Source organism: Nansenia antarctica, assembly GCF_963989245.1.
Source record: "Nansenia antarctica genome assembly, chromosome: 1".
NCBI lineage: Eukaryota > Metazoa > Chordata > Actinopteri > Argentiniformes > Microstomatidae > Nansenia > Nansenia antarctica.
Window position 1 is genome coordinate 5815430 of NC_137674.1, and position 72089 is coordinate 5887518.

Consider the following 72089-nt stretch of genomic DNA (forward strand, 5'->3'; position numbering starts at 1 on the left):
CTTATATGTGGTTTTTTCCTCTTCATGGCCCATTTTTGGCCTGCTGCGACTTATACTCGGGTGCGACTTATAGTCCGGAAAATACGGTAAGCACCTGCGCACCTTGCATGGCGGTAGTGGAGAGAGAGGGGAGCGATGTATTTTTGTTGACCGCATTATACGCATATTCTATACGCATAGTTTGTTATTTTTCTGGTTTTGATCGCTTATGGATTCTTTTTGTACGTCGCCAAATTTGATTGTTCTATTCAATAAATGCTCTAAAACTTACTTTTCATCTCAGCGGATTGTTTGGCGTGTCATACAATTACCAGCCCAGACCCTGCTTACGTCTCTCAGCGACTTTTTACTTTTGGCTCTATCTATCTATCTCGCTACAGGTACCCATATCCTGTCATATAAAAGTAGGCTACCTTATTGAATCTCCAGGTAATGTATTTCTGACATCCATCACTTTTGCTGTCGTTAAGATACTTTATTTTTCTGTTTTGGTAGTCTGTCCAATGTGACACTTGCCCTCCTCCACCGGCCCTAGTTTTGGATCTAGCTTGCTGTTCATTATTTTCATATAAACGTCATAACATCTTCATATACACCATACAGGATGAATACTGATTAACAGTAAGCTACTTTGGCAAATGCCCATTGAACAGATTTATTTATTATCCTATCTTAAGAAAACTAATGTAACACTCTCATCTGGGGATTTACACGGCAAATCAAATGAAGAACTACAAATGCCTGATGACAGGGAGATGACGTATGACTGCTCTGATGAATCATAACAAACCAGGGGTGGTTCAGCCTAAACATAGGTATAATATATAAGTATATAATATATATCTAATATAATAATATATAATATATATAATATAAGTTCATGGTTAGGGTTAAATATCATCTTAGTTGTCCTCAGTAGTGAAAGCTTCTCCAGTTCTCCACTTTGCTGCAGCAGGCTAACAGTTAGCAGTAGCATGTTAGCAGTAGCAGTTTAGCAGGTTAGCAGTAGCAGGCTAACAGTTAGCAGTAGCAGGCTAACAGTTAGCAGTAACAGGTTAGCAGTAGCAGGCTAACAGTTAGCAGTAGCAGGTTAACAGTTAGCAGTAGCAGGCTAACAGTTATTAGTAGCAGGCTAACAGTTAGCAGTAGCAGGTTAGCAGTAGCAGGCTAACAGTTAGCAGTAGCAGGCTAACAGTTAGGAGTAGCAGGTTAGCAGTAGCAGGTTAACAGTTGCAGGCTAACAGTTAGCAGTAGCAGGTTAGCAGTAGCAGGTAAGCAGTAGCAGGCTAACAGTTAGCAGTAGCATGTTAGCAGTAGCAGGTAAGCAGTAGCAGGCTAACAGTTAGCAGTAGCAGGTTAGCAGTAGCAGGCTAACAGTTAGCAGTAGCAGGTTAGCAGTAGCAGGCTAACAGTTAGCAGTAGCAGGTTAGCAGTAGCAGGCTAACAGTTAGCAGTAGCATGTTAGCAGTAGCAGGTAAGCAGTAGCACGCTAACAGTTAACAGTAGCAGGTTAGCAGTAGCAGGCTAACAGTTAGCAGTAGCAGGTTAGCAGTAGCGGCTCTACTGCCTATCTTCCACCGTAGACTGAAGACCCATCTCTTCGGGCTACACCTTAACTGTCCCTCCTAAGACCTCACTTAATTAGACATATCTATTTGTTTTAAGTCACTTTGGATAAAGGCGTCTGTTACACTTGACAGACCTGGGGGGTATTAACGTTGCTAAAGGAAAATCCAGGCTTATTTGAATACGTTTTGCGAGATTTATCAAAAAATCTGGGTTTTAAAAAAGAAAACCTGGGTCTATTTAAGTCTCACGCAAACAACATCGTTTTGTAATAATATGCAGTTGCCTACGGAAGAGTATTAGGGCCACCAACACAAGTTTTTTTTTCTCCCGAAAGGGGGGGGGGTTATATTCTGAGTTTAAAGTCAGAATTTCTGAGATTAAAGTCAGAATTTCTGAGAAAAAAGTCAGAATTTCTGAGATTAAAAATCAGAATTTCTGAGATTAAAGTCAGAATTTCTGAGAAAAAAGTCAGAATTCATGAGATTAAAAGTCAGAATTTCTGAGAAAAAAAGTCAGAATTTCTGAGATAAAAAGTCAGAATGGAATGTTCCTACTGGTTAAAATGGATGACATGAATTCTCTTATCGAGTTATACTTTCGAATTGGCTTTAGTAATAAGGAAATTCTTTGTCTATTGGCACAAAATCACTGTATCATAACAAGTATTAGTACTTTGAAGCGAAGTTGTCGTGAACTGGGTCTTTACAGAAGGACAAATCACTCAGATTTAAATGATGTAATGGGCTTTGTGCAGGAGGAACTATCGCAAAGTGGCCAAATGCAAGGCTATCGTTGGATGCATCTCCGTGCCATTCGAATGGGATTCGTGGTCCAACAAGATGTCATACGACAGATTATCAAATTAATTGACCCTCAAGGTGTGGAACTGCGAAGGGCACATCGTCTGCGGCGTCGGCAGTACTCTACCCAGTGGCGGCTGGCCAATAGAGGGCGCTAGGGCGCCGCCCCCACCTTCCAACACGCCCCCACTTCCTAGTTGCTAATTGTAAGCGTTTTTTTTAAATAAATATTGTTTATTCATAAAATGCGGCTGATATTCTGTCGGCGCATATCAGCATTAATTAAAAATCCTCCAATACAATAAACATTTTATCTGTCTGTGTGTAAAATTCACTGTGAAAATACATAGGGGAGGAGTCCGGGACGCGTCCTAACGATTCCCACCGTAGTTGGGGTAGACCACGCCCACACCACGCCCACGCCACGCCAACTTCTGGTAGGGGTGTTCTCTGTATCTTGTTCTTCCGCCCCGCAGGTCGTTCCGCAACCCCATTGGATTTTAGCTTGTGACGTAACACGGGGTGCACGATTAGATATAGGTTACCCATCTCTGTATGCAACTCGGCGGCGCTGAGTGTGCCGCGGGCCAACGGTTAATGTTCGCCGCGGGCACGGCCGCAAGCGGCCGGGCGCGGCTCTCATTGCCCTGTGGGCCCTGGAACGCGCGCCTATTCTTAGGGCCAATCCCAATTCACCCCTAGCCCTTCGTTTTCACCCCTATGGCTCGATTTGCGCGTTCACGTTTAGGGCGAGGGCTGTCCCAATTCATATTTCATCGAGGGCTAGGGGTAAGGGGGAGGGCTAACTATTACTTCGTTTCGAGCGATTTCAGGACCAGACTAGCTTTGAAGGGCTATGGGTACGCTACCCCTTGATTCCATGATGCATTGCGAATCATCTACAGAAATCTTATGTCGCTCTATTCAATGCGGAAATGTCATTTTAATTCTCTGTAATTACTTATTAATAAAGATTTGAAAAATTATGATAACCATCTTATTGTCTTAGTTTAATGTCATTACAATGCATTATATACCTTTTATTTATAACACGCATAACCCAAAAATCGCTTTTATGTCGGTGCTGTGTCTAACGTTACAGTAACGCAACGCTGCATGACAGTCGAGCATTTCAGAGATCTGAAATCTAATCCGAGCAGTTGTTATTATGAAATATCATTAATGGGTTGTATCATTCATTTCAATGCATTATAGACCTTTTCTTTATAACAAGCACAACAACAAAACGTTATCATGCCTGTGTGCTGTGTGTCTAACGTTACAAGCTGATTTGTGCATGACAGCCGCGCATTGACATATTTCCATGTCTGATGGCATCTGACACGCGAAATGTAACTACAGTTAAGGATACGCGTAAAGGATGATGATCTATCACCGTTCGACTCTACTGAGAAATGTTTCCGCTTATTTGTCATCTCTCCTTCACGGGCAAATGTGGCCGTGTCCCCAAGAGATCCTCTTTCTAAGTTTTTGACCACCACTATGATGGATTGATTTTTGGATTCTAGACGACGAATTGTTCTGAGAAAGGCGCTTGGTAACGTGATTTTTGGACAACGCTTTATGACTACTGATGGACTCGTGTGTATGTGGTGGCTGAGGATTGAGTCACGGGTATCTTTGGAGGAACATTGTGCGCTGACAGATGGTTAATACTCTGTGTTTTGGTTGGAGTCATTCATTGTCATTATTGCGATGTCCACAAAAAATACATCGCTGACGGAAGAGACTAAAAAAGGAACGTCTAAACACTACAGTGTGTTGATAACAAACGAAAATAGATGCTTATAGCACACGCAACAGAAATAAACACAGCTGAAGAAGGCATTGCGAGATGTGAGAATTCGCCGGCAACACAACGCGTCACCCGTACCGCGTCAACCACTGTTGATGACGTAGGCGCCGTGAAGGGTTGTCCCAATTCATAGGGCTTAGATTTCAAGGGGTAGGGCTTGTGACGTATTCGAAGGCCATGCCTTCGAATCGAGTGACACTCGAAAACGAGCCATAGGGGTAGAAAAGGGAATTGGGATTGGCCCTTAGTGTCAGTGATTGTGTTTGTGTTTGAGAAAAAAATGAAAAAAAACACCCCTACATATTCCAGAAGTTGCCGTGGTCTACCCCAACTACGGTGGGAATAGTTAGGACGCGTCCGGGACGCCTGCCGAATGGGACTCTATAGCAGTCCAAATACTTTCGGCTTACATGTGAGCTGTAGCAGCGCTCCAATTGGCTGTCTCCTATTTCCCGGCCGGGCGCAGAAAAGTGCGCCCCGAGAGCAAATGTTGATGCTAGATTACATCATATCCGGATGGAGGGGGAGGGATCTCCGCCATAGCCAATTGATCGTCCAGATGGAGGAGGGGGAGGCAACTCCCCATAGCCAATTGTAGACATTACTGTTACGTGACTTTGGTGCCTCACTTTGAAAGTGAAACAATGGAGGCTGCTGCATGTTCTACTGGGAGAAGTGCTTCTGAACTAAAAGACAATTCGGTTGTCTCGCTTAAAGAAAACCGATTTGCAAATTAATCAGCAAACAAGAGATCGGGGACGAGTTTACAACCGGGCGTTCACTGGCACGGTTTATGAGAAACGGAGTTGGCTAACTGGATGTGGTGTTAGCAATGCCTTTTATTGCTTTCCCTGTATGCTTTTTCAAAGTGGAATGGACTTTATTTGTCATTTCTACAGTACAGGTACCAAACAACGAAATTTAGGAGGGGTGGCTCCCCTGGTGTTAGGAAAGGGGGAAAAAAAAAACACATTTTAGAAAAAGCATAAAATCACAAGAAGGTAGGGAGCTGGTTTACAGCAATAAAGGCTATGTACACAATCCACTGTACTATACTGCACAGATAGTCAACTAGGGTTGTCATATTGCACAAAAGTATTTTTTCACTTTATTTTAAAGTGTCACAGTTTGCAGGCTTGAAATGTACATGTTTGTGCCTCAGCACTAGCTGCCATACAATCCGTCCGGACTGTCCTGGGCCCAGAACTTAGGCCTTTTCTGTGTTCAGGGCCTTGACGGCCCAGTGGTAGAAGCAGTTCTTCAGTCTGTTTGTCTTAGCAGCCGGGGTCCTGTACCTCCTGTTCGAGGGCAGCCTGACAAAGTGTACGTGCCCAGGGTGGGTCGGGTCCCTGGAGATCTTGGAGGCCCTCCTGAGACAGCGTGTGTTGTACAGCTCCTCCAGAGAGGGGAGGGGGGCGCCGGTGATCTTCTGTGCTGTTCTCACGACTCTCTGTAGCGCGTTTCTCTCCGCTGTTGTGCAGCTGTGGAACCAGTTGCAGATGCCGTAGGTGAGGATGCTCTCCACTGCGCCGTGGTAGAAGGCCACCAGTATCTCCTGCTTGTTGTGTTCTTTCCTGAGGCATCTCAGGGTGTATAGCCGCTGTTGTGCCCTCTTGATGGTGCCTTTTGTGTTGTCCTTCCAGGCCAGGTCATCCCGCATGTGATGTCCCAGGAATCGGAGGGTTGAGACTCTCTCCACGCTCTCTCCGTCGATGAGCAGGGGCTGGATCTCGGACTTTTTCCTCCTGAAGTCTACGATGAATTCCTGGGTCTTAGACTTGTTTAGCAGCAGGTTGTTAACCTTGCACAGCTTGCTCAGTTAGTCTACCTCATCCCTGTACGCCGCCTCGTCCCCCCCCGAGATACATCCCACCACGGTGGTGTCGTCTGCAAACTTTACGATGTAGTTGCTGGGGTGGACGGGGGTGAAGTCGTGGGTGTAGAGGTTGTAGAGGATGGGGCTTAGCACGCAGCCCTGGGGGGACCCAGTGCTGAGGCTGAGGGCTGTGGAGGTGTGGGGGCCCACCCGCACCCTCTGGGGGCGGTCGGTCAGGAAGTCCTTGATCCACACACATATAGAGTGTGATAGACCCAGGTCTAGTAGTTTGGTCACTAGCCTGTCTGGAAGGATGGTGTTGAAGGCAGAGCTGAAGTCCACGAAGAGCAGTCTCGCGTAGCTGTTTCCCCTCTCCAAGTGCCGGCACCGAGGCGTTGTGGACAACGACGGGGGTAAAAGACCTAAAACATCTTTCAGATAAATGCAAACGGCATCAAAGTAGCCGCAGCCATATTGAAAATAGCATGAGGCTAAGTTTCTTTGGTAGGCTTAGCATTGCTGAACAGCTCGACGAAGGCTACAGAATTGGCATTAGAAGGCACAACGAAGAGGTGAGAAAAAATCGACACATCCTATCCAGAATTATAAACTGTGTGAAATTTTGTGGAGCCTTTGAGTTGGCTTTGCGTGGACATGATGAGAGTGAGACCTCAGCTAATCCAGGAATATTCCGTGGGTTGGTGAATTTTGTGGCCTCCCTTGATGGAGTGTTGAAAGAACACCTTGAGAATGCCACTGTATTCAAGGGAACTTCAAAAATTGTCCAGAACGAGCTACTGCAATGTATGCTGTTTGTTGTGAAGGAACACATCATCAAAGAAGCCCAGAGCAGTGATTTTTTTGCAATCCAGGCAGATGAGACAATGGATATTGCCACATAACCAACTTGTGCTTGTGCTGCGCTACATTGATGACAAACACAATGTGCAAGAAAGATTTCTTGAGTTCATCCCTTTGCAGTCAGCTACAGCCGAGTCCATTGCCACAGCACTAAAAGAACGTCTTGCTGCCATCCTCCCTGATGCTCAGAAAGGGAAGCTCATCTGCCAGGCGTATGATGGAGCCAGCGTGATGAGGGGTGCCATTTCAGGTGTTCAGAGGAGAATACAAGATGTGTACCCACTACATCCACTGCTATGCACATCAGCTTAACCTGATAATGCAACAGGCCACCTCTAGCATATCCAGAGTGAGAATTTTCTTTTCTGACCTCAGTGGATTTGCCAGTTTTTTTTCCAAGTCACCCAAGAGGACAGCTGTTCTTGATGAAGTAGTGGCCCATTGACTGCCAACATCCAGCAACGTCAGATGGAACTTTCACAGCCGTTCCATCAATACGGTGTTTGAGCACAGAGAGGACCTCATTCGCTGGTTTGAACGCATACGAGACTCAGATAACTTTGACCCCAACACCGTCAGAGAAGCAGGAGCCTTCGCTATGCTACTGGAGAATCAGGATTTTAAGTTCTTTCTGGAACTTTTTCACCACATCATGCCACATGTGGACTTCCTCTATGCCAAGCTGCAGAAGAAGAAGAAGATAGATTCAGTCCATATCCAGCAGTGCATCCAGCAGTTCCAGCAGGACATACAAAAGATCAGGTATGGGTATTCTTAATGATTATTTTTATTATGATTATTATTAATGTGTGTGTGCATTTTGTTGTCTCAGTACTTGTACTCTGTGCAATGGCAAAGTTTAATCTAATCTATTATTATTATTATTATTCACTTTCTGTCTTATCTCTGTTTTATTCTTATTTTTAATTCTTTGTCCTCGCAGAAATTCTCTCCATGCCATGGTTGAGCAAAGCAGCGCTGGGTCTCAGCCAACAAAGAGACGTCGGGCACTCAGTCTAGAGGACCATGAAAGGATTGCAGCAGAGGTGAGTTGATGTTGTAGAATCAGTCACAGTCCATGTTACACCGGAGGCCTTCGTTTAAATAAAATGAAGGCACACAATTTTGAGAAATGTGACTAAAAATAATTTTGATCCTGAGGCATCATTTACAATAAGGAGCTATTAAAAACAGAAAAGTACTATATTTGACATTTTGGAGAGGGAACTGTGCTCAGTATAGTTTTAACATGACAGAGGACAGGCTGAATGCATTGGCCATGATGTCAATGGAGAAGACACTGGTGATTGATATGACAGACTTTAACCAGAAAGTCATTGAGAGATTTGCAGGCCTGAAGGAACGAAGGGCAAAATTCATGTTCAAGTAGTGTAACTGGGGAGGGACACAGGGTTTGAAAGTAACAAAGAACACATTTATTATCACAATTGCATTGTGTTCCATGTCTTTCTCCATTGAATAAATAATGCCTAGTTGAATGGCTAAACAAGACAACTGTCTGGACAGTACAATCCATTTGAGCTGCTAAAATGATTCACCTTACCTCTGCACAGATAGACAAAGGGTTTAAGTCCATTCTGTTAACATTAGGTCTACTCTGCTAACAAAGACTATTCCAGTTGATTTGTCAGTTGTTGTGCATTATATTTTTGTTGTGTTTGCAGTTTGCCCTTTAATACAAGTTATATATATATTCTCATGCTAAAATCCAGATTTTAAAGTTGATATTCTTCCCCGTGGAGCATGCCCCCATAACCCGTGCCCCACCCAAAAATGTTATCACCAGCCGCCACTGACTCTACCCGAGGTCCTAATGCACTCTGGCATATGGACTCTTACGACAAACTGAAGCCGTACGGAATAGGGATCAATGGTTGCATCGATGGCTAAAGCTGTTTCTGTCCCGTGTGTTCATGGGTCAATTTTGACTCAGTCCAAAACACTCAAAAACAATGACTATCATCATCCAATATTGTTATTACTACATCATAACTAACTTATTATGCATTCATAACCAATCCTGTTGTCATTTTATTGTATGGCCCCACAACATTTCAATGCACTGCTGGGTCTTCCCAGACCCGAACACCAAATGATATTGGCAGAATTGGCTAAAATTGTCAAAATCAGTTTTGTAGTGTTTATATAGCTGTTGTGGAGGATATAATGAACCTTGTTCCAATAAAAAAAAAACTAGATGGTAGTTATTATATAATTGTAACTTGAAACGGGCCACGGCAGACCCGAACACAACATAAGGGTTAAGGAGAGTGGAGTACCACTTTCAAGTACCGGTAGCCTATTTATTTCTTTATTCAATGAACCAAACATTTAGATAATTATACCCACCCTTTATTAATCCACTGGTAACGCTGTAACTGTTGTAGTTTGTCTCTCTGTTCTAGTCTTCAGAGTTATGCATTCAACTTTGTCTGTAAAACCAGCCATATTATAAGGGATCCAATCCTCTGGCAGGACGGAGGGCCAATGTCCTCAGAAATTGAAATAAGACACATGTAAAAGTAAATGGGTAGAACAATATGCACATGTAATAAAGTTTAATTGTAGCAACAACTACAGCAATAAAAACTAAGATAACAAGGTCTCCAAAATGTCCTAGTAAAATGCAGGTTTCATTTTGAATACTTACATTACAGTTATATTGTTTTAAAAGTACAAATAACATCCCATATGTTGAACATTCAGTAACACCCTGCTACATACAGTACAGGTAACACATCAACATGGATTGTAAACTTATCATAATATGTGTATATATGGACAAAAGTATTGGGACACTGGAACATCACACCCAGATGTGCTTGCTGAACATCTCATTCCAAAACCATGGCCATTAATATGGAGTTGGTGCCCTCTTTGCTACTATAACAGCCTCCATTCTTCTGGGAAGGCATTCTGGGAAGCTGTTATAGTAGCAAAGAGGGCACCAACTCCATATGAATGGCCATGGTTTTGGAATGAGATGTTCAGCAAGCACATCTGGGTGTGATGTTCCAGTGTCCCAATACTTTTGTCCATGAACATCACACACTCCTGCAGATTCTTCCTCTCTGATGCTTCTTCAGGCTATCTGCATGACTGAAACTCTTCCCACACTCAGAGCACAGGTATGGTTTCTCTCCTGTGTGTATTCTCTGGTGTGCTTTTAGGCTTTCTGCATGACTGAAACTCTTGCCACACTGTGTGCACTGGTATGGTTTCTCTCCTGTGTGAATTCTCTGGTGTCTCTTTAGGAGTCCTGCTTGATTGAAACTCTTCCCACACTGTGTGCACTGGTATGGTTTCTCTCCTGTGTGTATTCTCTGGTGTGTCTTTAGGTATCCTGCTTGATTGAAGCTCTTGCCACACTGTGTGCACTGGTATGGTTTCTCTCCTGTGTGTATTCTCTGATGAATCCTTAGGGTATGTGCCCGAGTGAAGCTCTTGCCACACTGTGTGCACTGGTATGGTTTCTCTCCTGTGTGTATTCTCTGGTGTGTCTTTAGGTCTCCTGCTTGAGTGAAGCTCTTGCCACACTGTGTGCACTGGTATGGTTTCTCTCCTGTGTGTATTCTCTGGTGTCTCTTTAGGTCTCCTGCACGATTGAAACTCTTCCCACACTGGTAACAGTGGTATGGTTTCTCTCCTGTGTGTATTCTCTGGTGTTCAATTAGGGATCCTGCTTGAGTAAAACATTTCTCACACTGGGAGCACTGGTATGGTTTCTCTCCAGTGTGTATTCTCTGATGTGTCTTCAGGTGTGCTGCCTGCTTGAAACTCTTGCCACACTGGGAGCAGTGGTGTGTTTTCTCTCCTGAGTGTCTGTGTTGTTGATGGTTTCCTGATGTGGTGGAGCTGGGCTCGCTGTCTGAACCTGGGTTGGAGCTCTGCTCATCTGTAAGAATATTAACATATACAGGGTTACTGTAAGGTTAACACATTTTGTGCAAAACATTGAGCAAAGTTGTCAAAAAGAAGAATATTATTTTAAATAGATACAGTATATACCTATAGTTTATACTGCAAAACATGATGGTGTCTCTCTGGTTTCTCAAATATATTGTTAAAGAAAAGGTGTAATAACATAAAATAATATAAACATGCCTGTTTGTCATATACGTGTGAGTTTGTCCCAACATAATACAAGGGTCAAAAGGTCAAATTGTATGACCAAGTGGATTGGGGGAGTAACACAATGGTTAACCCATTAAAACCGTGGGCGCTGTTGCGTTGTACTACCTTTCAAGCCGGGAAAGCGGATACGTCATTTTGTAGTATGTGTATTTTTTCCACATTCTTCTGGTCTCTTGGCCAATGGAATGCATCAACATATACACGTGGGAGTATCTACACACGTGCAGATTATTATTTTTTTCACGATATCTTGGCAACAGCAGAGAAGTTTCTGAAGTTAGTTCTGAAGGGAGTGATATTGATGATGAGCTGCAACGTTTGCAGGAAAAGCGCTATACAAATAAAAGTTATTACTATTATTATTATGACAATGTTATAACTGATTCGGATGATTTAGAAGGCTTTGAAACGGAATGGAAGACGGACAACTAGCACCGTAATCCCAGGAGGCGTTTCAACCGCGTCTCGTCAGCCTCGACAGCCTACAGTAAAGGGCCCTCCAAACTCATCACGGCTGGCTGAACTGCGATCTAATTTATAATTTAATTTAATTAAATTTTAATTTAATTTAATTAATTAAAATAATCTTCAGTCGCCAGGGCAAGACAGATCGTTAGCCAACTTGTTGAGCCACTAAAGCGACGGTGCAGCCCCCCGTTCTCTCCCCCCACCCTCACATTAATACAGTATGGTACCTGTACTGTATTAATGACAATAAAGACCATTCATTCATTCATTCACTCCCTGCCCCCAACTCCCCAAACCACTCAACCCCAAATTAAGGTCCTTAATGACATTCGTGTGAACACTGACTCCAGAAAAAAATCTGTTTTAGTACTACTAGACTGGTTTAAATCCTACCTACAGGACAGAAGCTATTATGTCTCCATTGGCAACTTTGAGTGCGACCAAATTAAAATGACATGTGGGGTTCCCCAAGGGTTAATTCTTGGCCCCCTCCTATTCAATCTTTAGATCAGCGGTTCCCAACCTTTTTGGACTCACGGCCCACTTTACAAATCTGTACAGTATTCGCGGCCCACTCAGGCCTAGTTTTTTTCGCGTGCACGCGCGCTCAAAACAATGATGTAATTTGACCAAAAACTAGAGGGAGCGTGGCAAATTTTTAAAAAATAAATAGCGGTTAAACCATTAAAGCCGAGCGGCGATGTTTTATATAGCAGGGGATCAAATACCAAGATCGTAAATGTTGTATGTGTTCAATATTTACGACCAAACATCCTTATGTGTGTGGGCAACTCCCGACTCCCGACTAGGGTCGCCAGATGGGCTCGGGTTTTTTTGGTGGAATTAGCGGTTTTAGACTGTGGTTAGGGTGGAAAATGTCGATCCCATCTGGCAACTAGGGATGCTCCGATCTGGATTTTTGGGGCCGATACCGATCACCGATTTTTTTTCCTCAAGATCTACCGATACCGATACCGATCTTTTTAAAAATACATAACTGTATGCCTACTGACTGGATAATAGCCTACATATATTTTGCTTTTTAGACAAAAGTCTTGATCCATTAGGCACCAAGCAAACGCAGACCCAAGTCAGTCGATATGGCTGTATAAAAGACATCATAAATGTGGCCTTCATGGTTTACATACGCAGGGGTGCAAACTGGCGATGGTCCAAAAAGGTGACACTTTTTTTGTCCGTAGATGGTTAAATCTATCATTAACAGTCTAACAATGATGCGCGTGTAAGTAGCGATGGCCCTGACCGTAACACCCACATAATTAATGTAAGCAGGTTTCTACAAGTTACATTTAAGACCTTTATAAGAACACTTTTAATAGATGTGAAGACCTATTGAGCAAGTATTGGTATTAGACTCACATTCATTGATTATTTTCATTAGCAATGCTGGGTGATCTGTTCTGTTGCATATAGAACAATGATAATGTAAGTTAGCCTACTTTATCAATTCTTGATTAATTTCCATTGCTTCTAAACACAATACTAGATATAATAGCATAAATAACAGAATAAACTCACACACTTACTTACACTGCATAGCTGAGATATGGCACACACACACACACACACACACACACACACACACACACACACACACACACACACACACACACACAGTTGCTACCACTGCAAGTTTGAAGAAATTATAACTTCACATGCCTACAGTCGAATCGCCTCCTACGGCGATTATCGTATCGTGGCCTCTTGTCTTATCGTTTCACGTGGCAACATATCAGGGTTTTGGTCGCAGCTTAACTGACGGTATTTAGTGATCGTTAAACTGTTGTTTATTTTTCGTGTTATGAAAAAAAACGAGTCGGCGAGTAGCGTAGTTCTAGGCTGCGTTCGTAAATTCGCTCTGAGAGCGCCGGAGGGCACACTGGGCTCAACGTCATAAAGGGACCAAGTAATTTGATTGGACAAGAGGCATTCCATGACTGCTGGTCAGATTTCCAGAGCGAATTTACGAACGCAGCCTAGAACTACGCTACTCGCCAACTCGTTTTTTTTCATAACACGAAAAATAAACAACAGTTTAACGATCACTATATACTTTATGGATTGGATTCACCATTCTCGTTTGCCATAGACTACTATTTGGTAAGGCTTTTGTAAATACTTTTGTTTTGGGACGTGTTTGTGTTTGTGGCGGTATGATCATCTAATTATGTGTAGTTATGTGTTTCTAGCATGTCGATGTTCTATCAGGTAAATTCGCTAGAATTAACCTCATGACATTTCACAATCACAAACATATATGTACAGAAACTCACTAAAGTATAAAATACCGCTTCTCTTGAAATCACTCTCCATGACGCTTAGAGGTCAATGCATTTGTTTTTTTGGTGAACTACCGTAACTAATAACCCTAAATTGTTAGAGAGTGCAACTTCTCTGCTTTCAGAAACTGTTGTTTTTTCCCCGATTGCACATATAGTTCAAGAATTACGATAGTTTGAACGAACCCTGTAAAATCCTGTTGAGAAGTTATCGCAACATAGAAATAACGTTTTCCCACAATAAAATAACTTAAAAGATCGGCTTTTGCGATCGGCCATTTTTGCCGATCACCGATCGAGTCATTTGGAGTGAAATCGGTGGCCGATAAATCGGAGCATCCATACTGGCAACCCTGTTCGCGAGTTCGGGATGGAATGTAGCCAATCAAGAAGCGAGCTGACTTCTTCTTTTCGGATGGAAATATCGGCGCACACCACACACAATACGATCAAGGCTGTTCAATCCAAGATTTTTTATCTTTTTAAAATTAAAACGTATTTTTTTGCCCATGATTTGGCGGCCCACTTGCAGTACTCTCACGGACCACCAGTGGGCCGCGGCCCATAGGTTGGGAACCGCTGCTCTAGATGCTTCCATTGGGACACATCATAAAAAAGAACAAAATTGCCTACCACAAATATGCAGATGACATAGATAGCCCTCTCACCGAACGACTATAGCAGGGGTATTCAGCAAAAATTCAACAAGGTCCAGTTAGAGAAAATGTCCTCAAGCAAAGGTCAGGAACATTATAATGTCTAGATTGCGTTATGATTCAGTGCCATATATATATAAACTCCTCCAAAAAAGTTTGGAAACGTTATTTCAGTCGATTCTTCCTCCCCTTTGATAATACCAATGGGTATTGTATTTTATATCGTTGGAAAGCCTTATTAGTCACCTTTACAACGAGGTACAACTTGTAAGGATCATGCATTCGTGGAATGAGTAACACAGCTAAACGTGTGGGTAGCGGGCCAACATTATTTGACAAAATCCCCTGCAATATTCTTCTGTTGGTATTCACTCTCGTTTTGAGCTTCAAGTGCTGGCAGGTGTATGTCAGTCACAGGTGTGTGACTGGCACCTGAATGGCACCTAATTGACAGTGGCAATCCCATATCTCCAGATTCTGGGACCAGGCTGGTGACCAGCATGAGGAGGAGGTGCCAAGCTGTTGTGACTGCGTATGGATCTTCCACACACGACTGAGGTCCCTGACAGTGTAAAATGGCCAACATGTGTTGTTTTTTCCTTATTACTGTGGGAGAGTGCAATCATCCAATCCACCAAGCAACTCAAAACGAGAGTGAATACCAACAGAAGAATATAGGGGATTTTGGCAAATATGTTTGGGCCGCTACCCACATGTTTAGCTGTGTTGTTCATTCCATGAATGCATGATCCCTGTACAGGTGACTAATCAGGCTTTCCAACGATATAAAATACAATACCAATTGGTATTATTAAAGGGGAGGATTAATCAACCAAAATAACGTTTCCAAACTTTTTTTGAGGGGTTTATATACAGTATGTTAAGGTACATGTGGGAATACGGTACATGTGGGAAAACTAGGGTTAGGGTTAGGTGCTAGGGTGCTACGGTTAGGATTAGGGTTAGGGTTAGACATGCCAGCATGTACCAAGTCGACGTAGCACCTAACCCTGACCCTAGTTTTCCCACATGTACCGTATTCCCACATGTACCGTAACATATATACATATAGTACATATACATATTAAAGTACAATTAAATAATATTTCAACAATATTGTAGATTTTCACTTTGAAGTGGAGAGATTATAAGTACTAATACATGTTCTTTTCTCATGTAAAATAAGGGCTGCATTTACATGTAAAGATACATAACAGAGCTTTGGAAAAATGTGCATCTTAAAATAAAGTGCTTAATTTTTGAAAAATAAATTAAAAAACAAAATAAAGTGTAGCTTCAGTTTCCCTCTCTCTTCTGTTTTGCTAGCATGTCCTGGGTTAATATTTCGGTTTCCCTTGTGGCTGATGATGCTGACGTAGGTATCTGTAGGTACATAGGTGTACAGATAAAGTCTGTAAACCCCTTATGCATCACTGTGTGCTATACTCTCTGGTTAACTGGTCATCTCTCTCTATCCGCCGAACCACTGGTATATTTTCATTTACAAATCGCAAGGACCCAAGGCGCACGGCAGCCCTAGCCCTCAACTAGTGAATACTGCGCCCCAGTATGGTGTCGCAGTGCCCACACTGCAATGACGGTTTTTTTGCCCATTACTGACCCCTCCCTGTCCTAGCTCTTTAGCTGTCTAGTTTTTGGTTTTGTAGTTTTAGTTTAGTTTTAGATTATCTTACACTGTTTTAGACTAGTTTTAGTTTTAGACCATGTAGTTTTAGTTTAGTTTTAGACTATATTGACGGAAAGTTTTAGATTATCTTAGACTGTTTTAGACTAGTTTTAGTTTTAGACTATGTAGTTTTAGTTTAGTTTTAGACTATATTGACGGAAAGTTTTAGATTATCTTAGACTGTTTTATACTAGTTTTAGTTTTAGACTATGTAGTTTTTGTTTAGTTTTAGACAATGTAGGCCAGGTTTTGTATTGTATTTGGTTGTGGTGGATGTTGTATGCCTGTAAACAGGTCACACTTGAAAATGAGCCCTTGGGGCTCAATGTGTTTTTTACCTGTATAAATAAAGGTTACATTTAATACAAAAATAAAATAAAATAGGTACATCGGTATCTGCTTGATCTTTTCACAAAACTCTTATTTTTGTTTCCCCTCAAGGAAGGTTTCAGCTACCACTCATGCACTCCTTGACCGTCAGTAAATGTGTTTTATGTTGACGCAAAACGCAAGCAACTTTAAGGGAACATTCATTAGCACGTTGTTGGGCAGTGAATGAATGTGTTTGAATTCTGGTGGATCGATCATATTGGACTCTGTATCGTGTATTTTCTCTGTCCTCGGTTCAGATTTGAGTGTGTATGTTTCTGCTCAAAAGATGGGTTTGGTCTCGTAACGCTTTACATTGCCGCTTTTAATAATCGCCATGGTCTCCAAACATATCAGACATACAGGGTTTGAACTGAACTGCCCGTGGGAAGAATGAACATGTGAGAGTCTGTCCATTCTTCATTAAACAAGGACAAAACAGAGATAATTGTATTCGGTAAACCTGACAAAAGATCGAAAGTCAGTGCAAAACTTGATTCTCTCTCTAAACTAAAAAACAGGTCAGAAATCTTAGTGTAATTCTAGACTCTAAACTTCAACAGCCACATGAACTCGATAACTAAATCAGCCTACTATCACCTGAAAAACATAACAAGAATGAGAGGTTTCATGTCCAAATAAGACTTTGGAAAAAAAAAACTCATCCATGCATTTGTTTCAAGTAGACTTGATTATTGTAATGATCTACTAACAGGCGTATCTAAAGGGGCTGTTCGTAAGCTGCAGCTCATCCAAAACGCAACTGCTAGGGTCCTAACAAAAATGAATACGTTTGAACACATTACACAAATCCTGAGATCCCTACACTGGCTACCAGTCTCTCACAGAAAATGGTCTTGGACCAAAATACATATCAGATCTCCTCCCACCCTATATTCCCGCAAGGCCCCTAAGGTCAGCTGAGACTAATCAGCTAATAATTCCAAGAGTAAAAACAAAACACGGTGCAGCAGCTTTCAGTCACGCTGCTGCATGCTCCTGGAACAAACTCCCTGAAGAAATCAACAGGCGCAAACCCTAAATATATTTAAATCTAAGCTGAAAACCTTCATGTTTTGCAGCAGTTATGATTAAACACTTCTATCAATGTATTTTATCCATGAACTATTGTCGTATGATTTATCTATTTACCTCTTATATTTGCTTTTATTCAGTCGTTTTTATTTTCTTGCTATGCTCCTCTTGCTGTATTTTTAAATAATGTATGTAAAGCACTTTGAATTGCCACTTTGAATTTGCCATACAAATAAACTTGCCTTGCCACAGGCAGCATTGATTTTACAGCAGTGCAATGACCCTCACAACTATACAACAAAGACTTACCATCCGTGTCTTCAATCTCCACTTCTACTTCGACCTCTTCTTTCACCATCCCTCCCTCCTCCCTCATTTCTTCTCCTCCATCTTCTTCTTTCACCATCACACCCTTCTGCATTACAGCTGCACCTCCATCTTCTTCTTTCACCATCACTCTCTTCTCCTCCACTTCTTCTTTCACCATCACACCATTCTCCTCTACATCTTCTTCCTCCAGCTTCACTGCCACCATCTCTGGACCCCACTGTGTGATTTTCAGGGCTGGAGAACCACAGCCAGATCCGGGGGACTCTGTGGACCCTGGTTCATACATGGTTACATGAGCTGAAGAGGACCTGCATAGAAACAGTGGAGGCACAAACAGTGCAGAGTCAATTATAAATGACAGTTCACTGAAAGCCCATCTAGACTGACAGGACATGTCCTGCAAATGCAATAATCTATGGATTACTGATTGCATTTCTTTGTAATTAAAGGGTCTGGAAAATAGACATTAAACAGTTCCAATTGTATTTTGTGTCCAAGAAAAAATGACAATAATCTTCTAGGCTCAACTTCCTGGTCAGACAGAGGGCTGTATGGGCGTGGACTTTGCACGCTTGACTGGCAGCTCCCTTTCAAGCAAGCTTGCTGCGTTATCATACATGACATTCATCTATTAGATGTGCTTATAGTTCTGCCCTTTAATTACCAAATGTTTAGCTGCTGCTGAAATGTACTGAGCTAATACAATGACTTGGCTAAGATTATAGTTATGCACCTGGCAGTATAATTCATCATATCAATTCAATGACCACCATTAGCATACTGTACACCTGGCTAGTGTTGCACGATATACCGGTACCAACGGTACCCCGCGGTGCCAAAATGTCACGGTGCCTACTATACCATAAGCTTTATACAACGGTACTACCGTGGAATACTATACTACCGTGTTGAACACGGTACCAGCGGGGCAATGTGTTACCTCTATTACCAAATTCACTGGTTCTGCTAATGAGGACAAGACTGGCTCGCGACACCGTTGTGACAGATCCCAGTTTGTTTGCTCGCGCACATCTCCGCAGTCACAATATTACCGTATATATTGACGTTATCTGGATGTCTGTCTGGGCGCGAGCCAGTCTTCTCAGTATCGTCATGGCAGAAGCGTTCCCTACCCATAGCGTCGCACCATCAACGCCAAAATTACTAAAGAAAACTAACTCAAAAAGTTTTATCTGGAACTATTTTGGTTTTAAACCAGATCGCGAAGGTAAAGCAATAGATGATGGCCGTCCGTTCTGCCGGAGATGCAATCATGCCATACAGGCAAAAGGAGGCAACACGTCAAACTTAATAAAGCACCTACAATGTCGTCATCCAGACCTTGCACTGGAATACAAGCAAGCTAATGAGGTTAGTATGGCTTTATTTGTTATAATTATCTGTGTTCTTGCAATTAGCTAATGTTACAAAAATGAATGAATAAACTTCTTAGCTAAAGTGTGCGGCAGCACTGCTGCTGTTGCTGGCTAACCAGCCGGTTATTGGGTGCCAGCTTTTGAATTGTATTGCCTTCCTAAAAGCGTTCATCACACATTAGAAAAGACCAGTTAGTAATTTCATTATGACTGAAAGATAAACAGTAACCAATACCAAACATTTCAATTGAGTTTTTCGAATTTTTACCTGTCCATTTATTTATCTGTCTACCAAGTCCTGTTTTGATCTGTTTGTGTGTGTGTGTGTGTGTGTGTGTGTGTGTGTGTGTGTGTGTGTGTCTGTGTCTGTGTCTGTGTCTGCGTGGGTGTGTCGGTCTGGGGTTTCTACTGAATATTTGACCTATGGCGTCATCATATTTTGATGAGAGGAATTGTTACAGTCAGAGCTAATTCAGAATGGCAAACAGGCTAGGGCAGGCAGGCAGGTAGGGGCAGGCAGGCAGGTAGGGCAGGCAGGAAGGCAGGCAGACAGGGCAGGCGGGACACGTAGTTATTGTAACTTGTATAAATACATTGCATGTTCATAAAAATAAAAAGTGTTACAAAAGTGCCACGGTATCGCGATACTACTCAGTATCGTGATACTTTGGCTGGTATAGTATCGCAGGGTAAAATATTGGTATCGTGACAACACTACACCTGGCACCCTATGGTGAATTATTGAACCAGGGTTCGACAGTAACGCTTGCCCGCTTGCCCGGAGCAAGTAAAAAATTCACCGGATTTGTTTGCGCGAGCCCGACAACGCTGCTGTATCCTGGATATTTTTACCTGTGTGCAGGAAGAACAACAGACGGCGCAGGCGCCAGACCAGACTAGATGATCGTGGAGTGAAGATATTATTATTATGCCGTCTGTTGTTCTTCCTGCACACAGTTAAAAGTATCCAGGATCCAGCAGCGTCATCGGGCTCGCGCAAACAAATCCGGCAAATGTTTTACTTGCTCCGGACAAGCATTACTGTCGAACCCTGTGAACACAATAGGCTACTTGTGGACAGGATTCACAGCATGTGTATGACTTACTGATCAGTTGTACCACAATGGTGTTGTCCTCCTTTTCTAATTCGCTGCCGTATTTTCACAATATCCTCCATGTTTAGTTTCTTCCCACACTGGACGTAGCACTGGAGCATTTCGTCATGACCAGAACAAGCAGAAGCATCCATCATTGCCCAGATGGGGAGTTCACAGTGCAGGGAATCCAACGAATAAAGATGATCAAAATATTAAAACAAGAGTGAAGAAATTTAATCAAAACATATTTTATGTTTTTTTTTTTTTACCAGAAGTGGAAAACAGTAGCCAAGCTATATGTAGGTCCATATATACATATATATATATATATATATCATATATATATATATATATATATATCATATATATATATATATATATATATGCATTTTGGACACTGACAGAATTGTTGTTATTTTAGCTGTTTACATATGAAACATATTCAAGTTGCAGCTATAGAATGCATATGGCCTTAAAGTGCAGACTAAATACCCTCTTTAATTTGAGGGTATTCACATCCAGATTGGAGGAAGGGTCTAGGAATTACAGCTCTTTAATATGTGGCCCACTCTTTTTCAAGGGAAAACCAAAAGTTTAGCTTTTTCTGTGTTGACAACACAGCAAATAGGCTGATTATGCCATGATTTTGGCATTTGACATTTCAAATACCATTTACAGGCCACAGGATAAGAGTGCAGACGAAATTAAAATAGCTATTGAAAGGTAAGAGATTACAGATTTGAAAAGATCAGGTTTGTATTGTTACATTTAAAATATATAGGGGTGTAACGTTACAGACACATTTCAGTTTGTGGTTTTGAAGTCACGGTTCAGTACCTTTTCAGTACAGCAGTGTAAAAGTAAGTAAGTAAGAAGTAAGTAAAGCTTTATTTATATAGCGCCTTTCGAACATGAAATGCAATCTTTTACTGAACAAAAAGTGCCTCTTCCTTTCTTAATGAAGTGCCATGGAAAAGTCGTGGAAAGTGTTTGTGCTTGTTTATAAAGGGCTGGTAACATTTGCTGTCTGAAATGCGGACGAGAGGGAACTAGTAGGCCTACGTCATGTCATGAGTAATTCACTAGGGTAATGTTACAGAGTTGGCTGGTTAACTAGCCAAACAAAGCCACATCTATGAACATGATTGTATTTGATTGTAATGAATAACTATGTAATAATGATCTTGTATCACTAACGCAACTCTGTACGGACCATTGTATCTAGCAGCTCTCTGCTTCATTCATCAATCACTCCAACTCCTACCGTCAGGTCGGCGCCTCCGTTGTTGTTCAAGCTAGTGTCGCTTTCCCAGTCTTTGAGTAATAAGTGAACATGTTGTAATGTTTGCCCTCTGGCACAGTTATAAACTTAATAAATGACTCGTGTTGTCTTCGGTCTCAGCACCGTGTGCGTTTACTGATCCACCATCTTTGTTTCACATCCGGTTCCTTCTGCTTCTTCTTGTTCTTCTGTTGGGTTTAACGGCAGCTTGCATCCTTCGCGTTGCACTACTGCCACCTATTGGATTTATCCAATTCCTACATTGTTCATTTCGTCACAGTCTCCCTATCAGGCCAGTTCTCATGAGAAATGTGACCAGACACTTCCTGCCCTGTCCACTCCCACCACACTCCAATACGCCCTCCACACCTTCTCTCGTCAGTCCCCATCTGTTCAGTCCCTCCATCATTTCCTGTCTTTCTGACGCATATTTCCTGCAGTTAATAAGAACATGCTCTACTGTTTCTATTACAGGACAATAGTCACATAAACCTGTCGGGTGTTTTCCTATATTGTGTAGAGTTCCATTCAGATTACTATGCCCTATTCTTAGTCTGGACATTACCACCTCCTCTTTTCTATTTCCTCCCCTGATTCTCACACCACCCACTCTGTTTTGTAATGCATATAATTGTCTTCCCCTTGTCTCCTGGTCCCACTGTTGCTGCCACTTTGTATTTGCTTCCCTCCACACAATACTTTTTCCCTCTGATTTTGATATTTGGATGTCAGTGTCTATGTTTCCTTTTTTTACCGCTTGTTTAGCTAGTTTGTCTACTCTTTCGTTTCCCATGATACCCATATGTGCAGGGACCCACATGACCACTACCACCACTACCTGCTTCACTACCCTTGAATGTACATCCATTATACTGTGCATTAAGTCTCACTTAAAAAGTTGACTATACACAGAGAGAGAGAGAGAGAGAGAGAGAGAGAGAGAGAGAGAGAGAGAGAGAGAGAGAGAGAGAGAGAGAGAGAGAGAGAGAGAGAGAGAGAGAGAGAGAGAGAGAGAGGAGATCTTTCACCACCCAGCAGTGAAGCACCCCGCAGAACAAAGGCCAACACCAACATCATTATCGCTGGCATGTCTGAGATGGGTGTAGTGGAGAGGAAACGACAAGAAACAGAGACTGGGACCTTGTTCAGCCAAAACAACCAGCTTTTCTCTGATGACATTGTCATTGAACCGCACATTCAAGTAAATGTTTTAATGTAAGCTCTGTCTATACATGCATGTTACCTATGCCTAATGAAGCTCAGAGCAAGGTATGTTTTTGCCATGTTGCTGGAAATGGTTGCAACTATGAAAAACATACTAATGGACTGAAAATCTCCTGCTCTGCCTTGTGTTAAAAATGATTCAAATAGAAAGCATATAATGATAAAACCATGTAAAAGCAATACAACTGTTGGCTTTGTATTTTGTTACAGACAAGAATCGATCACTTCCACTTAGATGCCCTTGGTGTTGGAAGACTCCAAATACCGGTAAGTCTAATTTGGGGCAACATCAAGACACAATTGCAACTGTTCGTATCCAATCTGATTGTTGCAATTGACAGACCACACTGGCTCAAGCAGGTAAGTCACAGTTATACATTTTGACGCCGGTGTATTTAATTGTTTTTTTTTGTAATCAGTATTTTATTGAATTTTTCAATTAACACATTTCTTGACTTATACAACTTTTGTATAAAATGGTAACAATATCACCGAATAAGTCTTGCTGTCATCAAACAGAAATAATACAGAAAAAATAACAAACTATAAAATAAAATAAAATAAAATCTTACAACCGACTAGCAATATATCTCAAGTAGCCTCCCTATTTTGCTGTGTATTGTTCAGTTCTGTCCATAGTACTGAAGGACATTTGTTCGTATGCTGCCACCTTTGCCAACTCCATAAGCCATTCCTGGAAAGACGGCTCCCCTGCGTTCCTCCAGTGTCTCATAATTATTTGTTTTCCAACCATTATACTGGTCTGAATAAATTCTGCAGCTCCACATAGAGACGTCATTTGTGGATCACTGAGAACATACAGTCTCGGACAGAACTCAAAGTTGTCCTGGGTAATGTTTTGCACCCATTCGTGGATCTTTCGCCAGTCATTTTGAATCATAGGACATTCCCAAAGTAAGTGAACCAGGGTCCCTTCCGGCCTGCAACATTTCCAGCAATCAGCATTGTCCTTGAGCTTCAGCCTGAACATCCTGGAGGGGGTCCAGTAGAACCGGTTAAGAACCTTGAACTGGATCAATCTAATTGTAATGTCTCTCGATACTCTCAATGTTCTCACATATTTTGTCCCATTCTTTTTCTGTGAAATCAATTTTCAAATCAACTGACCAAATTACCATCAATGCATAGGATACCTTAACCGTCTGTTGGAAAACCATTTTATAATAGATAGCCGCCTCATGTCCCATACCCATTATCTTTGTAATCTCAGACAGAAGAGTTGACTGTTGAGGTGTGATTCCTTTACCTAGAATACTGTCCAGCAAATGGTGGAGTTGCAAGTATTTCCAAAAATCATGTCTAGGCAACCCATATTCATTAACCAACTCCTCAAATGATTTCAGACCATCTCCCCCATATATGTCTGTTAATGTTACAATTCCTTTTCTTACCCATTCCTTCCATATAAAGGAACACTTATTTATTTGCAATTTGGGGTTATTCCAAATACAAGATTCAGAGTTAAGATAGACATTTACTTTAAAGGACTTAGATATTTTCTTCCATACATTGTAGAGGTTGGCTATTATAGGATGGGATCGTAATTCAAATGATAATTTGCTGGACATAGAATGTATAGGGGCAATAGGGGAAAGCCATTTTTGCTCAATCTCAAACCAAGGAGGGGCCCTTTCAGGTGGCAGTGTCCACTGAGCAATGTGTCTCAGGCAGTAGGCATAGTGAAACAATATTAGTTTAGGTAAACCCATACCACCCTTATTGATCGGGACTTGGAGCTTTTCCAACTTTATCCTAGCACGTTTACCATTCCATAGAAACTTTTTGCAAATTTAGTCAAACCTTTTGAAATACACCTGGGGTATGGCAATAGGAAGGCATTGGAGCAGGTAATTCAATCTCGGGATACAGTTCATCTTCAGGACATTGATTTTCCCCCATAATGATAGAAATAGTGTTGACCACCTTTCTGTATCTAAAGAAATTTTACTAACTGTACAACCCCTTACAATTCTGATGGACACATCATCTGAACACATCTTGGACAATTTACCCAAAGCAGAGGGCTTTTGGGCTGACTTGTTCTAAGTCATGGACCTAGGAAGGTTATTGTTTTGTTTTACTATGATACTGTTCTTAGTCATATTGTTCTCTGCTTATAGAGATCACCAAGTTTTTTGTTTTGTGTCTTATAAGTTACATGTTATTATTTACTTTGTTAATGCACCAGGGGTCTTACATTATATTATAACCAACACTCATTCTATGGTTAAATATGTAAACATTTATCTATGACTAGCAATCAGAGGAATTTGTGCTATTCCACCTGGAATGTAAATGGATTAGGGTGTCCAGCTAAGAGAAAAAAGATTTTGAGACATTTGAAAATGTAAAAACAGGATATAGTTTTTTTGCAGGAAACACATTGCCCTCATCAGGAATCAGTTAAACTATGCAGAGAATGGGTGGGGCATGTATTCTTTAGTGCTGGGTCTTCTAACAGTAAAGGGGTAGCCATACTAATTAACAAAGGTTTGCAATTTAAGCTAAGGAAGGAGGTTAAAGATGAGGAGGGCAGATTAGTTATAATATTGGCTGACATACAAGGTCAGACCCTGATATTGGCCAATGTATATGCACCGAATGCAGATAATCCTAGTTTCTTTGCGGACTTGGAAAGTAAATTGTGTGATATTGGACAGTACCCTATAGTTTTAGGGGGAGATTTCAATACTGCCCTAGATCAAATCCTGGATCGCAGTAAGCCAACAGGAGGTAGAGAGACTGATTCTGTTTTAATTATTAAGAGAATATGTAATTCCATGGGCCTTGTAGATGTATGGAGGCTGAACCATCCAGTGGATAGGGATTATACTTTCTATTCAGGAGTATACTCGCGAATAGACTTTTTCCTTATTTCGAGATCCTTATTGCCCTCCATACTGGCCTGCACTATTGATAGCATTCTGTTGACCGACCATGCTATGGTTAGATTAGATATGACTCCATATCGAGAGACCATGAGGTCACGAGTGTGGCGCTTTAACTCATCGCTGCTACGGGACGTTGGTTTTAGGGAGGAGCTTAGGGCACAGATCAATCTATACTTGGAGACCAATGTCCCTACGGCTCCCTCCGCCATAGTGGCATGGGAGGCCATGAAGGCTTTTCTCAGGGGATTCATTATTCAGTAGTCCTCTCATAAAAAAAAGGCTTCCACTGCTAAACTTCTAGATTTAGAAAGGGAAATTAAGAATATAGAGGATAAATTAAAAAGGAATATATCTGACGTGCTTTGTAAAAAACGGACTCTATAATACTATAATATCTAAGAAAACAGAGTTTCTTCTGTTTAGAGCTAGGCAGACTATTTTTGAATCTGGGGACAAGGCGGGAAAATTCTTGGCTAGATACATTAAACAGAAATAGTCTAAATCTATTATAGCAGCGGTGAGGGATGCAGAAGGGACATTGGCAACTGAACCTAGTAAGATAAATGACATCTTCAAAGACTTTTATATAAACCTCTATACGTCTGAAAGCACTGCCACGGATGACGAGATAGTATCCTTCCTTGATAATTTGAACCTCCCTAAACTGAGTGGTGCACAACAAGAGGAGTTAGAGTCACCTATTAGCTCACAGGAGATTATTGAAGCAATCAAGGCCCTACCAGCAGGCAAATCGCCTGGCCATGACGGCTTTACAGCTGAATTTTTCAAATGTTATGCTGAAGATCTCCTGCCATTGTTTGAAAAGATGCTTACGGAGGCATTTGAAAGTGGTAGGCTACCTCAGTCTCTAAATCAAGCAATTATTACACTTATATTGAAAAAAGAGAAGGATCCGACTGATTGCAAAAGCTATCGTCCAATAAATTTGATCTCAGTCGATTGTCGACTACTATCTAAAATACTTGCTAATAGATTAGATAAAACACTTGGGTCACTTATCCATCCGGACCAAGTGGGCTTTATTAGACGTAGAAATTCTTCTGATAATCTGTGAGGCGCCTTATAAATATTATGTGGTTTATGCGAAATTCTAACAATCCAACAGCGGCCATCTCGCTCGACGCTATGAAAGCGTTTGATAGGATAGAATGGAGATACATGTTTCAAACATTGAAGGCTTTTGGGTTTGGCCAAACATTTCTGAGATGGATTGAGATCCTTTATGAAGACCCGGAGGCAGCGGTGAACACAAACGGTCTAATATCATCCTATTTTACACTTGGTAGAGGCACTCGGCAGGGCTCGGCGCTGTCACCAGGTCTCTTCTGTCTAGCCCTCGAACCCCTTGCAGTAATGATTCGTAACAACCCGAATATTCCAGGAATTAGAATAAATGAGTCCACGCATAAGCTTATGTTATATGCGGATGACATATTATGGCTTGCCTCGGACCCAGGTAGATCTGTCCCAGCACTTTTAGACAACATCGAGTCCTTCTCCAAGCTATCAGGGTACAAGGTCAATTGGTCTAAGTCCGAGGCTCTTCCACTAACTTCGTATTGCCCTAAGACTTTATTCCAGGCAGGGTCTTTTCAGTGGCCTATGGAAGGTATAAAATACCTAGGTATCCTTTTTCCTCATCAAACCAGCAAAATAATAGCAAAACAATTTCCTGAAGATGAACTGTATCCCGAGATTGAATTACCTGCTCCAATGCCTTCCTATTGCCATACCCCAGGTGTATTTCAAAAGGTTTGACCAAATTTGCAAAAAGTTTCTATGGAATGGTAAACGTGCTAGGATAAAGTTGGAAAAGCTCCAAGTCCCGATCAATAAGGGTGGTATGGGTTTACCTAAACTAATATTGTTTCACTATGCCTACTGCCTGAGACACATTGCTCAGTGGACACTGCCACCTGAAAGGGCCCCTCCTTGGTTTGAGATTGAGCAAAAATTGCTTTCCCCTATTGCCCCTATAAATTCTATGTCCAGCAAATTATCATTTGAATTACGATCCCATCCTATAATAGCCAACCTCTACAATGTATGGAAGAAAATATCTAAGTCCTTTAAAGTAGATGTCTATCTTAACTCTGAATCTTGTATTTGGAATAACCCCAAATTGCAAATATATAAGTGTTCCTTTATATGGAAGGAATGGGTAAAAAAAGGAATTGTAACATTAACAGACATACGTATATGGGGGAGATGGTCTGAAATCATTTGAGGAGTTGGTTAATGAATATGGGTTGCCTAGACATGATTTTTGGAAATACTTGCAACTCCGCCATTTGCTGGACAGTATTCTAGGTAAAGGAATCACACCTCAACATTCAACTCTTCTGTCTGAGATTACAAAGATAATGGGTATGGGACATGAGGCGGCTATCTATTATAAAATGGTTTTCCAACAGACGGTTAAGGTATCCTATGCATTGATGGTAATTTGGTCAGTTGATTTGAAAATTGATTTCACAGAAAAAGAATCGGACAAAATATGTGAGAACATTAAGAGAGTATCGAGAGACATTAAAATTAGATTGATCCAGTTCAAGGTTCTTAACCGGTTCTACTGGACCCCCTCCAGGATGTTCAGGCTGAAGCTCAAGGACAATGCTGATTGCTGGAAATGTTGCAGGCCGGAAGGGACCCTGGTTCACTTACTTTGGGAATGTCCTATGATTCAAAATTACTGGCGAAAGATCCACGAATGGCTGCAAAACATTACCCAGGACAACTTTGAGTTCTGTCCGAGACTGTATGTTCTCAGTGATCCACAAATGACGTCTCTATGTGGAGCTGCAGAATTTATTCAGACCAGAATAATGGTTGGAAAACAAATAATTATGAGACACTGGAGGAACGCAGGGGAGCCGTCTTTCCAGGAATGGCTTATGGAGTTGGCAAAGGTGGCAGCATACGAACAAATGTCCTTCAGTACTATGGACAGAACTGAACAATACACAGCAAAATGGGGAGGCTACTTGAGATATATTGCTAGTCGGTTGTAAGACCTAAGTTGACAAATTGGATGAGTGATAATCTATGGGTGCTTTTTTATTTATTTTATTTTTATTTTATAGTTTGTTCTTTTTTTGTATTATTTCTGTTTGATGACAGCAAGACTTATTCGGTGATATTGTTACCATTTTATACAAAAGTTGTATAAGTCAAGAAATGTGTTAATTGAAAAATTCAATAAAATACTGATTACAAAAAAACACAATTAAATACACCGGCGTCAAAATGTATAACTGTGACTTACCTGCTTGAGCCAGTGTGGTCTGTCAATTGCAACAATCAGATTGGATACGAACAGTTGCAATTGTGTCTTGTACACATCAGACTTCAACTACAACTCTGAGTCCTGCCACGTACAGAAGTACTCTGACGATACAGCCATAGTGGCGTGCGTGAGGGATGGACGGGAGGGGGAGTACAGGGATCTGATAGGAGCCTTCAGCGTCTGGAGCGAGAGGAAGGGTCTGCTCCTCAATCAAACCAAGACCAAGGAGCTAGTTATAGACTTCCGTAGGTCTAACCCACCTCGGTTGCCCATTAACATCCGGGGCGAGGATATCGAGGTGGTGAAGACCTACAAGTACCTGGGGGTACATCTGGACGACAAACTGGACTGGTCCACCAACACAGAGGCACTTTACAAGAAGGGCCAGAGCAGGCTGTACTTCCTAAGAAGACTTAGGTCTTTTGAAGTGTGTGGAGAGATGCTGGCCATGTTTTACCAGTCTGTCATGGCCAGCATTCTCTTCTACGCTGCAGTCTGCTGGGGGGGAAACATCACCAAGAGGGATACCGGACGGCTGGACAAGCTTGTAAAAAAGGCGGGTTCAGTGGTGGGAAGGAGCCTGGACTCTCTGGGGACGGTGGTGGAGAGAAGGACTAGGAGTAAGCTGCTGTCCATCAGGGACAACCCCAACCACCCCCTCCATCATGTCCTCGCTGGGCAAACCAGCAGCCGCCGCAGAGGGCGGTTCATTACGATATGCTCCAGGACGGAGCGATATAAAAAATATTTTATCCCGGCTGCACTAAGACTGTTCAATGGCAACTAAAGCAGCAGTCGGGGTCAAGGCTCCTGAATTTGTATTTATTATTATTTATTTTAATCATCATCATCACTTTTTTAGTATTTTAATATAATAACTATAGCCATCTTTTTTATCCACTTTTTTATCATGATCTCACTGTTTTTTGAATTGAATTGAATTGATGTTGCCCCAAATTAGACTTATTTGGAGTCTTCCAACACCAAGGGCATCTAAGTGGAAGTGATCGATTCTTGTCTGTAACAAAATACAAAGCCAACAGTTGTATTGCTTTTACATGGTTTTATCATTATATGCTTTCTATTTGAATCATTTTTAACACAAGGCAGAGCAGGAGATTTTCAGTCCATTAGTATGTTTTTCATAGTTGCAACCATTTCCAGCAACATGGCAAAAACATATACCTTGCTCTGAGCTTCATTAGGCATAGGTAACATGCATGTATAGACAGAGCTTACATTAAAACATTTACCTGAATGTGCGGTTCAATGACAATGTCATCAGAGAAAAGCTGGTTGTTTTGGCTGAACAAGGTCCCAGTCTCTGTTTCTTGTCGTTTCCTCTCCACTACACCCATCTCAGACATGCCAGCGATAATGATGTTGGTGTTGGCCTTTGTTCTGCGGGGTGCTTCACTGCTGGGTGGTGAAAGATCTCCTCTCCTCTCTCTCTCTCTCTCTCTCTCTCTCTCTCTCTCTCTCTCTCTCTCTCTCTCTCTCTCTCTCTCTCTCTCTCTCTCTCTCTCTCTCTCTCTGTATAGTCAACTTTTTAAGTGAGACTTAATAAACAGTATAATGGATGTACATTCAAGGGTGGTGAAGCAGGTAGTGGTGGTAGTGGTCATGTGGGTCCCTGCACATATGGGTATCATGGGAAACGAAAGAGTAGACAAACTAGCTAAACAAGCTGTAAAAAAAAGGAAACATAGACACTGACATCCAAATATCAAAATCAGAGGGAAAAAGTATTGTGTGGAGGGAAGCAAATAAAAAGTGGCAGCAACAGTGGGACCAGGAGACAAGGGGAAGACAATTATATGCATTACAAAACAGAGTGGGTGGTGTGAGAATCAGGGGAGGAAATAGAAAAGAGGAGGTGGTAATGTCCAGACTAAGAATAGGGCATAGTAATCTGAATGGAACTCTACACAATAGGAAAACACCGACAGGTTTATGTGACTATTGTCCTGTAATAGAAACAGTAGAGCATGTTCTTATTAACTGCAGGAAATATGCGTCAGAAAGACAGGACATGATGGAGGGACTGAACAGATGGGGACTGACGAGAGAAGGTGTGGAGGGCGTATTGGAGTGTGGTGGGAGTGGACAGGGCAGGAAGTGTCTGGTCACATTTCTCATGAGAACTGGCCTGATAGGGAGACTGTGACGAAATGGACAATGTAGGAATTGGATAAATCCAGAAGATGGCAGTAGTGCAACGCGAAGGATGCAAGCTGCCGTTAAACCCAACAGAAGAAGAAGAAGAAGAAGCAGAAGAAGAAGAAGACGGAACCGGATGTGAAACAAAGATGGTGGATCAGTAAACGCACACGGTGCTGAGACCGAAGACAACACGAGTCATTTATTACGTTTATAACTGTGCCAGAGGGCAAACATTACAACATGTTCACTTATTACTCAAAGACTGGGAAAGCGACACTAGCTTGAACAACAACGGAGGCGCCGACCTGACGGTAGGAGTTGGAGTGATTGATGAATGAAGCAGAGAGCTGCTAGATACAATGATCAGTACCGAGCTGCGTTAGTGATACAAGATCATTATTACATACTTGTTCATTACAATCAAATACAATCATGTTCATAGATGTGGCTTTGTTTGGCTAGTTAACCAGCCAACTCTGTAACATTACCCTAGTGAATTACTCATGACATGACGTAGGCCTACTAGTTCCCTCTCGTCCGCATTTCAGACAGCAAATGTTACCAGCCCTTTATAAACAAGCACAAACACTTTCCACCACTTATCCATGGCACTTCATTAAGAAAGGAAGAGGCACTTTTTGTTAAGTAAAAGATTGCATTTCATGTTCGAAAGGCGCTATATAAATAAAGCTTTACTTACTTCTTACTTACTTACTTACTTTTACACTGCTGTACTGAAAAGGTACTGAACCGTGACTTCAAAACCACAAACTGAAATGTGTCTGTAACGTTACACCCCTATATATTTTAAATGTAACAATACAAACCTGATCTTTTCAAATCTGTAATCTCTTACCTTTCAATAGCTATTTTAATTTCGTCTGCACTCTTATCCTGTGGCCTGTAAATGGTATTTGAAATGTCAAATGCCAAAATCATGGCATAATCAGCCTATTTGCTGTGTTGTCAACACAGAAAAAGCTAAACTTTTGGTTTTCCCTTGAAAAAGAGGGGGCCACATATTAAAGAGCTGTAATTCCTAGACCCTTCCTCCAATCTGGATGTGAATACCCTCAAATTAAAGAGGGTATTTAGTCTGCACTTTAAGGCCATATGCATTCTATAACTGCAACTTGAATATGTTTCATATGTAAACAGCTAAAATAACAACAATTCTGTCAGTGTCCAAAATGCATATATATATATATATATATATATATATATATATATATATATATGTACGTATATATGGACCTACATATAGCTTGGCTACTGTTTTCCACTTCTGGTAAAAAAATAACATAAAATATGTTTTGATTAAATTTCTTCACTCTTGTTTTAATATTTTGATCATCTTTATTCGTAGGATTCCCTGCACTGTGAACTCCCCATCTGGGCAATGATGGATGCTTCTGCTTGTTCTGGTCATGACGACATGCGCCAGTGCTACGTCCAGTGTGGGACAAACATGGAGGATATTGTGAAAATACAGCAGCGAATTAGAAAAGGCGGACAACACCATTGTGGTACAACTGATCAGTAAGTCATACACATGCTGTGAATCCTGTCCACAAGTAGCCTATTGTGTTCACAGGGTTCGACAGTAACGCTTGTCCGGAGCAAGTAAAACATTTGCCGGATTTGTTTGCGCGAGCCCGATGACGCTGCTGGATCCTGGATACTTTTAACTGTGTGCAGGAAGAACAACAGACGGCATAATAATAATAATATCTTCACTCCACGATCATCTAGTCTGGTCTGGCGCCTGCGCCGTCTGTTGTTCTTCCTGCACACAGGTAAAAATATCCAGGATCCAGCAGCGTTGTCGGGCTCGCGCAAACAAATCCGGTGATCCGGGCAAGCGTTACTGTCGAACCCTGGTTCAATAATTCACCATAGGGTGCCAGGTGTACAGTATGCTAATGGTGGTCATTGAATTGATATGATGAATTATACTGCCAGGTGCATAACTATAATCTTAGCCAAGTCATTGTATTAGCTCAGTACATTTCAGCAGCAGCTAAACATTTGGTAATTAAAGGGCAGAACTATAAGCACATCAAATAGATGAATGTCATGTATGATAACGCAGCAAGCTTGCTTGAAAGGGAGCTGCCAGTCAAGCGTGCAAAGTCCACGCCCATACAGCCCTCTGTCTGACCAGGAAGTTGAGCCTAACTAGAAGATTATTGTCATTTTGTCTTGGACACAAAATACAATTGGAACCGTTTAATGTCTATTTTCCAGACCCTTTAATTACAAAGAAATGCAATCAGTAATCCATAGATTATTGCATTTGCAGGACATGTCCTGTCAGTCTAGATGGGCTTTCAGTGACAGGGTTTCCGCGGATCCTTAAAAAGTCTTAAAAAGTCTTAAATTCATGTATATAAAATTAATGCCTTAAAATGTCTTAAATTCATTACAAATGTCTTAAACTGGTCTTAAATACTTTACCCAAACGTCTTAAAATTGTCAGGGCAGGACTATTTAATTTTACTTTTTCTCGCGGCATTTTTCTATTGAGCAAACGTTTAATTTCATTGAGTAGCGCGCAGACTCCTCCCCCTTGCGTTCCTTTGGTTATAGTCAGCTGCAGTGCTTGCTACCTAGCATTAGCCAGTCTGCGAGATGGGGAAGTGCAAGTTCAACGAGAGGTGGCTTGACGACAGAAGATTTTGCGATTGGCTTAAGTCCACCGGCTACCCAGAAGAAGCAAGATGCACTGTGTGTAGGAAAACATTCAAACTCGGCACCATGGGCATTAAGGCGGTTGAGAGCCACCTAAAAAGCGAGAGGCATAAAACGGCTGCTAAAGGCCAACAGCAGACGCCAGGAATCTCCCAGTTCTGCGTGTCTGCCCCGGGCTCAGCGCCCCAGACAACGGCTGCCGCTGCTAGCAGCACTGCTAGCGATCTCAGAGCAACGTTTGGTGGAACACCTACACTGAAATCGGAGATTGTGTGGGTTCTCAATACAGTGGTAAAGCACCAGTCCTACTCCTCCAACGAGGGGATTGGAGATATCTTTCGGATTATGTTTCCCGACTCCCAAATCGCCACTACATTTGCTTGTGGAAAGGACAAGGCGTCATACATAATACGTTTCGGATTAGCTCCTTACGTCAGAAACGAGCTGATCGCGAATGTGAACGAGTCAGTTTTTGTTCTAATGTTTGACGAGAGTTTGAATCATGCCACAAAAAACAAGCAACTCGACGTGCACGTGCGGTATTGGGTCGGCGATCAAGTGGAGTCGCGTTACCTGGGCTCGCAGTTCATGGGACACGCTAAAGCTCAAGATTTACTGCAACACTTCAAGGTAAGTGCATTTTGTCAATGACAAAGTATTAGCTTTACATTAATTTTGGCAGATACTGGCAATGTCATGTAGATTCAGTATAATAGTAGGCGTACCATAGGGAATGATGCGGTGTAGTCTAGTCATTTCCACGTTATAGAGAGCCACAGAGAGGGAGAGGGGACGCGGGAGCGGGCGGGGGGATGGTGGGGAGAGAGAGTATCTAAGGGCGTAGGGAGAGGGAGTAGATGGATGAGTTATAGTTTGTTAACTGAGGATGTGTGCAGACAGAATGTTAAAGTACATTGAACCATTGGCAATCATGCTATTATTATTGTTATTATAATCATCATTATCATCATCATTTATTATTATTGTTATTATTCTCATCATATTCATGTCATTCTCAGGAGTGTGTGGAGAGACTGAACCTGAGGAACATGGTGTCCATCTCCATGGATGGACCCAATGTTAACTGGAAGTTTCTGGAGCTTCTACAGCAAGAGCATGCTGAGCAGTATGGTGGTGCCCAGCTGGTTGTTGTGGGTAGCTGTGGGCTCCATACCCTACACAACGCATTCAAGTGTGGATTCTCCATGTGGCAACTGGAGAAGGTAAGATGATTATAACTATGAGAAGTAATCTTTCATTTGTCCCACAAGGCAAATTGGAATATTACAGCAAGTGGACACTTGACAGGATTTAAAGAGAGCATGAATTTACAGATGTTTCATACTATTAACTCCTAAGTTATTTTTCTAAGGGTTTATGCAATCAAAAGTGTCTGCACACATTATGTGTACAGTTCAGTCATTCTGTCAGTTTAGTTCTGGTATGTGTCTGTGTGTGTGTGGTCTACTGGGGAGCGCTGCTGGTTGAGCAGTCTGATAGGGCAGTGAGGAAGGACCTGCAGTATTGCTCCCTTACACACTTTGTGTCATTCCCCATGAGAGATGATGGCTAATTCAGCATTCTCCTCTCTCCCACCAAGGTGTTGAGAGCAATGCACTTTGTTTTCCACAATACACCAGCGAGGAGGGATGACTTCATTGCCCTCACCAAATCCTCAGTCTTCCCATTACCATTCTGTGGCCATCGGTGGATTGAGAACCTGCCAGTTGTGGAGAGGGCTATAGAGGTAATTAAAATCTTGATTTATATAGCACCTTTCTAAACAAAGTTACAAGGTGCTGCACAATGTATGATAAAATAGACATGCATGATAAAATAATACATACACATGGTGGAATTAAAGGTATGGCCATCACTGGTGAAGTATGTGGATGCAGTGAAGACAAAAAAGTTGCCAAACCCTGGGACAGCGTCATTTGACACCATCGAAGCAGCCCAGGGAGATCCGCTCATCTTGCCCAAGCTACAGTTCTTCATGGCCATCTCAAGGACCTTCACTCCCTTTCTCACAAAGTACCAGACTGACACACCAGTCATGCCATTCCTTGGCAAAGATTTGGCTGACTTGTCCAAGGTAATCAATTTAATAATGAACAATCAACAACAAAAGCAAAACAAGTTGAGTGTGTGTGGGCATGCTGAATGTGTGTGTGAGCAGGGAGAAATGGCAGATGCTACTGGGTGGCTTGATTAATTAAACTCGTCCTTAGTCAATACATAAAATTACTGAAAGATTATGTTTTGGCTAAGTAAAGGTTACTTATCATACTGTTATTGATATATTGCATATGTGATATGATATTATTTTAAATAACTATATAGAAATGCATTTCATGGTTAATGTGGTTATCAAAGGTACTTGCTTTACAATCATCATGCATTTTCTTGTTACCCTTTCAGAGTGTGCTGAGGCGTTTCGTCAAGAGGGAGCATCTCAATGACATCACTCCACTGCAGCTGGTCAGGCTGGATGTCGCTGATCAGAAGAGCTGGGTCAACCCGAAGGAAGCCGACATAGGCCTGGGTGCTGAGGCAGCCCTCAAGGTAATTTAGATGTATTACTTAACTTTATATCAAATGATGGTCCATATACAGGCAGGAGAGAATACTGTGTTAGGCCATTCAGTTGTATTTAAAACACATTACCCATCTGTCAGGACCTCCAGAGAAAGGGGACCGTAGGGGAGCTCACTGCCCTAGAGTTTAGGAAGGACTGCATGACGGGTATGTCAAATATCCTAAAGAAAGTCCAGGACAGGAGCCCCCTGAAGTACCCCATCGTGAGACAGATGGCATGTCTGGACCCCACAGTCATGTACGCCAACCCAGACGGATGCCAGGGAAGAATGAAAAGTCTAGTGCAGAAGTTACTGCAAGACAAGCAGTTGTCTGGAGGTGTCTCTGCTGGTATGAATAGTTAATAGAAAAGCTGGAAATGTTGTCCCTGATTATTAGCCAATGGACAATTGGACATAAGCCTGTCTGCTAATCAGGATTAATCATGTAAATAATATTTCACATATTTCCTTTCATCTGTTTTGTTATAGGTGATGTGATTATCCAACAGTTTGGGAACTTCCTGTCTGTTGAGGCTAAAAACGAGCACTTCCTGTCCTTCCGGCCCATGGAAACCAGGCTTGACGTGTTCCTGCATGGCTACCTCAGCCAACCCTACCCTGAGCTCTGGGGTTTCTGTCAGAAGCTTCTTCTCCTATCCCATGGGCAGGCGACAGTCGAGAGAGGCTTCTCCATTAACAAGGAGGTGGAGACCGTTAACATTCAGGAGGACACTGTCATTGCCCAGAGACTGGTCTGTGACTATGTTGCAGTTTGTGGGGGGGTTGCCAATGTCCCTCTCACCAAGGAGCTGCTAACTTCGGTGGGATCAGCAAGGTCAAAGTACAGAGAACACCTAGACCTGGAGAAGAGGAAGAGGCAAAGCGCTGCACAAGGGCAGAAAAGAAAAGCAGCAGAAGAGCACATCATCGAGCTGAAAAGGAAGAAGCAAACTCTTCTAGTGGTATCTGATTCTCTGGAGAAGGATGCAGACAAGTTTGCTGAGCAAGCTGAGGGGAAGTCCGGCACCTTGATGGCTCAGCTCATCACAAAGTCTAACGTCCTCAGGAAGAGATACAAAGAAAAAATGTGTGATTTGAAAAAAATAGAGGCAGAACTGGAGAGTAAGGCCACAGAATTGAGGCTCATGCCGTGAGTGTGTTAAGTAGATGGGGTTTTTTTGTTAGATGTTTCCGACCAACTAATTGCACTTTTAATTTAATTAAGTTATTGAACCAGAGCTTTTATGTTCAATAAACAAAACAAGTAAACTTGAATGAGTCTCATTGATTGACATGCTATGCTTGTATTGTAGTACAGTGGAATCCCCTAACCATCGCATATATATATTTTTTCGGTCTTAAATTCCATTTAAAGTGGCATTAAAAAGGTCTTAAAAAGTCTTAAATTGAACTTGCTGAAACCTGCAGAAACCCTGAGTGAACTGTCATTTATAATTGACTCTCCACTGTTTGTGCCTCCACTGTTTCTATGCAGGTCCTCTTCAGCTCATGTAACCATGTATGAACCAGGGTCCACAGAGTCCCCCGGATCTGGCTGTGGTTCTCCAGCCCTGAAAATCACACAGTGGGGTCCAGAGATGGTGGCAGTGAAGCTGGAGGAAGAAGATGTAGAGGAGAATGGTGTGATGGTGAAAGAAGAAGTGGAGGAGAAGAGAGTGATGGTGAAAGAAGAAGATGGAGGTGCAGCTGTAATGCAGAAGGGTGTGATGGTGAAAGAAGAAGATGGAGGAGAAGAAATGAGGGAGGAGGGAGGGATGGTGAAAGAAGAGGTCGAAGTAGAAGTGGAGATTGAAGACACGGATGGTAAGTCTTTGTTGTATAGTTGTGAGGGTCATTGCACTGCTGTAAAATCAATGCTGCCTGTGGCAAGGCAAGTTTATTTGTATGGCAAATTTCATACAACAGGGGCAATTCAAAGTGCTTTACATACATTATTTAAAAATACAGCAAGAGGAGCATAGCAAGAAAATAAAAACGACTGAATAAAAGCAAATATAAGAGGCAGTGTTTCCTCCAGGAATTTTTACAATGGTGGCGGGTAGTGCTGACCGCGCGCGCAGCATGAAACGCGCACGCGCGCTCAAAACAACGACGTAAAAAAAAAAAAAAAAAAAAGGGGTTTCCTGTACTTCTCCCGTGTGTCTCTTATTGTCTGTGTCTGCATGTTTTTCCAGCATGTAATTCCGTTGTCAATAAAAACAAAAACACTGATCTGACGGTTTTTTTCACAACGTTATTACTTGTCACTTTAAGCCCAGGAGGGAGTTAGCGATTAGCGATGTTTAGCTTAGCTTAGTTTAACAGAAGTATCTTCACTTTTAACATGACTTCCCGTGGTCGTAGAGGGCTGGTCGACGGCTTAAAATGACCCTGTAGACCTTATCCAGCTATAGTCTTGTGTTTCTACCCCGGGCATAGCCGGTGTTATTCACGGACAAACACTCCTGTTAGAGTGGTTCTAGTACACTGGACATAGGTAACACATAGAGAGGCTTCTCCTCTCTCTCTCCATCCTACACTACACTACGCATCCTATACTACACTACACTACGCTAGCTCGCGGTGTTCGGGTGACAGCCAGGGCGCGTTCGTAAATACGCTCTGGAAATCTGATCAGCACTCACGGAATGCCTCTTGTCCAATCAAATGACTTGGTCCCTTTATGACGTTGAACCCAGTGTGCGCTCCGGGGCTCTCAGAGCGAATTTACGAACGCAGCCTCAAGTTCAATACTCGCGACACACACGGACTGGTCCAGTTTCAGCGCTTGTGGGTGTGTCTAGCGCTGTGAAGGTCTGAAAAGCGGCCTAAATTTTTTTTTTTTTTTGGGTTGAGAAATCTGAATGGTGGCGGAGGAAATTCCATCGTGGCGGACCGCCAAAAAAATGAAATGCATGTAGAGGAAACACTGAGAGGTAAATAGATAAAACATTTAATACGACAATAGTTCATGGATAAAATACATTGATAGAAGTGTTTAATCATAACTGCTGCAAAACATGAAGGTTTTCAGCTTAGATTTAAATATGTTTAGGGTTTGCGCCTGTTGATTTCTTCAGGGAGTTTGTTCCAGGAGCATGCAGCAGCGTGACTGAAAGCTGCTGCACCGTGTTTTGTTTTTACTCTTGGAATTATTAGCTGATTAGTCTCAGCTGACCTTAGGGGCCTTGCGGGAATATAGGGTGGGAGGAGATCTGATATGTATTTTGGTCCAAGACCATTTTCTGTGAGAGACTGGTAGCCAGTGTAGGGATCTCAGGATTTGTGTAATGTGTTCAAACGTATTCATTTTTGTTAGGACCCTAGCAGTTGCGTTTTGGATGAGCTGCAGCTTACGAACAGCCCCTTTAGATACGCCTGTTAGTAGATCATTACAATAATCAAGTCTACTTGAAACAAATGCATGGATGAGTTTTTTTTTTCCAAAGTCTTATTTGGACATGAAACCTCTCATTCTTGTTATGTTTTTCAGGTGATAGTAGGCTGATTTAGTTATCGAGTTCATGTGGCTGTTGAAGTTTAGAGTCTAGAATTACACTAAGATTTCTGACCTGTTTTTTAGTTTAGAGAGCACTGACTTTCGATCTTTTGTCAGGTTTACCGAATACAATTATCTCTGTTTTGTCCTTGTTTAATGAAGAATGGACAGACTCTCACATGTTCATTCTTCCCACGGGCAGTTCAGTTCAAACCCTGTATGTCTGATATGTTTGGAGACCATGGCGATTATTAAAAGCGGCAATGTAAAGCGTTACGAGACTAAACCCATCTTTTGAGCAGAAACATACACACTCAAATCTGAACCGAGGACAGAGAAAATACACGATACAGAGTCCAATATGATCGATCCACCAGAATTCAAACACATTCATTCACTGCCCAACAACGTGCTAATGAATGTTCCCTTAAAGTTGCTTGCGTTTTGCGTCAACATAAAACACATTTACTGACGGTCAAGGAGTGCATGAGTGGTAGCTGAAACCTTCCTTGAGGGGAAACAAAAATAAGAGTTTTGTGAAAAGATCAAGCAGATACCGATGTACCTATTTTATTTTATTTTTGTATTAAATGTTTAAATGTAACCTTTATTTATACAGGTAAAAAACACATTGAGCCCCAAGGGCTCATTTTCAAGTGTGACCTGTTCACCACAACCAAATACAATACAAAACCTGGCCTACATTGTCTAAAACTAAACTAAAACTACATAGTCTAAAACTAAAACTAGTATAAAACAGTCTAAGATAATCTAAAACTTTCCGTCAATATAGTCTAAAACTAAACTAAAACTACATAGGGCCGGTTTCAGAGACGAGGCTTAAGCCTAGTCCTGGACTAAATCACACTTTCAATGTAAAATCTCCATTGAAGATGTTTTTTAGTCTAGGATTAGGCTTAAGCCTTGTCTGTGAAACCGGCCCATAGTCTAAAACTAAAACTAGTCTAAAACAGTCTAAGATAATCTAAAACTTTCCGTCAATATAGTCTAAAACTAAACTAAAACTACATGGTCTTAAAACTAAAACTAGTCTAAAACAGTCTAAGATAATCTAAAACTAAACTAAAACTACAGAACCAAAAACTAGACAGCTAAAGAGCTAGGGACAGGGAGGGGTCAGTAATGGGCAAAAGGGAGGGTCAACTTAATTGCAGTGTGGGCACTGCAACACCATACTGGGGCGCAGTATTCACTAGTTGAGGGCTAGGGCTGCCGTGCGCCTTGGGTCCTTGGGATTTGTAAATGAAAATATACCAGTGAAGGGTTCGGCGGATAGAGAGAGATGACCAGTTAACCAGAGAGTATAGCACACAGTGATGCATAAGGGGTTTACAGCCTTTATCTGTACACCTATGTACCTACAGATACCTACGTCAGCATCATCAGCCACAAGGGAAACCGAAATATTAACCCAGGACATGCTAGCAAAACAGAAGAGAGAGGGAAACTGAAGCTACACTTTATATTTAGTTTTTAAATTTATTTTTCAAAAATTAAGCACTTTATTTTAAGATGCACATTTTTCCAAAGCTCTGTTATGTATCTTTACATGTAAATGCAGCCCTTATTTTACATGAGAAAAGAACATGTATTAGTACTTATAATCTCTCCACTTCAAAGTGAAAATCTACAATATTGTTGAAATATTATTGAATTGTACTTTAATATGTATATGTACTATATGTTAGGGATGCTCCGATTTATCGGCCACCGATTTAAATCGGCCGATTTCACTCCAAATGACTCGATCGGTGATCGGCAAAAATGGCCGATCGCAAAAACCGATCTCTTTTTTTTTTTTTTTTTTTTTTTTTTCCTTTTCCTGGGGAAGACAGATAACTGAACAGAAAACATAGGAGGACGTAACAGTATGTAAACCATGAAGGCCACGTTTATGATGTCTTTTATACAGCCATATCGACTGACTTGGGCTTCAGGCCCTAACTGGGTGATAGGCCAGACCTTTACTATGCCATAAAAATGGGTCTGCGTTTGCTTGGTGCCTAATGGATCAAAACTTTTGTCTAAAAAGCAAAAAATATTTAGGCTATCCAGTCAGTTATGTATTTTAAAAAAAATCGGTATCGGTATCGGTTGATCTTGAGGAAACAAATCGGTGATCGGTATCGGCCCCAAAAATCCAGATCGGAGCATCCCTACTATATGTATATATGTTACGGTACATGTGGGAAAACTAGGGTCAGGGTTAGGTGCTACGTCGACTTGGTACATGCTGACATGTCTAACCCTAACCCTAATCCTAACCGTAGCACCCTAGCACCTAACCCTAACCCTAGTTTTCCCACATGTACCGTATTCCCACATGTACCTTAACATACTGTATATAAACCCCTCAAAAAAAGTTTGGAAACGTTATTTTGGTTGATTAATCCTCACCTTTAATAATACCAATTGGTATTGTATTTTATATCGTTGGAAAGCCTGATTAGTCACCTGTACAGGGATCATGCATTCATGGAATGAACAACACAGCTAAACATGTGGGTAGCGGCCCAAACATATTTGCCAAAATCCCCTATATTCTTCTGTTGGTATTCACTCTCGTTTTGAGTTGCTTGGTGGATTGGATGATTGCACTCTCCCACAGTAATAAGGAAAAAACAACACATGTTGGCCATTTTACACTGTCAGGGACCTCAGTCGTGTGTGGAAGATCCATACGCAGTCACAACAGCTTGGCACCTCCTCCTCATGCTGGTCACCAGCCTGGTCCCAGAATCTGGAGATATGGGATTGCCACTGTCAATTAGGTGCCATTCAGGTGCCAGTCACACACCTGTGACTGACATACACCTGCCAGCACTTGAAGCTCAAAACGAGAGTGAATACCAACAGAAGAATATTGCAGGGGATTTTGTCAAATAATGTTGGCCCGCTACCCACACGTTTAGCTGTGTTACTCATTCCACGAATGCATGATCCTTACAAGTTGTACCTCGTTGTAAAGGTGACTAATAAGGCTTTCCAACGATATAAAATACAATACCCATTGGTATTATTAAAGGGGAGGAAGAATCGACTGAAATAACGTTTCCAAACTTTTTTTGAGGAGTTTATATATATGGCACTGAATCATAACACAATAATAATTAGTCTAACAGGTGGATCAATAAATCCGATGGCCAGTCAGGCAAACAATTATATAGTGTCGTTGTCGATCAATGATCGACGTCGTTATATGGAGAACATTTATGAAATAGGCAATGAATGTACTGTATGTCCTTTCAGTCTGCCTCCATCCATGTGGATGAACCACCCGACCCAAAGGCCTGAGGTGTTGTAGGAGGTAGTGTTGTTCCGATACCGATACTAGTATCGGCATGGCCACCGATACGCACAAAAATGCTGGTATCGGTATCGGCGAGTACTAACAAATAATAACACCCGATACCAAACTTCAGCTGCATTCGTAATTCGCTCTTAGAACGCTGGAGCGCACAGTGGTATCAACGTCATAAAGGGACCAAGCAATTTGATTGGACAAGAGGCATTCCTTGAGTGGTGATCAGATTTCCAGAGCGAATTTACGAACGCACCCACAGCGTCCCGCAACTCGGTGAATGAATTGTCTCCGGTGACGGTGTGAAGACACGAGAAACATTCCATTTTTAAAGTTGAGCAAAGTAAATAGGATTTTACAAGTCCCGTTAACAAGTATATCATCACCTGTGATCGGCAAGCATGGCCCCTAAGGATTATGTGGCAGAGAAAGGTACGTTTTGTTTTACCGGCGTTACTCATACAGACAGTGTGTGGTTGAGTTGCTGCTACTGTTCAATGAACAGAACATGCAAAGCGACAGGCACTGCTGGGGATGAAGAGCTATGTAATGTTATACGCGTAACTAATAACTAGCTATCGTTCTTGACTTTTGATTTCAACAATGGTGCCACGTTTGCCCACTTTTCACCAGGGTAACTAATTCTGTTGGCCAATGCATGGTAGCTAAAAAACCAACCCCGTTTCATGAAGCACACACCGGACTGTCAAAGTTATAAAAACCAGTGTCTAGAACTTTTAAGTCTACTTGCGTTTAGCTAGAAACTTTGCTAGGAGTCTCCGACTAGAAGGTTTAAACCCTAGCAGCATTCTTTGCTTGTCAGGCTTCAAAACTACCCGGATGGAATAACTCGGAAGAAGTCCGGGCCAGTCTCCGTGTCAAACCTAGTCGAATATGGAAGTGATTTCACAAATTCATTGAACTGCACTTTGACAAATCGTGTGCCTTCATATATATTAGTACCTGGCCACATTCTTCTTTTGATGGGCGACACCGCCTTCACTCCCCAGTCCCACAGGCCGGCCCTGCTGTTATGATTAGTTACAGAACCAAATGGTACCTTGATTGAGTTGGTTAATTGATTTTTGATTATACTTTTCACGATACCAAACACCCGATGCCAGACTAAGTGTTAGCAATAATTTTACATCGAGGTGAGTATGCGGCTCAAAAAACATGGTTTTTTGTTTTGTTTTTTCAAACGCCGTGGTATCGGATCGGTACTCGGTATCGGCAAGTACTGCACGGTCAGGTATCGGTATCGGTATCGGGATCAAAAAATGGTATCGGAACAACACTAGTAGGAGGTATGAATATGATTTAGGGGGTATTTAGTATAACAGGCTAATGGGTTTATTGTGAGTTTACTTTGATTGTTTGTTTATTGCCTAGATCACCGTATTGAGAAGTCATATGGTTATGGGGGGTGATATTGCAAGGTAATTTAAGCACCTGCGCACCTTGCATGGCGGTAGTGGAGAGAGAGGGGAGCGTATTTTTGTTGACCGCATTATACGCATATTCTATACGCATAGTTTGTTATTTTTCTGGTTTTGATCGCTTATGGATTCTTTTTGTACGTCGCCAAATTTGATTGTTCTATTCAATAAATGCTCTAAAACGTACTTTTCATCTCAGCGGATTGTTTGGCGCGTCATACAATTACCAGCCCACACCCTGCTTGCGTCTCTCAGCGACTTTTTACTTTTGGCTCTATCTATCTATCTATCTAGCTACAGGTGTCATATAACCCTAACCCATATCCTGTCATATAAAAGTAGGCTACCTTATTGAATCTCCAGGTAATGTATTTCTGACATCCATCACTTTTGCTGTCATTAAGATACTTTATTTTTCTGTTTTGGTAGTCTGTCCAATGTGACAATTGCCCTCCTCCACCGGCCCTAGTTTTGGATCTAGCTTGCTGTTCATTATTTTCATGATAAAACGTCATAACATCTTCATATACACCAGGGGTGCTCACACTTTTTGGAACCAAGATCTACTTTTCAAGTAGCCAGTCTGCCAAGATCTACCAGTCTAGTTTCAACATCGCAAACGTACATGCACGTACTACAAACACACACACACACACACACACATACTTGTTTATGCTACATTGTGGGACAATATGACTAGGACCTCCCGTGTGGGGACACCCCTTTCTAGACACCGTACAGCACTGAGAAAAATCAGGCATGATCAGAAAAAATTCAGGAACCAGAATCTCACTTCAAATTAGCAATATTCAATACTTTTTTCAAGACATGACTTCTACCACCCATGTGGGGAGTCTCAGGTTGCTATCTTTCTGGGGACACCATAACACACTTTCAGATATTACAATCTTTCTGGGGACACCATAACACACTTTCAGATATTACTATCTTTCCGGGGACACCATAACACACTTTCAGATGTTACCATCTTTCTGGGGACACCATAACACACTTTCAGATGTTACTATCTTTCTGGGGACACCATAACACACTTTCAGATGTTACCATCTTTCTGGGGACACCATAACACACTTTCAGATGTTACCATCTTTCTGGGGAACACCTTAACACACTTTCAGATGTTACCATCTTTCTGGGGAACACCTTAACACACTTTGGTTGAATCCCAAATGGAGCCCTTATCCAAGCCCTGAACCCTTGAAGACTTTGGGTGCGTTTGTTTAATCTCCCGGGAGCACACTCGGGTTGACATAGTGAGTTATTGTCACTATGTTATTGTTGTTATTGTTGTTATTGTCACTATAATTGTATAGTTATTGTTAACTCGGGTTACAGCTTAGCATGTAACTCAGTACTCTAGTTAGCACTGATACAGCTTAGCATATAACTCAGTACAGTAGTTAGCACTGATACAGCTTAGCATGTAACTCAGTACTCTAGTTAGCACTGATACAGCTTAGCATGTAACTCAATACTCTAGTTAGCACTGATACAGCTTAGCATGTAACTCAGTACTCTAGTTAGCACTGATACAGCTTAGCATGTAACTCAGTACTCTAGTTAGCACTGATACAGCTTAGCATGTAACTCAGTACTCTAGTTAGCACTGATACAGCTTAGCATGTAACTCAGTACTCTAGTTAGCACTGATACAGCTTAGCATGCAACTCAGTACTCTAGTTAGCACTGATACAGCTTAGCATGTAACTCAGTACTCTAGTTAGCACTGATACAGCTTAGCATGTAACTCAATACTCTCTAGCCCAATGTATCACCAAACAGCGCTCAATTTAGTCACTCACTATTCGCCTCCCCCTCCCCCACACAGCACCTTCCACAGCTAGCAGCACACTCAGGCCTCAGCCGTTCATTTAACATTGCCGACCTCCTGAACTTTAAGGTTAAAATAAATACATACAATATCCTTTGTAAAAGTCAAACCCTGAAAAGTCATCAAACTGTGATGGAGCATATTAAGCCAGTAGCTTTTGGAAAATGGATGCATTTTGTGCATTCCTGGGCCTGCTAGTTAACTGAGAACCAATCACTATTCGCCTCCCCCTCCCCCACACAGCACCTTCCACAGACAGCAACACACAGGCCTCTGCTGTTCATTTAACATTGCCGACCTCCTGAACTTTAGGCTCACTTTTGGGACACTTTCTATGTAGCCAGGGGAACAGAAAAAGACACACACCATCAGTGGGATGCCAGCTTTCAGACAAAATTGTTTTCAAGTCTCTAGTCCATTGTATGGCCAAACAGGGTTTAACTTATTGGGGATAGGCCTCCATTGACATTACATTGCCGACCTCCTGAACTTTAGGCTCACTTTTGGGACACTTCCTATGTAGCCAGGTGAACAGAAAAAGACACACGCCATCAATGGGATGCCAGCTTTCAGCCAAAAGTGATTTCAAGTCTCTAGCCCAATGTATCACCAAACAGCGCTCAATTTAGTTGTGCACTATGCAGACAGAGCACTGATTTGCACCCCTCCCCCACACAGTTAAGTTTCTGTTCTGCTGAAATCTGCCTCGCTCTGTTCAATTAACCTTCCTTCATGACCGGCTCACGGTGGGACCCGTGCTGTGCTGGCGCACTCATGTCCATAATCGAGAATTTCTCTTAGCTTCTCTCCCACCATGTCAGCCATGCAGAGAGCGATTTTTTTACTAAAATAAAATAACCAGAATTTTTATGATATGCTTTTTGTTAACTTTAGCACTGTGAGACTTGCAGTTGGAGTTCATATAATTGTAATCTCACCATATATGACAATACTCTTAAAAGGGTTAAAATAAATACATACAATATCCTTTGTAAAAGTCAAACCCTGAAAAGTCATCAAACTGTGATGGAGCATATTAAGCCAGTAGCTTTTGGAAAAAGGATGCATTTTGTGCATTCCTGGGTCTGCTAGTTAACTGAGAACCAATCACTATTCGCCTCCCCCTCCCCCACACAGCACCTTCCACAGACAGCAACACACAGGCCTCTGCTGTTCATTTAACATTGCCGACCTCCTGAACTTTAGGCTCACTTTTGGGACACTTCCTATGTAGCCAGGGGAACAGAAAAAGACACACACCATCAGTGGGATGCCAGCTTTCAGACAAAATTGTTTTCAAGTCTCTAGTCCATTGTATGGCCAAACAGGGTTTAACTTATTGGGGATAGGCCTCCATTGACATTACATTGCCGACCTCCTGAACTTTAGGCTCACTTTTGGGACACTTCCTATGTAGCCAGGTGAACAGAAAAAGACACACGCCATCAGTGGGATGCCAGCTTTCAGCCAAAAGTGATTTCAAGTCTCTAGCCCAATGTATCACCAAACAGCGCTCAATTTAGTTGTGCACTATGCAGACAGAGCACTGATTTGCACCCCTCCCCCACACAGTTAAGTTTCTGTTCTGCTGAAATCTGCCTCGCTCTGTTCAATTAACCTTCCTTCATGACCGGCTCACGGTGGGACCCGTGCTGTGCTGGCGCACTCATGTCCATAATCGAGAATTTCTCTTAGCTTCTCTCCCACCATGTCAGCCATGCAGAGAGCGATTTTTTTACTAAAATAAAATAACCAGAATGTTTATGATATGCTTTTTGTTAACTTTAGCACTGTGATACTTGCAGTTGGAGTTCATATAATTGTAATCTCACCATATATGACAATACTCTTAAAAGGGTTAAAATAAATACATACAATATCCTTTGTAAAAGTCAAACCCTGAAAAGTCATCAAACTGTGATGGAGCATATTAAGCCAGTAACTTTTGGAAAATGGATGCATTTTGTGCATTCCTGGGCCTGCTTGTTAACTGAGAACCAATCACTATTCGCCTCCCCCTCCCCCACACAGCACCTTCCACAGATAGCAACACACAGGCCTCTGCTGTTCATTTAACATTGCCGACCTCCTGAACTTTAGGCTCACGTTTGGGACACTTCCTATGTAGCCAGGGGAACAGAAAAAGACACACACCATCAGTGGGATGCCAGCTTTCAGACAAAATTGTTTTCAAGTCTCTAGTCCATTGTATGGCCAAACAGGGTTTAACTTATTGGGGATAGGCCTCCATTGACATTACATTGCCGACCTCCTGAACTTTAGGCTCACTTTTGGGACACTTCCTATGTAGCCAGGGGAACAGAAAAAGACACACACCATCAGTGGGATGCCAGCTTTCAGCCAAAAGTGATTTCAGGTCTCTAGCCCAATGTATCACCAAACAGCACTCAATTTAGTCACTCACTACCCCTCCCCACTCAGCCGTTTAACATTGGCGACCTCCTGAACTTTAGGCTCAATTTTGGGACACTTCCTATGTAGCCAGGGGAACAGAAAAAGACACACACCATCAGTGGGATGCCAGCTTTCAGCCAAAAGTGATTTCAAGTCTCTAGCCCAATGTATCACCAAACAGCGCTCAATTATATGCTCAATATATTTTAACAGTGAAAAAACAGGAAATACAGATTAAAAAATAATAATAATCACAATAGTATGTTATTAGAATGATATAAACTTAAAATAAAATCAGTCTACTGTTAATAAAACTACTGCTGCAGATTTCAGGGACTATTATCAACTATAATTATGTAAAGGCATCTAGTTTTTCAGCTCAATGTTGTTCTAGGGTGGTGTGACACTTTAATCTATATTGTACTCCAAGAAATAACGTGAAATAGCTTGAGTGGCTTTTTTCGTTTTATTGGGCTTTGCACTAAAATTGCAAATAACATCCACAAAACAAATGTGTTCACACACACACAACACATCCAGTTGAACACAACACAAAGACATACGCCATCAGTGGGATGCCAGCTTTCAGCCAAAAGTGATTTCAAGTCTCTAGCCCAATGTATCACCAAACAGCGCTCAATTATATGCTCAATATATTTTAACAGTGAAAAAACAGGAAATACAGATTAAAAAATAATAATAATCACAATAGTATGTTAGAATGATATAAACTTAAAATAAAATCAGTCTACTGTTAATAAAACTACTGCTGCAGATTTCAGGGACTATTATCAACTATAATTATGTAAAGGCATCTAGTTTTTCAGCCCAATGTTGTTCTAGGGTGGTGTGACACTTTAATCTATATTGTACTCCAAGAAATAACGTGAAATAGCTTGAGTGGCTTTTTTCGTTTTAGGGCTTTGCACTAAAATGGCAAATAACATCCACAAAACAAATGTGTTCACACACACAACACATCCAGTTGAACACAACACACAGGAACATCAGTTCTACATCTTCCTCTTTAGAGTTGCACTTCTATTTGCGACATAAAATTTTATTGCTTTCCAATCTCTCTCTTTGAGGTCTGGCTCTGATTTCAGACACTTGTTGCAGGCTTCTTTGTCTGGGATCTTAAAGGTCAATATATAGTTCTGAAGGTGCCTCCTCACGGCTGCTTGTTCCTCCGGGCTCCAGGACTTCCTCGTCGATTGTTTGCGGGCTGAAAAAGAAATAAATAACAGATTAGTGGTATAATTTGATAGTTTCAAACATTATCTGTGCGTTTTGTTTTTCCATTAGTTGCAATAGTGCCATCTATGAATGTATCGGGGTCAAAGATACAATCCTTTATTCTCTTACCATCCTACACATCTCAACCAAATGTATTGCGAACGGTGGTTAACTTGAGGGAAATTACACGACAGAGACCCACAAAGCCTCTCGTATGCTAGCCTCTGGTTAAGCAAGAAAAAACATGTCATGCCCAATATCATTACCTCTTTTTGGCTCCGTCTGTCCATCCCCTAAATGGGTCTCTCCATCTGGCGCCGACCTACTCCGTTTCGGCTGCCTCACTGTTGAATGACAAGATGAACATTAAGTGCCACAGGTAGGCTAAGTAAAGCTGAAGGCATTAATTCTCCTATGCTACACATCTGCACCAAATTTGGTGTGAATCGGAGTTACTCTGGAGGGAAATGACATGCCACAGACCGACCTACAAAGCCTCTTGTATGCCAGCACCTGGGTTGGGCAAAAACAACTTAAGGCTGCCACACACAAAGATTTTCTAAATCTTAAAGGGGAAGTGCCATTTTTTCCAACCTGGACTCTATTTTCCCCATCTACTTTTATCTAAAAGGGTGGTGGGATTTTAAATTTTTGTAATTGCTTCTGTTGGAAGTGAAGAACTTTTGTTTCAATTTATTCCAATGGGGAACTGAGCACATTCAGACTGTGCCCACTAGGGGTGCAACGGTTCAGTTGGCCCACGGTTCGGTACGGTTCGGTATTTTGGGTCACGGTTTTCGGTACGGTTCGGTTCAGAAACAAACGTTCCAGACCAACTCGACCTCTGACCAAAGGCCGCGTTCGAGGCATTCACGTGGACGCTCCGGCGCTCTCAGAGCTAATTTACGAACGCGGCCAAATTGATCTTCTCGCCATAAAGCTTAAGCGTACAGTGGGCTTCCTGTATAGATTTAAATCTTGCTTTTCCTTGGCTTCCAGAAAACGTCTTGTCTCCGCCCTTTTCCTTTCACAATTGGATTATGGTGATACAGTATATAGGTTTGCTTCTCTGTCCACTTTATCCAAGCTAGACCCCCTGTATCATTCGGTTCTAAGATACATCACCAATAGTGCCTTCAGGACCCATCACTGTACACTGTATAGTCTGGTTGGATGGCCATCTCTTTCTGTCAGAAGGCTCCAACACTGGTACACTCTTGTGTTTAAAATCATCTCTGGCTTCTTACCGAATTATCTGGGCCTGAAGTTCATCCCTATACCGAGTGGCTCGGGTCTCAGGTCTCGTAGATGGCTACAATACAAGGTGCCACTTATCATGAACAATGTTGGAAGGGCAAGCTTGTCTTATTATGGCCCTTGGTCTTGGAATGACCTACAGACTACTTTTAAATTAGAGGCCCTTATTTCCATAAGTATCTTAAAGCGTAGATTAAAGGATGTGGTCACCGCTCGCTGTACCTGCTTTGGTTAGACTTCTCAATGTTTTAATCACCTTGTAAATACCCCTACCATTGTTTGTCTATTGTATTGTTGCCACTGTCTTATGTCCTGTCTTGTTATCTGAACTGTTTTTTTAAGCTACTATTTTGACCCTGTCTTGGCCAGGTCTCTCTTGTAAAAGAGGTTTTAATCTCAATGTGACTTCCTGGTAAAATAAAGGTAAAAAAAAAAAATAAATAAAAAAAACGAAAACCGAAAACCGTCACGGTTCACTAGTGAATTGAGCCGTGGAACGCAAACCGTACCGTCCGTAAAAAAACCGAGAACCGTTGCACCCCTAGTGCCCACCACTCTTAGATACAAGTACATGGGAAAATGTCCAGGTTGAAAAAAAAATCTGTTAAAGGGGAAGTTGAGTTATCTGTGAGAGACCCCACACATGAAGAGGAAAAAATCCTGGATTGAACAGTTTTGAGAGGCTCGTCCACTCAAACATAATCCAATGTAGCCCAGAGAATATTTAGAGCGGATTGTCAAGAGAAATAGACTCAACACACCTCACACCACAGGATTCGATTCTCTTGTAGGATAATCTTTACGGCAAAATTAGCCAGATTGTCTTTATGTGTGTAGTGGCCTTTAGGGAAAACACTTAACTGTCTAGTAATCCTTACCTTTCGTTGACTCTGTCTGTCCATGTCCCGCTGAATGAGTCTGTCCCAGTGAATGAGTCTCTCCCACTGAATGAGTCTCTCCATCTCCTGAATGAGTCTCTCCATCTCCTGAATGAGTCTCTCCACCTCCTGAATGAGTCTCTTGCACCGATCCACTCACGCCAGCAACTATTGGATTACAAGATGAACATTATTGTGCACGTAGAGGTGCTGGAGACATGATTGTGTGTCTGCTGTCTATCAGTAATACAAAATATTTGGATATGTGCCACTGTTCCTTAAACCTTTGATGTTTGGGAGTCAATTTCAAATGAAGACGGTTGTGAAAGGTGCTCCTGGAGATGTTCAAGTTAAAGGTTTAAGAGTTGGCATACGACAACTAACGAGGCAACAGCGACATTGCCACAGGCAACAGCGGATGTCCATACAGAGGTTTGTGTGATGAAAATGAAGTTGTATTTTATCAGCCACACAGACACAAGCCAGACGTCTGTACACCAACAGTCAGAGCAGAGACAGAGACAAGTCAGGCGACCACACCAACACAGTCAACAGGAAGACAGGCAGATAGATTTAGGTTGTGTGGCTGTGTAAACATGTAATAGAATATGTGGAGCTGTAAAGATCGATACAGCAATGCACATACTGTACCTTCCATGACCTCACACATGTCCTCTGCCTGTCCTTCCATGACCTCACACATGTCCTCTGCCTGTCCTTCCATATCACACATGTCCTCCGCCTGTCCTTCCACCACATCCTCGAAAAAGGCAGTTTCTAAAAAGATGGTATAAAATAATGTTTTAGTCAGAACATGTTAACAATTGAATGCTCATTTAAAGCTCAGACACAATAGTTACTAAAGCTTACATTAAAGCATAGAGCTGTGATAGATCGTAAATCTGAAAGATCGGCTTGTTCTTAGTATCAGAGTCACAGATCTGATTATTTTTCAGATCAGTGCAACAATGGCGGTGGGTCAGTGGCTAGGGTCTTGAGCTAGTGTAAGCAAAAACTCCATACCACTGGGATCAATGTGGATCTCCTCCAGGTTCTTCCCTTGAAAATCTCCAACTCGTCCCTGCTCCATGGCCATTAGGACCTTGCTGACTCTGGCGAGCTGAAGGGTGCTCTCTGGTAACCTGTAGAACTGCCGATGGACTCGGATGTCGTGGCCCAGGAAACCAGCCAGCTGGTCCATCTCTGTGTTCTTAAGGTTCAGTACTGTGGATAAGGTTGCCAACTGCTTTCTCAGTCTGGTAGACGTCAGTGCCTCAGGATGCTTGAGATCACACTGTTTGGAAAAATCTCTGAGAAGGTCAGCCCCTCGATGGTATGACATGGCTTTCGGTACGGCAAACAGATACTCGTTATCTTTGAGGACGTCACATTGATTTCTGGTTTCACAGAGCAGAACAAGTGATGCCACCATTGACGGACTTAAGAGGATGGGCACCTTCCTGCCGCACTTTCCTCTCAGTTCTACTCTGGAGAAGTGACTGCAGAGCTTTACCTCCAGCTCAGAGAGAGCATAGTTGATATCCTCGTGAGTTGACGATTCATCTCTTGATAAGAATGCCGAGAGAGGCATTTTGGACACCTCCCCTTGTCTGCGCCTGTTGAAAAGGATAATTCCTACTTGAGTCACCTTGGCCAGCTTCTTCCAGTTCTCAGTTGACACCTCAGACTTCAGGTCCTCGGTGTACTGCTGCTGCTTCATTTCCAGGTAATCATGCAACTTTTTGACATCCTCCGTTAAGGGCAGGAGAAGAGGAGCATTCCACTTTGCCTCACTCAGGGTCTGCAAACATTCTCTGGACACACACTCATTCCATTTTGCGTCGTAGATCCTTCGAAAGCTGCATGCCTCTTCCGCTGCCTTTTTGTCCTGTTTGATGAGCGCATCACACTCCAGGAGCATAGACATTCTGTTCAGGCTATTGCCAAGTTTCAGTGGAAGTGACAGAGATTTTCCTTTCCTTGTCTTGGTTTGTGAAGTGTGTTTCACTGCCTTGACTGTGAGGTAGAAGTTTTCTGGCATGACATATTCTTTTATGGTCGTCAGTGGTGTGACCTCACTACCATACAGAACAAGTCGACCCAGCTCCCTTAACTTCTGGCGCATGTATTCATGTTTTCCAGGTTCAGATCCGTGCTTGTTGTAGAGGTACTTTGCGAACTCCATAATGCACCAGTCTCCTTTGACTGTGTCTGCAATGTCGTCCTGGTTCATTTTGGTTACAAGCTTCCAGACATCCTCGGACACCCCATGGGGGGAGGGTTCGGCAAAGCCACAGAGGGCTTGAACTCTGTTTCTTCCTTTGTCACTGTTTGGCTTGAAGTTGCATTTGTGTCTCCACAGTGCTCTTTTTGTAAATAAGCCTTTGCAGTGGACACAGTGCATATAATTCTGCCCTCTGGTGTCTTCTTTTGGCTGCTTACATGCGACTAGAGTCCCTATGCCTGTTTCCAAAACTTCTGCATTGTGTGCATAGTTACCTCTGTTCCGTAGTTGTTCTAAATGCAACCGCCTTTGATTTGAAGCCTTTGGAAGAGCGAACGCCTTTGCAACCTCAGGTTCCTTGCTGTGTGTGAGCACACTCCAAGTGCCTTGCAATTTTTACAACAGCCGATTTACAAAACAGACAGAATTGCTTTTTGTTGTAACATCGAGAGCCATCTGCTTTTTTTCTCACAGCGGGAATGGACACAGGGGTGCTTTTTGCACACGGGGGTGCTTTTTGCACAGGGGTGCTCTTTGCACTGACAATTTGACGTGGTGGCTGTCCTCTGTCCTCCTCCCAATCACTGTCATCTGAACTTTCACCATGAGATGGAACATATGTTTTGTCATTAAAGGTGTCAGCATCGGACAAGTCCAAATCATTATCCATGTCATCACAACTGTCTGATCCATCAGGTTGGATGCTGGTGGACGGCTTGACTGTAGCTGGCGTCCATGGAGTTTGGAGGCTGGTGGACAGCTTGACTGTAGATGGCGTCCATGATGGTTCACCAAGAACCTTCTCGTTATCCATGTCATCACAGTTGTCATCACAATTGTCCAAATGGTCATCTGATCCATCTTGCGGCAGCGAGTTGGAGCTGTTCTCACAGATCTGCGAGGACTCCAGAGCAGTGCCCGGTGCAGCTGTGGAGGCAGCAGGAGACGGGTGGTGCTGCTGTAGCTCTGCAACTGTACGGGATAAAAAAAACAATAAATGGTTGTCTCAATTATCCATTTTTGTTACTAAATAAGGACAAAATAAACATATAAACACATACATAGACACACCAAGGGCAAAATAAAAACAAACCAGGAACCGAGGACAGTACTCATGCTGACCGGTTCACTCACCAGAGATCTTCTTTTTGTGGAGGAAGGAGATGTATCTCTGCAGCTTCCGCTGTGTGGAGGGCTTGAGGTCTTGAATCACCAAATCAAACTCCTCGGGTTTGGAGTACTCCATTGAGTGTTCCTCGAACTGGACCATTTTTATCACTTGGCTCAGCTTTTCGCAGGGGACATTGAGAATGTCTTCCCTGAGCTGTACCATCTCCTGGACAGACATGGGTTTACACGCCTTCGCCCTCTGGGAGGCGAGCCTAGAACTGTTCTTCACCCCTTTCTTCTTACTGCAGAGCCAGGACACAATACTGTCAGTCATCTTCCCATTAAAGGAGCAATAAGCCATGTTGACACAAGTACTATCAGAAGTATTTTTCATTGTGATTCTTGTAATTCTCTACAACCAGAGAGTGATGGATCTATGACATGGTCTGTAACACACAAAAAAAACTATGGGGCTGAAACTCCCCCATAGTTTTTCTAGATTACATAATCTAGGGGGAGGTTGGGATCAAGTTCAGGTCAGCCCTAATGTTTCAGGCCTTTAGAATCTGAAAACACATGAGTTACGGTTTAAATTTCTAGGTGAAACCTCTCTCCGGATGATCTAATGTAGCAACAACCACTTTGGGTTTTGTTCAATAGAATGAAGGCAGGGGTGGAGATATTTGCTGATGCATTTTTCAAAAGGCACCTTGTTTAAAGTCATCATCCCCCCAAAAAATTGTTTCTGTAGTGTCAAGTAATGTGACTTGGGGTGTTAGTCGTGGGGTGTTAGTAGGATGCGGTGTGAGTGACCTACCCTGACTTCTTGGTCTTGTGTGGGAGCAGATCCTTGTTGTTTTTGGAGAGCTGAATAGCTGGCAAAGGCTCCTGAGCCCCCTCTTCCTCTTGCAAGACACTGTTATCTAGGGTCATGACAGTAGAGTCTCCACCACACTAAAATATGAAATAGAATCAGTTATTTAGAATTAGTAAGTAGTAGTCACCATATTTAATACACCAAAAAAGTGTGTCAGTGCCATCAGGAAGTTTGAGTTGGGGATGGGTATGAGGTTCCCACACGGCTACACCAGAGAAAGTGTGAGTGCCATTAGTAACTATTAGTGGGCTATGGGGTCCAATTTTGGGATAACGGCAGTGACTAGAGAAGTGAACTGGCTCCCCTACAGTCACCAGTTCAAATGATCAGTGGCATTCGCAGCCCTCAAACCAGCAACTCTCCAGTTAATAGCAGAATGCCCTCACCACTGTGCCACTAGGGATGCTGGATATTGGTGAATTAGTCTATTACTAACCTACTACATTCGCCCAGAGAAATTAAGTATGTAATTTGCTTGCAGCATGCATCTAATGGGAACATACTACTTTGTCATAGCATTGCGCCTTGGAATTTGACCTCCTCTGTCGTGTCCATGAAGCGACATTCGTCTCCACACAACCTAAAAATGAAGTATTTGAAGTTTTAACAGGTCACACTTGAAAATGAGCCCTTGGGGCTCAATGTGTTTCTTACCTGTATAAATAAAGGTTAAATAAACAAATAAAAGTAGAATCAGTTATTATTCATAATTGATGAGTGGTGGAGAGTGAAACCTCTTTAACTTAATTTTGATGGAAAGATGCGGTTCTCCACACAACCTAAAAATGAAGTAGAATCAGTTATTATTCATAATTGAGTGGTGAAACCTCTATACGTCTGCTCAGATGCTGTTCTCCAGGGCCATGAGTCCTCCTCACCACCCTAAAATGACTTAGATAGAGCAACACAACCAGAAAAAGTGTGCACCATAGGAACTTTGCGTGGGGGATAATGGAGTCCCCACAACGTTACACCAGAGAAATGTGTCAGTGCTATCGTGTATGCAGTCCCCACAAGGCTATAACACTGAAAGTGAGAATGCTATGAAAAATGTTTTGAGTGGGGGATGGGTATGCAGTCCCCACATGGTTTCACCAGAGATAGTTTGGGTTAGGCTAGGCTGGGTTAGGTAAGGCAGGACTGAAATGGGCTGGGCTGGACTATGTCAGGCTGGGATAGACTGGACTGGGCTGGACTGAAGTGGGCAGGACTAAGCTGCGCTGGGTTAGGCTGGTCTGAACTGGGTTAGGCTAAAATGGACTGGAATGGGTATAGTTAATTACAAATACTGTCAAGATAGTTAGTTACCTGGTAGCTGGCAGCTGAAACCTCTTCTTTCTCTGCTAAGACACATTTCTCCAGGGCCATGACGGTCGAATGTCCACCATGGATGTTTATGGGGTCTCCATGAAGCTACACCAGAGAAAGTATGTGTCAGTGCTTTCGTATGTAGTTGGGATTATGTTGGGGTGGGACCTATGCCCACCCCCCTTGTCTCTCTGTAAAGCGCATTGTGTTACCTCTGTGTATGAAATGCGCTATACAAATAAAGCTTTGATTGATTGATTGATAGTCCTCACAAGGCTACAACACTGAAAGTGTGACAATGCTATGAAAAACATTTTGAGTGGGGGATGGGTATGCAGTCCCCACAGGGTTTCACCAGAGATAATTTAGGTTAGGCTGGACTGGGTTAGTCTGGGCTGGGTTAGGCTGGACTGAACTGAACTGGGCTGGGCTGGCTTAGGCTGAACTGAGCTGGGCTAGATTGGATGGGCTGGACTGGCTAAGTTGGGCTGGACTGAGCAGGGCTGAACTGAGCATTGCTGAACTCGGCTGGGGTAAGCCAAGCTGGGCTGGGTTGGGCTGAAACTGGGTATGGCTAATTACAAACCCACTGTCAGATAGGTACCTGGCAGCTGGCGGCTGAAACCTCTGGTTTCTCTGCTAAGAGGCTTTTCTCCGGGGCCATGGGTTTACTCTTCATAATCTGGGAGGCTAGCATACAACTGTTCACCCCATTCTTCTTCCTGCAGAGCCAGGACACAATAAGTCAGTCATCTTCCCATTAGAGGAGCAATAAGCCATGTTAAAAGCCCCGCACAATCAAATCCACTAAATCCCACTAATCATGCGATATCTAGACTCTTGTAATAGGCTCTGCACTGCTGTGCTCCAGCTCCACTCCTTCCTGAAGGACACACCCAGTGCACACCTGATTAATCACTTAATCCAATAGCATAGAACAGGAAATAAAGATGCCCACTTCCTTTCAGGAAGTAGTGGAGCTGGACTACAACCAAACATTTTTAAATGAACACAGACTAATACAACAATTCTAACACAACCAGTCAGCCCTGAAATGTTTGAGGTTGCTTTTAGAATCTGAAACGTAGAGGGGAAGTAATACAAACGTTTCCCATCCTCTTTAAATGGCCCTTGGTATTGGCCTGAGTCTTGGGTTATTAGTGGGGTGGGGTGTGAGTGACCTACCTGGACTTCTTGGTCTTGTGTGGGAGCAGATCCTTGTTGTTTTTGGTGTTTTTGGAGAGCTGAATAGCTGGCAAAGGCTTCTGGATCTCATCTACCAAAGCTGGCATGATGCCTTGTTTCATTTCCTGCTTGTTTTTCATCTGCATCTCCTTTCTCATTGGTTTGCTGGCATGTGGCTGAGAAGGAACACCCAGCTGCTTGTCAATGGAACCAAGGAGACCAGAGTTTAGACACGACACTTGCCCAGACTGAGTGTAGTAAAGACATGAGGAGGCTGACTGGTTCATACTGGGGGAAATACAGACATGAGGCTGCCTGGCTCAAGACAGGGGGCAAATACAGATGGGGCATGAGGAGGCTCATGAAGGGGGAAAAACATTAAGGGATCCAAGCACAATCCGCATGTGGTTAGTTACAGATGTGGTGGCGTGTGTGTTAAGCCTGCAATGTAACTCTGACCTGGCCTTTAGCGCCTTCTGGCATGGACTTGATATGGATCCTCTTCACACATCGGACCACCCCGTCATAGAACTGGACTGTGTATGTCCCTGCTGTCAAAGCACAGAAGAGGGCTTCAGAAACATGGACATGTATATTTATCACAAATGTATGGTTTTTGTCTTGATGAAAATGTGTGTGATTCCAACCTTCCTCGTTGACTGATTGGATTTTGGCCGGGTAGTCGCGGCGGTCCGTCCATCGAGCTAGCACTTCTTCTCCAACCCTAAACTTCTGGAACACACAAGTCAAAACACCCACAGTCATCCCCACAAACTCCTACTCCACCTCACATGTCAAGGAGCTAACAGTTTACTCAAACTATAACCCTTCAAATGTCAGTGTGTAGAACAAATATGTGGGGGATAATGGAGTCCCCACAACGATACACCAGAGAAAGTATGCTATAGTATACCATAGCTGTGAGGTCACCAACAGTGCTACTGACCTCTCTGACGTCCACCACAGGCTCTCTCTCTCTCTCTCTCTCCCTCTCGCTCTCTCGCTCTCCCTCTCTCGCTCTTTCTTCCTCTCTCGCACACACACGCACGCAACTACGTGTAGTTACTAGGTAGTTACCACCTGTAGCCCGATACTGTCTCAGCAGGATATAACTAGCCTAATTAATCAATGACGTACCCTAATATATTTTTAATAGATCGATTATGTATAGCCTAACAAATACATGGTTGCGTAGTACATGGCGGTGCTAATTTAATTTCGGAGTGGCGACACACATTTTATTACAAATAAGGGCCGTCACTCCGAATGCATTGAAATCAATTATTCATAGTGGCGATATTTGGTAATGGCAGGAAGTAACCCTTTAACTGTATGTTATAACATTAGTTACAGTACCTGGACGCTGGAGACTGGCAGCTCCAGGGCCATGACGGACACGTGTTTGGTTGAGCCTGTGAGAAAAATGGGGGAGGTTAGACTCACTTGATGCACTACAGTAGCGCCATAGAGACAGGGATAGCCTAAACAACGCAACTAGGTGCGCAAGCTGTTGAGTCTGAGGCTGCTTACACACAGTTGCAATGATTAAACACCTTTTATGCACGCTTTGACAGGGAAAACAAAGACTCGGTGCTGCCTTGAGACGAGCGGGGACACAGGGCGATGCGGGTATATATGTATGAGCCTAAACAATACACCAGCCACAGTGCATATTACATTTAGCTTCACCAAAGCAGAAAAAGAGCACTGCACAGCCACAGTGTAATAAATGTGTTTTACCTTCATGTAATTAGCAGACTACTAAGTAGTTTGTTTTTCTCTACAACCCTGTCAATCATTCTCTCCCTCGTCGTCTCCCTCTACCACAAGTTCAATGTTAGTCCTAGTGCTAGTTGAGGAGTGTTGCTGGCACCTGCTTGCTTCGCAAACAGATTTCGTTCTTATATTCTATTCTTCTTCTTCTACTCGAGTTATCTAGCTTTGCGTAGCAACGAGTTGATCATGAGAAAATTCGTTAGGCCCTGCCCTGGGCATACGCGTAGATCTGCACGGGCGACCCGGGCCGATATAAATGTGTTGGGCCGCGGTCTGCTGTTATTTTCAATGAAAATCACCAGAGACAAAATTACAAATATGTTATTCATTTATTTTTTATATAATACATTCTGAGCGGCCCAGAGTCTCGCGGCCCTCCTGGCATTTGCCAGGCTTGCCCGATGGCCAGTCCGCCACTGGATATGATATATTATATAACTCTATACTGTGCTCCACAACCGACCACGCGCTATGATACAGGATTTCAAGTTGAGTCGGGATGAGGAGGAATGGCATCCCCCCCCGAGGAGAGACGCGTGCTGCGGCCGGGAGAGAGTGCACTGTTTCTGGGTACAGTTAATGTGATACTAGGGCTGGGCGATATGGCAAAAAATGTTATCATGATATGATTTCCCATATTGATCGATCTCGATAATTATCTCCAACGGCACAGCGCGAAACGAAGTGTGGAGAGATTCGTGATCCGTGTCTATCGCATCAGCACACTTGCACAAATTGGTTGGAAAATTATCTCGGTAAGTAAAGGGGTCTGCATTTGAGCAGCAAAAATTAGACAAAATTGTTGTTTATAAACTGTAATCTTACCTTCTTTATTCGTACTTTTCAAGTCGTAGTCTGTTTCGTTCTCCTCTCATGAAGCGACGATGTGACGTGTCTTCTTCTTCTTCTTGACAGCAACAAGTGTGATGCAAAGTTTGTCCCCACTAATTAGATCTTCAGCTAAACCTGCACACCTGTCTCCACTCCCAATCATGTGCTTGATGCAAAGTGCACGTGACCGACAGGAAGCTCATATGATTGGCTGCAGGAGTGTTAAATGTGTGTTAAAATTTCTTCCATTTCCGTGAAAAAAATAGTAAAAAATGGCGATTTCGCCACCAGGGGCGCACTCTAAACACTGATTAAGCACTCTTTTCAGACTTATGTAGCAGTGTGGGTCAAAATTTAAAACATAGAAATATTTGCACTAGACATATCAGCAACACTTTTTCTACCAAATTCAATGAAAATCGGTGTGGGGACCCGTTTTGGGTCCCCACACCGATTTCGAGTCCCCACACCGTGGTTGTGCTGTCAGACCTCAGTCCCCACATAGTAGTATATACAGGCACACACACACACACACACACACACACACACACACACACAGTTCCCAGCCTGCATAGTAAACTCACAATACACTTTCCCTCTCTCTGTCACACAGCCACAGGAGAAGACCATCACAAACCCTCCCTCTTTGCTATTCTCACACATTCACACACACACACACACACACACACACACACACACACACACACACACACACACACACACACACACACACACACACACATTTGCCAGTCTGCATAGGGAGCCATAGCACAAACCCTCCCTCTCTCTCCCCCTCTCTCTCCCTCTCTCTCTCTCTCACTCTCTTACACACACACACACACACACACACACACACACACACACACACACACACACACACACACACACACATACACTCACTTTCTCTCACTCACACACTGACAGCCAGTCTGCAGTACCATAGCCAACTACTGATCCAACAAACAGAAAAGTAAACCAGATACAAAACAGGTAGTTCCCTAGTTTGAAAGGAGGAAATAAATGCATTTCTCTACCTTAGTGGGAGACCTGGCACTGGGAGGAGGCAGCTAGTTTCTAATAGTCAGGGCTGTAGGAGCTGGTTGCAAGGTGTCATCAGCCACTGTGGATCTGTTATCGAAAAGGCAATCTGCAGCCTCGAGAAACTTTTTTCACAATTTCGCCGTCTTTGAATGACTTCTTGTGTTTAACAAGAACGTGACTGACGCGATAAGAAGCTATCGTTGCAGCCGTACGTTTTCGCTCTTTTGCCACATTTCCCTTCTTCGAAATAGCCATCGTAGATTTGCTGATCAGACAGACGCATTTCCAATATCACATCGTGTAAAAAAGTCCTCCTCCCATTCTGGATGGAAGTTATACATTATTGGTTTCTTACTTGGTCCAGCTTCCCCACTCATTTGTATAGCCTTTATTTAGTATTATATAGTAAATAGTAGAAATTGGAAGGCTAACTAGGTAATTAGTCTCGCCGGTATTTTGTATTTTGTAGTTGGTGCTGTTGACTGCGCATGCGTGGTGAACCGCGTGTTAGGTGTAGGTGAAAAGATCAGATCCCAGACTGGCTTACCTGTACGTCAATCAAGTGGCAAAAGCCATAGTGAGGATGGATGATAGGCGAACTTATTATTATTTTTTTTATTATTATTTTTTTTCTTTCGTTTTGTTCAATGCCATGCGATCTACCCATACTACCTTTGCGATCGACCGGTCGATCGCGATCGACGTATTGGGCACCCCTGATATACACCATACAGGATAAATACTGATTAACAGTAGGCTACTTTGGCAAATGCCCATTGAACAGATTTATTTATTATCCTATCTTAAGAAAACTAATGTAACACTCTCATCTGGGGATTTACACGGCAAATCAACTGAAGAACTACAAATCCCTGATGACAGGGAGATGACGTATGACTGCTCTGATGAATCAACCCCTATTTCATTAATTTTCTCTATATAACGACGTCGATCATTGATCGGCAATGACACTATATAATAGTTTGCCTAACTGGCCATCAGATTTGTGCTCCTAATATCTAAAAAGCACTACGGTTTTCTTATTTTATCGGATTAAAGTAGCAAAGACCAGAAATTCCCATTGACCGCCAGTCAAACTTCTACTCTTCTATCACCCAAAAAGGGGCGTGGACATTACGGGAGGGGAAAGTACCCGGATGCATTGCTCTGATGAATCACACGAGAGGGAGTGCTGTTATACTGAACATCAGCACGGCTGTGATTCGGTCGTAGATGCGAGGCCGCTGGCAGCGCCATTTATTAGTTAACAGTAATAAGCGACTACAGATTATGATTTGTTTGTTTATTGAGCTTGCGCCTCTGACGTAAGCAGCAAGCACAGTGCAATGCATTATGGGAAGATTAGGCAGGAAGCCTAGAAATAGATAGAATGACGTCATCTAATGGTACAACACAGCTACATTTGTGTGAACATCGAATGGAATGAACATGAAGCTACACTGCAAACTAGTTAGGTAAAGTGGCTTTGTAACTTCTCAAGTAATGTATTCAAACATCCGCAGGCTAGCTACTTTGTATCGTGTACATTTATCTGTACGTTTCCATTTATTTTGCAACCAGTGATATTAGGGCTGCAACAACGAATCGATGAAATCGCTAAAAATCGATAATGAAATTCGTTGGCGACGAATTCCATTATCGATTCGTCGGGTCTTGTTCCATAACAAACCTACTTCCTGTTGACGCACGCCACGCTGTCTTGCATCGCGAATCATAGCGAATCATAGCGCTACCTATGGCCGGAAAGGGCAGAACCTATGACCGGAACCGGAAAAGTGGGAAAATCCGGTACCTACACCGGCACGGCGGCTACATTTAAATCATGCTACTCAAAAGCCTTGAGAGTGAAGATGTCTGCTGTCTGCTGTCAGGACATGCTAGTGAGTTAGCTAGCAGGGTTAGCTCGCTGCTGCCGCTAGCTGACTGTCACTACGCTGCTCGTCCAGCTGTAGTCTGCGTAGCTGTGCTGATAACCAGAGCACTAACTATGTTTCTATAGAGGAGGGTTACAGCTAACTTCCTATTGTTTTATTATAGAAGTCCTGCTGGGCTCAGCCCTTCCATGGTCTCCTGCTCTCCATGCAAATGCGTTAGTGTGAGTTCTGGCGAAGCGTCAGCTAAATGACTGTAATGTAATGCGATAGCCAGTGAGTGTGACAAGTGTATTTAGCTAGCTGGCTAATGTCAGTGGTAGAGCAGAGGTGATAAGCTAAAGGCTAGCTAGTGGTAGCCTACCAAGCTACCCGTGAGTTAGAGTGAGGCACTGACTGTAGCCTAGCCTATTGTATGGAGTGAGAGGACGCATTGCATTGTTTTGGAGCATATCTGTTATATAAAAACATTAGTGTCTTGTCTGTAGCCTATATTGCACTTTGGGTTATTGACCTTTACATTAAGCAAAGTTATTACCTAAAACTAGAGATGCTCCGATCAGGGTTTTTGGTGCCGATCACTGGAATCAGTGATCTGCCGATCCGATATCACCGATCACAGCGTCGAAAATGGCAATTGAAGCATTCTATTTATTGTGTAGCATTATTTATGTTTATAATTATTCTTAACACCATTGACATTGTATATTAAGTATTCAAATGAAATTAGGAGATGAGAAATTATCATGAATTGACGACCATCTGTTTTATTGAATTCACAACCACCTGTAGCTTACTGTAGAAAAACAAATAAAATGTGAAAATAAAAATCATAATAAATAAAATGTACACTGTCACATCAAATGTGCAACATTCCACTCGAATGAGAGGAACTAGGGGCTCTTAGAGAACTTGGAGCTTATACTGTAGCTTTCCTGAGGAACAATAAACATACCCAAACTAAACTGCAACATAAACAGGCTATAGCCAAATATAAAATACTGTTTCAAGTCAGTCAGTTTCAAGTCATATTTAGGAGGAGATAAGACAGCAAGTCAGCAATAATCAATAAAACAAAAAAACAAAACATTGCACCTAAGGAGATTTCAGACTCAAACCTTACTTCTGATTAAGCAGCATCACTGGCAGATTAGCCTTGAGAAATACAAGCATCTCAGCGTTTTTGGCACTCAGCCTGTTCCTCTTATCATCTAAAATATGTCCTGCTATGCTGAAAAGTCGCTCGCTATCTACACTTGTGCAAGGTGCACAGAGGAAGACCTAAAACTCACGCGCTAATAGTTGTTGCTATGGGCCTTAGCCTAGCTTAGTGACTTCCTGCTCGCGAGGTCACATGACGTCGCTGAACACTACCTACACTACGCTCGTGAAGTCGCGCTGGAACTCTGACCAGCACTCGTGGAACGCCTCTCGTCCAATCAAAGCACTCGGTCCCTTTATGACGTCGAGCCCAGTGTGCGCTTCGGCGCTCTCTGAGCGAATCGACGAACGCAGCAAATGTCGTATGATATTCGTGGTATTGAAAGACCTTGCGTGCGTTCCTCCGCGAGGAATTTCTTTTGAGCAGTCATTACAAACTGCATATTTGTTGTCTCTTTCCGACACTGTGTAATATTGTCCATGGCCTGTTGTTAAACCTATTTGATGTAGCAAAGCCTTTTTTATTTATATTATTTATTATTTTGTATTAATACTTATTCATTTTGCACATGTATATGTATAGGCCTGGCTGATTTAGAAAACAAAAAATAACATTTGCAAAATATGTAATAAACAATTACAATCTGTCCTTTCAGAATATGTAAACAACTTTGGCTACTGGTTCCCCAAAACACCAGCAGCTGTCACACATGTTAAAACATCTGCATGTCCAAGGTCCCACCCACACCAAAGGCCACACACTGGACTTGGTGTGCTCCACTGGACCTCCTCCCCCCGACCTACAGTGCCTGGACCTGGCTGTTTCTGACCACCATGCCGTCCTCTTCACTGTCCCGGTCTCCCTGCCCAGGCAGCATCCCAAACGCACCATCTCATTTAGGAATATCAAATCTGTGAGTGCACCGGCCCTATCCAACCTCATTGTGTCCCACATGCTCCCGACCGCTGCTCCAAATTCCTTCTTTCACTCAAAGGTTGACTCCATCCACCAGCAGCTCCGGGCACCAGCCCCTCCCGCTCCTCCTGCACCCCAGCCACACGATGACCTCGCCCCAGCGCCGTGCCCCCCCCAATGCTGCTTTTCCTCCTTCTCTCCAGTAGACGCTGCCCAGGTCGCCAAGCTGGTCACTGGACCTCATGCCCACAGCCCTGGTCAAGGACTGCTTACCCACCCTCTGCCCCTACATGGTGGATATTATTAATGCCTCCCTACTATCTGGCATAGGCCCCACCAGCTTCAAAACTGCCTCAGTCACCCCCATCCTCAAGAAACCTGGTCTGGACTCTGATGACCTCCACAACCACCGGCCGATCTCCAACCTTCCCTTCCTGAGTAAAACCCTGGAAAGAGCAGCCGCCGGCCAAATCCATCAGTATATGTCCAACCATGAGCTCTATGAGCCCCTACAATCCGGCTTCAGATCTCACCACAGCACGGAAACCGCCCTCATTAAAATCACCAATGATCTCCTCATTGCTGCTGACTCGGGCCGTTTCAGTATCCTCATCCTCCTGGACCTCTCTGCTGCCTTCGACACTGTCTCCCACACCATCCTCCTCAACCACCTCTCCACCCACCTGGGTGTCACTGGTACAGCCCTCAGGCTCAAGCTCCCCCCCCAGCCCCAGTCAACCAAGGCATTCCCTAAGGCTCTGTACTAGGACCCCTCCTCTTCACCATTTACATGCTCCCCCTCGGCCAGATCCTCCGTCGTCACGGCCTTAACTACCACTGCTACGCCAACGGACTTCGACGGCTGCTCCATCTCCCCATCCTCCGAAGTCCGTAACCTGGGCGTCATCCTGGACTCCACCCTCTCCTTCCAGTCCCACATAAAATCCATCAGCAAATCCGCCTTCTTCCACCTCAGAAACCTCTCCAGACTACGACCTTCCCTTCACTCCGTTGCCGAAACCCTCATTCACGCCTTCGTCACCTCCCGTCTGGACTATTGTAATGGAGTCCTGTTCGGGGTTCCCAACAATGCCCTGGACAGGCTCCAGTACGTGCAGAACTCAGTTGCCAGGGTCCTCATCCACACCAAGCCCTGGAAGCTCATCACCTCCACCCTCATTCACCTCCACTGGCTCCTGGTCAAGTCCTGCATCACTTACAAAATCCACCTCCTCACCTACAAATCCCTCCACGCCTGCGCCCCCCAGTACCTAACTGACCTCCCCCAGCATACCCCTTCCCGGAGCCTGCGGTCCGCAGACATGGGCCTGCTATCCAGCCCCCGCACCAACCTACGGACCTTTGGGGACAGAGCCTTCAGCGTGGCCGCACCTACTCTCTTGAACTCCCTCTCCACAGTGATCCGCAATGCCCCCACCCTGGACTCCTTCAAATTAGCCCTCAAAACACATCTGTTCTCCAAGGCCTTTGGCCCCTAGTCAATGTTTCAGTTTTGCTTTGTTTGTTCTCTGTTTTGTCTGTCTGATCATTCCCTTGAATTGTAAAGCGTCCTTGGGTTTTTTGAAAGGCGCTATATAAATTAAAGTTATTATTATTATTATTATTATCTTTCGACGCAACATTGGCTAAAATTACAGGAATGCCATGTTGCCACGCTGGCACAAATATACTATGCTAATAATGTTAGCACCACGCAGGCAGGCATAGCATATTTATTCATTTTCATTCATTTAATCTTTATTTCAGAAGGTCCCTTGAGATTAAAATAATTTTTTCGAGGAAGACCTGGACAAAAGCACACCAGTTCAAGTACAAGTTTACACGATTGGAAAATAAAACATAATAAAAAGGGACGAGAGATAAATATGATAGAAAATCAATTTTAACTGTCTACTAGCACTCTACTGCACTCTACTGTCACACAATTAATCAGAGCTTTGAACTCCCCCAGGGAGATGAGATTATTAACACTACAACAGCCATGAGTGGGGTCATTTGACCTAGTAAGTAAAAAAATAATTAAACTCACCTTTTCAGGAACCACCTTTCATGACTTTTCCTAGATGCGTTCTACCACCCAGTATCCTTACATTTTCTAAATCTAACTTTTATAAAGCTCTTTCTACAACAGGGTTTACCCAAGTTACATACGCAGTAGTGATAGGATGTATGTCTATGTACAGACAATTATGAATGAGAGACTGTACAGTAGCTCTCCCAGTTGAGTGTTGCACGCTATAGCTACCGCAACAAAGTAATTGCAACAACCTACATTTGATTGTCTGTAATCGTCAACGAATTTCCATGCAACATGGAACAAATAAAATTCCATTTATTATACAGTATCATGTAATCAAGTGTATTTTCGCAGCTTGAGTGTGTGCGTGCGTGCGTGCGTGTGTGTGTCTGACATGGGTTTCAAACGATTTCCCCGGTACCTCCCCGCTCCAACATGACAGGTTGTCGGGTCAACAAGGTTCGGGAAGTAAGCCTGTTCCGCTAGATCAGGGGTCGGGAACCTTTTTGACTGGGAGAGCCATAAAAGCCAAATATTTCTAAATGTATTTCATTGAGAGCCATATAGTATTTTTAACATATAATAAATTAAATATGTCTTACTTTTAATGCGATTTCTGGTGCTGCATGGTTTTGCTGATGTCCTTGTAGTCTGGTTCATACGTGGTGAGGTTGAGCTTCATGCAGGCGTTGAGGCTTCCATCAGTTAAACGTGAGCGTAGGTTGGTCTTAATGTTCCTCATATGCGAGAATGACTGCTCACATACATATGTAGAGCCAAACATGGTCAATACGGCAATACTAACACGCTGCATTGTGTGGTATGTCACAGGAAGCTCGTTCCAAGTTTTCAGAATCAGCTGGTCTTCAGGTTGAAGTTTTTTCATTTCTGTCCACTTGTGTTCCCTCGCCAGCTCTGCTCGCTGTCGCGCAAGACTTTTCAACTCTCCATTAAGTGTCTTGAACTTACTCATCCACATGTCTGATGCCTTCAGGTCAGCAACTTCCAGCTCAAAGTCTCCCATAGAGACCCCAGGGATGCATGTCAGGTCGATTTTGTCCACTGCACACTCATGTGGATGAGTGATGAACTTGAAAAGACCAGTGCGCGCACGAAATTCTCCAAAACGTGCTTTGAATGACTGCAGGAGATTGGACGTAAAGCCAGCTAGCTGCTGGAGATCCAGATGTTGAGTGGAGTCACTTGCTAAGCATGCATCTCTAAATTGTTGCAGTGTTACAAAGTGCAGAAGACCACCTGGTTTCAATGTCCCTGAGAAAGACTTCCAGCTTGCTTTCAAATGCAAACACTGCTTGTTGAAGGGATGAGATTGTATTTCCAATACCTTGCATTTTCACATTGAGCTGGTTCAGATGGCCTGTTATGTCCACGAGATAGTGAAACTGCAGGAGCCAGTCAGTGTTGTCTAGCTCAGGATGCTTGACGCCTTTCATTTGAAGAAAAGTCCGGATTTCACTCAGGCAAGCTGCAAAACGGCTGAGCACCTTTCCCCTTGACAACCAACGCATGTTGCTGTGTAAAAGCAGACTGGGATAATGATTCCCAACTTCTTCTAACAGAGCTTTAAACTGGCGATCATTTAAAGCTCGGGCAACAATGAAGTTGACCACTCGAATGACCAGCGACATCACCTCACCTAGCTCCTGGCCACACGTCTGAGCGCAAAGCGCCTCCTGGTGCAGGATGCAATGAAAACTTAGGATGGCTCTCTTTTCATGTTCACGGAGAAGCGCTACAAATCCTTTGTTCTTCCCCAACATACAGGGTGCACCATCAGTACAGACAGAAATAAGTTTATCCATCTGCAGTTTTTTTTCTTTAGCAAACTCCATGAAAGACGTGAATAAATCCTCTCCTCTGGTTGTCCCTTTCATTGGCAAAACAGCCAAGCTTTCCTCACGCAGTGTGTCACCTGCAGCATACCTGGCAAATATACTGAACTGAGATAGATGGCTAACATCTGTTGACTCATCTAACGCGAGAGAAAATTATGTCCCGGTGTTTATGTCCTTAATTTGTGTTTCCTCAACTTGATTTGCCATCATGATGCTACGATCGTGAACAGTTCTTGCTGACAGAGGCATGTCTTTTATTCGTTTGATTATCTTGTCTTTATTTGGGAAGTCATCAAACAGTTCATTGGCCACAACAAGCATGAATGTGTTTGGCATACTCGCCATCTGTGAATGGCTTTCCATTCCTGACTATTGCCAAAGCACCCGCAAAGCTAGCGGAATTCCCGTCACCTTGCTTGGTCCACCCACGCAGTTGCTGTTGACTCGTCTGCACTCTCCGCTGTAGCTCCTCGCATGCCTTTTTCCTGCTGTCCCCCGCTGGATATTTCGATGCAAATGAAGCATGATGCGTATCGAAGTGCCGTTTTATATTTGACCGTTTCATCGATGCAATTTTATCATTTCATATTAGACATACATACCGCAGATCCTGCGATCTCCACAAATGCAAATTCCTCTGTCCACGCAGCCTGGAATGCACGGTAATCATCGTCTTTTTTTCTTTTTGCCATCTTTCTCGTTACAAGGGTTGAAGCGTATAAGCTAGTTCACTATCTGATCAAATTGTTTTTTATTTATTCACCTTTACAACGACCTCTGACACGCTCGCGAGACATTGGTTCCCGACCCGACCCACGGGTCACGGGTCATGGGTCCCGTGAAGAGTCCCGTGAAATGTAACTTCAAAACTAATTTCTGTTTACTTTAAAATGACACAGTATTATTACGCAATATCACAAGTATTTTAAAATCAGTTCCAAACTGAGAAAAAAAAATTGTACTTTTTTTTTTCAACTTTTCAACCCAATTGTCTGGGAGCCATATGCCGTCACCGGAAGAGCCATATATGGCTCGCGAGCCATAGGTTCCCGACCGCTGCGCTAGATAGTATAGGTATGTAGATAGTATAGGTATGTAGATAGTATAGGTATGTAGATAGTATAGGCATGTAGATAGTATAGGTATTTAGATAGTATAGGTATATAGATAGTATAGGCATGTATATTGTATAGGTATGTAGATAGTATAGGCATGTAGATAGTATAGGTATGTAGATAGTATAGGCATGTAGATAGTATAGGCATGTAGATAGTATAGGCATGTAGATAGTATAGGCATGTAGATAGTATAGGCATGTAGATAGTATAGGCATGTAGATAGTATAGGCATGTAGATAGTATAGGCATGTAGATAGTATAGGCATGTAGATAGTATAGGCATGTAGATAGTATAGGCATGTAGATAGTATAGGCATGTATATAGTATAGGCATGTAGATAGTATAGGTATGTAGATAGTATAGG

The 72089-nt window shown here is 42.7% G+C and overlaps 1 protein-coding gene across 1 annotated transcript; it reads left to right on the top strand.

Moving 5' to 3' along the window:
• Positions 1-33777: 33777 nt before the first annotated feature.
• Positions 33778-37866, top strand: LOC308176029 (uncharacterized protein). The gene is made up of 6 exons (XM_080550628.1): positions 33778-35137; positions 35515-35661; positions 35779-36009; positions 36336-36479; positions 36593-36842; positions 36983-37866. Exons 1-6 carry the CDS (start codon positions 34964-34966, stop codon positions 37645-37647), a joined length of 1611 nt encoding a protein of 536 aa, XP_080406754.1. The 5' UTR covers positions 33778-34963; the 3' UTR covers positions 37648-37866.
• Positions 37867-72089: the final 34223 nt, after the last annotated feature.

Coding starts and splice junctions, on each gene's coding strand:
- LOC308176029 (XM_080550628.1), top strand. CDS start 34,964: ATGGTGTCCATCTCCATGGATGGACCCAATGTTAACTGGAAGTTTCTG. Junction 36,480..36,592: donor GTGCTGAGGCAGCCCTCAAG/GTAATTTAGATG, acceptor CCCATCTGTCAG/GACCTCCAGAGAAAGGGGAC. Junction 36,843..36,982: donor GTCTGGAGGTGTCTCTGCTG/GTATGAATAGTT, acceptor GTTTTGTTATAG/GTGATGTGATTATCCAACAG.